This window comes from Argopecten irradians, chromosome 11 (genome assembly GCF_041381155.1).
Source record: "Argopecten irradians isolate NY chromosome 11, Ai_NY, whole genome shotgun sequence".
NCBI lineage: Eukaryota > Metazoa > Mollusca > Bivalvia > Pectinida > Pectinidae > Argopecten > Argopecten irradians.
In genome coordinates this window covers 1021828-1072743 of record NC_091144.1, presented here as the reverse complement: position 1 = coordinate 1072743, position 50916 = coordinate 1021828, and the positions used below count along the sequence as shown (strand labels likewise).

The 50916-nt window shown below is 36.2% G+C and overlaps 2 protein-coding genes across 2 annotated transcripts; both read right to left on the bottom strand.

Moving 5' to 3' along the window:
• Positions 1–5940: 5940 nt before the first annotated feature.
• Positions 5941–39250, bottom strand: LOC138335651 (prominin-1-A-like). Its single transcript, XM_069284815.1, has 11 exons — positions 38886–39250; positions 31078–31550; positions 27500–27561; positions 26659–26867; positions 15002–15122; positions 14527–14593; positions 14157–14252; positions 9265–9467; positions 7147–7221; positions 6310–6373; positions 5941–5981 (listed from the first exon to the last, which is right to left on the bottom strand). The coding sequence occupies exons 2-11, from the start codon at positions 31346–31348 to the stop codon at positions 5941–5943; spliced, it is 1209 nt and encodes a 402-aa protein (XP_069140916.1). The 5' UTR covers positions 31349–31550; positions 38886–39250.
• On the bottom strand, positions 19870–26650 carry LOC138334255 (uncharacterized). Its single transcript, XM_069282890.1, has one exon. It carries the CDS (start codon positions 25458–25460, stop codon positions 21132–21134), a length of 4329 nt encoding a protein of 1442 aa, XP_069138991.1. The 5' UTR covers positions 25461–26650; the 3' UTR covers positions 19870–21131.
• Positions 39251–50916: the final 11666 nt, after the last annotated feature.

Genomic DNA, 50916 nt, shown 5'->3' with positions numbered 1-50916 from the left:
ATTGTGTCTTACTTACAGAACATCTAACTCCTGATAAAGGATTAAGATTGTTTCTTACAGAACATTAACTCCTGATAAAGGATTAAGAACTCTTACTTACAGAACTCTAACTCCTGATAAAGGATTAAGATTGTGTCTTACTTACAGAACATCTAACTACCTGATAAAGGATTAAGATCGTGTCTTACTTACAGAACATCTAACTCCTGATAAAGGATTAAGATTATGTCTTACTTACAGAACATCTAACTCCTGATAAAGGATTAAGATTATGTCTTACTTACAGAACATCTAACTCCTGATAAAGGATTAAGATCGTGTCTTACTTACAGAACATCTAACTCCTGATAAAGGATTAAGATTGTGTCTTACTTACAGAACATCTAACTCCTGATAAAGGATTAAGATTATGTCTTACTTACAGAACATCTAACTCCTGATAAAGGATTAAGATCGTGTCTTACTTACAGAACATCTAACTCCTGATAAAGGATTAAGATTTGTCTTACTTACAGAACATCTAACTCCTGATAAAGGATTAAGATTTGTCTTACTTACAGAACATCTAACTCCTGATAAAGGATTAAGATCGTGTCTTACTTACAGAACATCTAACTCTGATAAAGGATTAATTGTTCTACTACAGAACTGATAAAGGATTAAGATTGTGTCTTACTTACAGAACATCTAACTCCTGATAAAGGATTAAGATTATGTCTTACTTACAGAACATCTAACTCCTGATAAAGGATTAAGATTATGTCTTACTTACAGAACATCTAACTCCTGATAAAGGATTAAGATTGTGTCTTACTTACAGAACATCTAACTCCTGATAAAGGATTAAGATTATGTCTTACTTACAGAACATCTAACTCCTGATAAAGGATTAAGATTGTGTCTTACTTACAGAACATCTAACTCCTGATAAAGGATTAAGATTATGTCTTACTTACAGAACATCTAACTCCTGATAAAGGATTAAGATTATGTCTTACTTACAGAACATCTAACTCCTGATAAAGGATTAAGATCGTGTCTTACTTACAGAACATCTAACTCCTGATAAAGGATTAAGATCGTGTCTTACTTACAGAACATCTAACTCCTGATAAAGGATTAAGATTGTGTCTTACTTACAGAACATCTAACTCCTGATAAAGGATTAAGATCGTGTCTTACTTACAGAACTCTAACTCCTGATAAAGGATTAAGATTTGTCTTACTTACAGAACATCTAACTCCTGATAAAGGATTAAGATCGTGTCTTACTTACAGAACATCTAACTCCTGATAAAGGATTAAGATTATGTCTTACTTACAGAACATCTAACTCCTGATAAAGGATTAAGATTGTGTCTTACTTACAGAACATCTAACTCCTGATAAAGGATTAAGATTGTGTCTTACAGAACTTCTAACTCCTGATAAAGGATTAAGATCGTGTCTTACTTACAGAACATCTAACTCCTGATAAAGGATTAAGATCCTGTCTTACTTACAGAACATCTAACTCCTGATAAAGGATTAAGATTGTGTCTTACTTACAGAACATCTAACTCCTGATAAAGGATTAAGATTGTGTCTTACTTACAGAACATCTAACTCCTGATAAAGGATTAAGATTATGTCTTACTTACAGAACATCTAACTCCTGATAAAGGATTAAGATCGTGTCTTACTTACAGAACATCTAACTCCTGATAAAGGATTAAGATTATGTCTTACTTACAGAACATCTAACTCCTGATAAAGGATTAAGATTGTGTCTTACTTACAGAACATCTAACTCCTGATAAAGGATTAAGATTGTGTCTTACTTACAGAACATCTAACTCCTGATAAAGGATTAAGATTGTGTCTTACTTACAGAACTTCTAACTCCTGATAAAGGATTAAGATCCGGTCTTACTTACAGAACATCTAACTCCTGATAAAGGATTAAGATTGTGTCTTACTTACAGAACTCTAACTCCTGATAAAGGATTAAGATCTATGTCTTACTTACAGAACATCTAACTCCTGATAAAGGATTAAGATCATGTCTTACTTACAGAACATCTAACTCCTGATAAAGGATTAAGATTGTGTCTTACTTACAGAACATCTAACTCCTGATAAAGGATTAAGATTGTGTCTTACTTACAGAACTTCTAACTCCTGATAAAGGATTAAGATTATGTCTTACTTACAGAACATCTAACTCCTGATAAAGGATTAAGATTGTGTCTTACTTACAGAACATCTAACTCCTGATAAAGGATTAAGATATGTCTTACTTACAGAAATCTAACTCCTGATAAAGGATTAAGATTGTCTTACTAAGACTCCTGATAAAGGATTAAGATTTGTCTTACTTACAGAACATCTAACTCCTGATAAAGGATTAAGATCGTCTTACTTACAGAACATCTAACTCCTGATAAAGGATTAAGATTATGTCTTACTTACAGAACATCTAACTCCTGATAAAGGATTAAGATTATGTCTTACTTACAGAACATCTAACTCCTGATAAAGGATTAAGATTGTGTCTTACTTACAGAACATCTAACTCCTGATAAAGGATTAAGATCGTGTCTTACTTACAGAACATCTAACTCCTGATAAAGGATTAAGATCCGGTCTTACTTACAGAACATCTAACTCCTGATAAAGGATTAAGATTATGTCTTACTTACAGAACATCTAACTCCTGATAAAGGATTAAGATTGTGTCTTACTTACAGAACTTCTAACTCCTGATAAAGGATTAAGATTGTGTCTTACTTACAGAACACATCTAACTCCTGATAAAGGATTAAGATCGTGTCTTACTTACAGAACTTCTAACTCCTGATAAAGGATTAAGATTGTGTCTTACTTACAGAACTTCTAACTCCTGATAAAGGATTAAGATTGTGTCTTACTTACAGAACTTCTAACTCCTGATAAAGGATTAAGATCATGTCTTACTTACAGAACATCTAACTCCTGATAAAGGATTAAGATCCGGTCTTACTTACAGAACATCTAACTCCTGATAAAGGATTAAGATCGTGTCTTACTTACAGAACATCTAACTCCTGATAAAGGATTAAGATTGTGTCTTACTTACAGAACTTCTAACTCCTGATAAAGGATTAAGATCGTGTCTTACTTACAGAACATCTAACTCCTGATAAAGGATTAAGATTGTGTCTTACTTACAGAACATCTAACTCCTGATAAAGGATTAAGATCCGGTCTTACTTACAGAACATCTAACTCCTGATAAAGGATTAAGATTGTGTCTTACTTACAGAACATCTAACTCCTGATAAAGGATTAAGATCGTGTCTTACTTACAGAACTTCTAACTCCTGATAAAGGATTAAGATCCTGTCTTACTTACAGAACTTCTAACTCCTGATAAAGGATTAAGATTGTGTCTTACTTACAGAACTTCTAACTCCTGATAAAGGATTAAGATTGTGTCTTACTTACAGAACATCTAACTCCTGATAAAGGATTAAGATCCGGTCTTACTTACAGAACATCTAACTCCTGATAAAGGATTAAGATTGTGTCTTACTTACAGAACATCTAACTCCTGATAAAGGATTAAGATTATGTCTTACTTACAGAACATCTAACTCCTGATAAAGGATTAAGATTGTGTCTTACTTACAGAACATCTAACTCCTGATAAAGGATTAAGATCGTGTCTTACTTACAGAACATCTAACTCCTGATAAAGGATTAAGATTGTGTCTTACTTACTACAGAAACATCTAACTCCTGATAAAGGATTAAGATCTGTTTTACTTACAGAACTTCTAACTTCTGATAAAGGATTAAGATTGTGTTTACTTACAGAACATCTAACTCCTGATAAAGGATTAAGATCCTGTGTTTACTTACAGAACTTCTAACTTCTGATAATTAAGATCTGTTTCTTACAGAACTCTAACTCCTGATAGGATTAAGATCCTGTTTTACTTACAGAACATCTAACTCCTGATGAAGAATTAAGATCCTGTTTTACTTACAGAACTTGAAAAGATCCTGTTTACTTAAGACTAACTCCGAAAAGATCCTGTTTTACTTACAGAACTTCTGTACTTTACTCAAAAGATTGTCTAAGGAAAAACAACACATAATACTGGACTCAACCAAGTAACTTTAATACTCGTCAAAGATTGGTTGGGAAAGTAACTATGACACATAATACTGTACTGTGTACTCAAAAGATTGGTCTGGGAAAAGTAAACTATGACACATAATACTGTACTGTGTACTCAAAAGATTGGTCTGGGAAAGTAACTATGACACATAATACTGTACTGTGTACTCAAAAGATTGGTCTGGGAAAGTAACTATGACACATAATACTGTACTGTGTACTCAAAAGATTGGTCTGGGAAAGTAACTATGACACATAATACTGTACTGTGTACTCAAAAGATTGGTCTGGGAAAGTAACTATGACACATAATACTGTACTGTGTACTCAAAAGATTGGTCTGGGAAAGCCATAACTATGACACATAATACTGTACTGTGTACTCAAAAGATTGGTCTGGGAAAGTAACTATGACACATAATACTGTACTGTGTACTCAAAAGATTGGTCTGGGAAAGTAACTATGACACATAATACTGTACTGTGTACTCAAAAGATTGGTCTGGGAAAGTAACTATGACACATAATACTGTACTGTGTACTCAAAAGATTGGTCTGGGAAAGTAACTATGACACATAATACTGTACTGTGTACTCAAAAGATTGGTCTGGGAAAGTAACTATGACACATAATACTGTACTGTGTACTCAAAAGATTGGTCTGGGAAAGTAACTATGACACATAATACTGTACTGTGTACTCAAAAGATTGGTCTGGGAAAGTAACTATGACACATAATACTGTACTGTGTACTCAAAAGATTGGTCTGGGAAAGTAACTATGACACATAATACTGTACTGTGTACTCAAAAGATTGGTCTGGGAAAGTAACTATGACACATAATACTGTACTGTGTACTCAAAGATTGGTCTGGGAAAGTAACTATGACACATAATACTGTACTTGGTACTCAAAAGATTGGTCTGGGAAAGTAACTATGACACATAATACTGTACTGTGTACTCAAAAGATTGGTCTGGGAAAGTAACTATGACACATAATACTGTACTGTGTACTCAAAAGATTGGTCTGGGAAAGTAACACTGACACATAATACTGTACTGTGTACTCAAAAGATTGGAAAGTAACTATGACACATAATACTGTACTGTGTACTCAAAAGATTGGTCTGGGAAAGTAACTATGACACATAATACTGTACTGTGTACTCAAAAGATTGGTCTGGGAAAGTAACTATGACACATAATACTGTACTGTGTACTCAAAAGATTGGAAAGTAACTATGACACATAATACTGTACTGTGTACTCAAAAGATTGGAAAGTAACTATGACACATAATACTGTACTCTGTACTCAAAAGATTGGTCTGGGAAAGTAACTATGACACATAATACTGTACTGTGTACTCAAAAGATTGGTCTGGGAAAGTAACTATGACACATAATACTGTACTGTACTGTGTACTCAAAAGATTGGTCTGGGAAAGTAACTATGACACATAATACTGTACTGTGTACTCAAAAGATTGGTCTGGGAAAGTAACTATGACACATAATACTGTACTCTGTACTCAAAAGATTGGTCTGGGAAAGTAACTATGACACATAATACTGTACTCTGTACTCAAAAGATTGGTCTGGGAAAGTAACTATGACACATAATACTGTACACATAATACTGACAATATACTGTATCTGTACTCAAAAGATTGGTCTGGGAAAGTAACTATGACACATAATACTGTTCTCTGTACTCAAAAGATTGGTCTGGGAAAGTAACTATGACACATAATACTGTACTCTGTACTCAAAAGATTGGTCTGGGAAAGTAACTATGACACATAATACTGTACTGTGTACTCAAAAGATTGGTCTGGGAAAGTAACACAATCGTGGCTAATTCAACATTTACTACCAAAATCCTTAAAGTATTCCCTCCCGCCTGATTCAAACAGCTATCCATATAATATCTGAATCCATGCTTAACATGTCACAATCATTTGCACTTTAAAAAACTTGAAATAAGTAATGTAGTGTTATATGGCCTCCCCAAAGTAAAAATCAATTCTTTGTAATTGTTAACAATCTAGAGCAGAATTCTAGTAATTGTCATTGTAAATGGATTCAATATTTTGTCTTCAATTACAAATACAGGAACACACCAGTAGTTCATCAACACCATTTTATAGTTCTAAACTTACTAGCAATCGTGTTGTTGGTTTCATTGTGAACCCTCCATGGTATCTGCCAGAAATCCTCTTCAGCCTGTTAAAACCATGATCAAGACAGTAAACACAGGACCTTTTAACCATTCAACATTTCCTAAAGGTAGCCAATGCAAGTCATATTACCACTGTAATTAGCGCCCTGGGCACTTGAAAAATTATTACAAGGGGGCACTTATTAGGAATCCAAAATGTAAGCAGTTGACGAAAAACCTTAAAAAAAGTAATACGTTAACTGTGCTTATGGCACACTAATCTGTTACAGCAATCTCCTGATATGCCTTCTTTCTTTTGAAAACCATTTTATACATTGTGATTCAAACGTAAAAGATTCGCGAATAAGTTACAGGACACAATGCTGATGTTATCATCTTATAGCATCACACAGTTGTATCCATGGGATGGGGTTGTTTATATACTTTCAACTCCTCAAATTGAGTTGAGGGAAGCTTATAGGGAGAGGTGGGTTAATTACAGCGATTATGGTATAGAAAATTGACTAAATAATTATATCACAGACAAAGAAGGGATTTCATCACCTTGTTATTACGACTTTGTATTATTACAGAGTTACCTCCCTTGAGCGTAAGATTAATTGTGACGTCATTATTTCACAAGCAAAACTTGCATCCTTATCTCTGAAAAATACTATTATGGCATTTAATACTCGCAAACATATGACACCACAATCAATATCTACCCGCAAGGGCAGATAACTCTTTAATATACAAAGACGGAATAGTTAAAAACTTGAGAGCTTATTGCAATGCAATGGTTCAGATTTTAGCATACATTGACACATGTTTTACTTACTTCGACGGTTTTAGCAGTCAAATTGGAATCCTGAATGGTCTTTGCATCGGCAACTTGTGTGGATATGTCGGGTAACTGTGAGACAAGGATGAAAATAAGTCTTAAATGTATGTTAGTCATTAAAAGGGTGACAACTTTATTATATGATAAAACTGAATCACAAATGCTACATGTGATCAAATGCAAATGAATTGAGGTAACTAACAGGTATATTGTTTCCATATAGTTATATGATCGAGTTACCTAATCATTGAATGTTAAATCGTATGAATCAATACTTATGTAATCAAGATAATTCTACACAGAACTGATGATTATAAAACCACACATGATTCTTACCGCTGTAGCGTCCATAAAGAATACATCCCCACAAGAGATAATTCTACACAGAACTGATGATTATAAAACCACACATGATTCTTACTGCTGTAGCGTCCATAAAGAATACATCCCCACAAGAGATAATTCTACACAGAACTGATGATTATAAAACCACACATGATTCTTACTGCTGTAGCGTCCATAAAGAATACATCCCCACAAGAGATAATTCTACAGAGAACAGATGATTATAAAACCACACATGATTCTTACCGCTGTAGCGTCCATAAAGAATACATCCCCATAAGAGATAATTCTACAGAGAACAGATGATTATAAAACCATACATGATTCTTACCGCTGTAGCGTCCATAAAGAATACATCCCCACAAGAGATAATTCTACAGAGAACAGATGATATAAAACCATACATGATCTTACGCTGTAGCTCCATAAAGAATACATCCCCACAAGAGATAATTCTACAGAGAACAGATGATTATAAAACCACACATGATTCTTACCGCTGTAGCGTCCATAAAGAATACATCCCCACAAGAGATAATTCTACAGAGAACAGATGATTATAAAACCACACATGATCCTTACCGATGTAGCGTCCATAAAGAATACATCCCCACAAGAGATAATTCTACAGAGAACAGATGATTATAAAACCACACATGATTCCTTACCGCTGTAGCGTCCATAAAGAATACATCCCCACAAGAGATAATTCTACAGAGAACAGATGATTATAAAACCATACATGATTCTTACCGCTGTAGCGTCCATAAAGAATACATCCCCACAAGAGATAATTCTACAGAGAACAGATGATTATAAAACCATACATGATCTTACCGCTGTAGCGTCCATAAAGAATACATCCCCACAAGAGATAATTCTACAGAGAACAGATGATTATAAAACCATACATGATTCTTACCGCTGTAGCGTCCATAAAGAATACATCCCCACAAGAGATAATTCTACAGAGAACAGATGATTATAAAACCACACATGATTCTTACCGCTGTAGCGTCCATAAAGAATACATCCCCACAAGAGATAATTCTACAGAGAACAGATGATTATAAAACCACACATGATTCTTACCGCTGTAGCGTCCATAAAGAATACATCCCCACAAGAGATAATTCTACAGAGAACAGATGATTATAAAACCACACATGATTCTTACCGCTGTAGCGTCCATAAAGAATACATCCCCACAAGAGATAATTCTACAGAGAACAGATGATTATAAAACCACACATGATTCTTACCGCTGTAGCGTCCATAAAGAATACATCCCCACAAGAGATAATTCTACAGAGAACAGATGATTATAAAACCACACATGATCCTTACCGCTGTAGCGTCCATAAAGAATACATCCCCACAAGAGATAATTCTACAGAGAACAGATGATAATAAAACCATACATGATTCTTACCGCTGAAGCGTCCATAAAGAATACATCCCCACAAGAGATAATTCTACAGAGAACAGATGATTATAAAACCATACATCTCTTACCGCTGTAGCGTCCATAAAGAATACATCCCCACAAGAGATAATTCTACAGAGAACAGATGATTATAAAACCACACATGATTCTTTCTGCTGCAGCGTCCATAAAGAATACATCCCCACAAGAGATAATTCTACAGAGAACAGATGATTATAAAACCATACATGATCCTTACTGCTGTAGCGTCCATAAAGAATACATCCCCACAAGAAATAATTCTACAGAGAACTGATGATTATAAAACCACACGTAATCCTTACCGATGTAGCGTCCATGTCGGTGGTGAGAGGTGTTGTGTCAATGGCATTGCAAGCGGTCTGTATGGCTGGAGCACAGTTTGATAGGGTATTATCCAGGGCTGCTTTAAAGTTTGATAAAGCTGTACTTAACGCAGAGAAGTCCGAGTCCACCTTAGCTAGTGATTCATTGACTTGGAACAGGTCAGTCGTAGCATTGTTAGCCACTAAAAATGTAGTAAAAAAGTACATTACAACTTAAACAATATTACATTTATAAATATCTATTATATAGGAAGTTCCTTTAAACACCTGATATTCCTTCTTTGCATATTACAGAATTTATGTGATAAGCAAAACTCACACCTGACAACATGATCATTTCCTAAGCCATAGTTAGTGAATTTAATGCTGATGACCCAGGCCATAGTGAGTGAATTTAACGCTGACCACCCAGGCCATAGTTAATGAATTAAACTCTGATGACCCAGGCCATAGTTAATGAATTAAACTCTGATGACCCAGGCCATAGTTAATGAATTAAACTCTGATGACCCAGGTCATCAGCATTAAATTCACTATTTAATGCTGGTGAACCAGGCCATAGCGAGTGAATTTAACGCTGACCACCCAGGCCATAGTTAATGAATTAAACTCTGATGACCCAGGCCATAGTTAATGAATTAAACTCTGATGATAAAACTCTAAAATACTTTAATTTTGGTCCTACAATAATCAAGTGGATAAAACTCTTTAGAAATGATATACAGTCAGCAGTAAATATTGGGGGAAATCTGTCCAACTTTTTCCATATAGAGCGAGGCTGTCTTCAAGGTGACCCCGTCTCTTCATATATTTTTATTTTATGTGCAGAAATTTTATCCATACTACAAAGAAATAATGAAAATATTAAAGGTATACTATTACATGAAGATGAAATTCTATTATCTCAATTTGCTGATGACACATCTGTTATTTTAGATGGCTCAAAAAAATCTTTAGATCAAACTCTCAAATCACTAAATTTCTATGCTAATATATCTGGTTTAAAAATGAATTTCTCCAAGACCCAGGTAATTTGGATTGTCAGTATGAAGTACAGTAATAATACATTTAATTCTAATCTTAACTTAAAATGGGGAACCACACGCTTTAATCTATTGGGTATTGAATATGATGTAGATCTAAGCAGAATAATCCAACTGAATTTCGACAAAAAACTTGCAAAACTAAAATCACTAATTTCAATTTGGAACAAAAGAATTCTTACACCAATTGGCAAAATAGCTGTAATAAAAACCTTACTAATATCCCAGTTCAACCACTTATTTATATCGCTTCCAAATCCTGATAACTTGTATATTAAACAAATTAATTGTCTGTGCTTTGACTTTTTATGGAATGGTAAACCGGATCAAATTAAAAGAGATGTAATTATTAAAAAATATGAGGAAGGGGGGCTTAAAATGATTCATCTAAAATCCTTTATAACTGCTCTAAAAGTATCATGGATAAGAAGAATTTATTGTAAAGAAGGAAACTGGAATATTATTCTAAGATCTCTATTTGACAAACAAAAATTAGCGAATACTGGAATTGAACACATAAAAAAACAATCTAAAAATTGTAAAAATTTATTTTGGAGAGATGTTCTAGAGGCTTGGTGTACGACCTTAAGTTCAAGTAATATTTACAAAACAAATATTTTAGAAAACCCTATTTGGTTTAATAATGAAATCAGAATAAATCATAAAGTTATTTTTAAGAAGTTATGGTATGAAAAGGGTGTTATATTTATCTATAACATTTTGAAAACAGACAAATCCATATATAGTCTAGAAGAATTTCGTGAAACGTATAACATTCAGACCAATTTTCTAGAATATCAGGGTATGAAAAATGCCATTAATCATGTCATCAGAAACAATCAACAAAGTTTTGACTCTGAAAAAAATATAACTCTTCCTAACATACCAATAAACCTCAAATTGATTTTAAGTTGTAAAAAAGGTGTTCAAAATATATATAATGTTTTAATTAAAAATGAAGTTATACCTACTGCTCAAAATAAATGGAATCAAAATTTTGAAATTGATCGGGATGAATGGGGAAATATTTATAAACAACCTTTTAATGATACTACTAGCTCAAAGCTTCAATGGTTACAATTCCGAATAAATCACAGAATACTAACTACAAAAACATTTCTTTTAAGAATTGGTAAATCAAACAACAATCTATGTACATTTTGTAAAACACATCCAGAAACAATCACTCATATATTTTGGGACTGTGAAAATGTATCAAATTTGATTGAACAATTAAGAATTTCTATAATTACTAATAATTTAAGTCTTAGATTCGAAAAACAGGATTTTATCTTCGGCAAACAAGATAGTACAAATACTAATTTCCATATTGAAAATTTGATACTGCTTCTAGTAAAACAATACATTTACAACTGCAAATGTCTAGAAAAAGAACTCAATTTCAACAGTCTAAAAAATCATATTAAATTTGAACTAAAAGCTCACAGGATTATAATATCCAACAGTAATTTAAAGCGGAAACCACAAGCACTTGCAGAATTACAAAATTGGTTAAATGTATAAACAGTAATATTTTAAAAAATTTTGAAAGATCTGTGACCTAGGTTTACTCCCCCCCCCCTTTTTTTAATCTTTTTTTTTTCTTTTTTCTTCTTTTTCTGTCCTGTCTTTGGTGTAATTTTTTATCAAGAGTTGTCTCCCCTAGTTCAATTTCTCATTACATCTGTAGGAAGGGAAATAACTCTTGATAGACCTTTTATGTGAATGTGTGTGTGTGTGTATTTGTTACGTTAATAAGTTACTTGTAAATATATGTATGTACATACGTTAAAATATGCAATCTGAAATTACTCTACAAATGTAACTTTTATTGTACTCGTCTTTCATGTATCTTCTGTATATGTTGTGATGTGTATATTTTTTGAAAAAAATGAATAAAAAAATAAATTAAAAAAAAAAAAAAAAAAAAAATCTGATGACCCAGGCCATAGTTAATGAATTTAACTCTGATGACCCAGGCCATAGTTAATGAATTTAACTCTGATGACCCAGGCCATAGCGAGTGAATTTAACTCTGATGACCCGGGTGATAACTAGTGAATGTAACACTGATGACCCGGGTCATTATAGTGAATCTTATGCTGGTGACCCATGCCATAGTTAGTGAATTTAAAGCTGTTGACCCAGGCTATAGTTAGTGAATTTAAAGCTGATGACCCAGGCCATAGTTAAGTGAGTTTAACACTGATGACCCGGTTCATAATTAGTGAATTGAAAACTGTGACCTGGGCAATAGTTAGTGAATTTAACGCTGATGACCCGGGCTATAGTTAGTTAATTTAAAGCTGATGACCCGGGCCATAGTTAATGAGCTTAACAGTGATGACCCAGTTCATAATTAATGAAATGAACACTGTGATCCGGGCCATAGTTAATGAATTTAAAGCTGATGACCTGGGCTATAGTTAATGAATTTAACACTGATAACCTGGGCCATTGTTAGTGAATTTAACGCTAATGACCTTGGTCATTAATATAAGTTAGTGAATTTAATGCTGATGACCCAGGCCATAGTTAGTGAGTTTAACACTGATGACCGGGGCCATAGTTAGTGAATTGAACACTGTGACCCGGGCCATAGTTAGTGAATTGAACACTGTGACCCGGGCCATAGTTAGTGAGTTTAACACTGATGACCCGGTTCATAATTAGCGAATTGAACACTGTGACCCGGGCTATAGTTAATGAATTTAACACTGATGACCCGGGCCATTGTTAGTGAATTTAACGCTAATGACCTTGGCCATTAATATAAGTTAGTGAATTTAATGCTGATGACCCAGGCCATAGTTAGTGAGTTTAACACTGATGACCCAGTTCATAATTAGCGAATTGAACACTGTGACCCGGGCCATAGTTAATAGATTTAACACTGATGACCGGAGCCATAGTTAGTGAATTAAACACTGTGACCCGGGCCATAGTTAGTGAGTTTAACACTGATGACCCGGTTCATAATTAGTAAATTGAACACTGTGACCCGGGCCATAGTTAATGAATTTAACACTGATGACCCGGGCCATAGTTAGTGAATTGAACACTGATGACCCGGGCCATAGTTAGTGAGTTTAACTCTGCTGACCCGGGCCATAGTTAGTGAATTTAACACTGATTATCAAGGCCATAATTAGTGAATCAAAAGCTGATGACCAAGGTCATAGTTAGTGAATTTAACGCCTATGACCCGGGCCATAGTAAGTGAATTAACCATTGTGACCCGGGCCATACTTAGTGAATTTAACACTGATGACCCGGGCCATAGTTAGTCAATGGAACACTGTGACCTGGGCCGTAGTTAATGAATTTAACTCTGATGAACCTGCCCATAGTCAGTGAATTTAACACTGATGACCTGGGCCATAGTAAGTGAATTTAAGGCTGATGACCTGGGCCATAGTTAGTGAATTTAATGCTGATGACCTGGGTCATAAATAGTGAATTTAACGCTGATGACCCGGGCCATAGTTAGTGAATTGAACACTGTGACCCGGTCCATAGTTAGTGAATTTAATGCTGATGACCTGGGTCATAGTTAGTGAATTTAACGCTGATGACCCGGGCCATAGTTAGTGAATTGAACACTGTGACCCGGGCCATAGTTAGTGAATTTAATGCTGATTATCTGGGCCATAGTTAGTGAATTTAACACTGATGACCCGGGCCATAGTTAGTGAATTGAACACTGTGACCCAGGCCATATTTTGTGAATTGAACACTGATGACCCGGGCCATAATAAGTGAATTTATAAAAACAAAAATTGAAGAGCTAGTCAACAGTCACAGGTAAAACTTGTAAGTTGTACTCACAGTCCACTAGGTTATAAGTAGTGAGAAAACAGGCATCTAAACCGGAGTCTGATCCCAGGGAATCCCTCAGTGGTACACCTAGAAGGTATCCTATACCTAAAACACGACAAAGTTATGTCCCTTGTTCTGTTTTCTTTTATGACATATATTTTCAAAGGCAGAAATGAACCTGAAGAATTTTTGATATAATATATAATATTCAATCTCTCACGATATTATATAATCTGTTTATATGTAGCTTAAAGAATTTTTCGTTATGAATTGACTGAAATGTTATAATTATGTAATCATTATCACTTCACTTCAATACATTTTTTTGTTTCTCCATGCATGGTCTATGTATCAATCACAATGTTTTAAATGATCTTACTGTCTAAATCCCGTTTAACAACATCTGTTGTAAAGTTGAAGTTGTCTTGTATCAGAACTTCTACTTCCTGAAATCAAGAGACAGAAATTGAAATCATGGTTGAAAAAATCAATGAACATGATATTATTTTATAAAATTATGTGCTTCATATATTATGAGATACAGAGCATGTCACTTAAATTTGTATGATATGCCACATTTTTTATCTTTTATCTCTCTCTCTCTCTCTCTCTCTCTCTCTCTCTCTCTCTCTCTCTCTCTCTAGCCTTTCTCTCTCTCTCTCTCTCGTCATTTGTTTTATTTTCTTAATACATGTACTATAATAGTGTATAAAATGAACACACCAATTTTGCTCCGATATGCCTTGCCTCATGGCCATTTCTAGAGAAGACTTCAACAGACACAGTGAGATAACTATAAAAACAGTTAATGACTTCCTATCTTTAGTTACATTAGCCAATCCTACAGTGCTTACATCAAGTGTGTGATTTACATATGTAAACAGATCATCTATGGTATCAGACACAGTCGAGTCAAGCGTCTCCACAGTCTTGGTAAACTGGTCATTGGAAATATACACACAAACCATTCCAGACCTAAAATAAAAAAAAAAGTTTTCTATCAATGCTACAACTGATACATACAAGTTTTATATCAATGCTACAACCGATACATACAAAGGTTTTCTATCAATGCTACAACTGATTCATACAAAATTATATCAATGTTAAAACTGACACATACAAGTTTTCTATCCATATTACAACTGATACATACAAGTTTTATAACAATGCTAAAACTGACACATACAAATTTTATATCAATGCTAAAACTGACACATACAAGTTTTCTATATTACTACAACTGATACATACAAGTTTTATATCAATGCTACAACTGATACATACAAGTTTTATATCAATGCTACAACTGATACATAAAAGTTTTATATCAATGCTACAACTGATACATACAAGTTTTATATCAATGCTACAACTGATACATACAAGTTTTATATCAATGCTACAACGGATACATACAAGTTTTCTATCAATGCTACAACCGACACATACAAGTTTTCTATCAATGCTACAACTAATACATACAAGTTTTCTATATTACTACAACTGATACATAAAAGTTTTATATCAATGCTAAAACTGATACATAAAAGTTTTCTATCAATGCTACAACTGATACATACAAATTTTCTATCAATGCTAAAACTGATACATACAAGTTTTATATCAATGCTAAAACTGATACATACAAATTTTCTATCAATGCTACAACTGATACATACAAGTTTTATATCAATGCTAAAACTGACACATACAAATTTTATATCAATGCTAAAACTGATACATACAAGTTTTCTATCCATACTACAACTGATACATACAAGTTTTATATCAATGCTAAAACTGATACATACAAGTTTTCTATCAATGCTACAACCGACACATACAAGTTTTCTATCAATGCTACAACTGATACATACAAGTTTTATATCAATGCCACAACTGATACATAACAGTTTTCTATCCATACTACAACTGATACATACAAGTTTTCTATCAATGCTACAACTAATACATACAAGTTTTATATCAATGCTAAAACTGATACATACAAGTTTTCTATCAATGCTACAACTGATACATACAAATTTTCTATCAATGCTACAACTGATACATACAAGTTTTCTATCAATGCTACAACTGATACATACAAGTTTTCTATCAATGCTACAACTGATACATAACAGTTTTCTATCAATGCTACAACTGATACATACAAGTTTTCTATCAATGCTACAACTGATACATACAAGTTTTATATCAATGCTACAACTGATACATAAAAGTTTTCTATCCATACTACAACTGATACATACAAGTTTTCTATCAATGCTACAACTGATACATACAAGTTTTATATCAATGCTAAAACTGACACATACAAATTTTCTATCAATGCTACAACTGATACATACAAGTTTTATATCAATGCTACAACTGATACATACAAGTTTTCTATCAATGCTACAACTGATACATAACAGTTTTCTATCAATGCTACAACTGATACATACAAGTTTTAAATCAATGCTAAAACTGACACATACAAATTTTCTATCAATGCTACAACTGATACATACAAGTGTTATATCAATGCTACAACTGATACATAAAAGTTTTCTATCAATGCTACAACTGACACATACAAGTTTTCTATCAATGCTACAACTGATACATAACAGTTCTCTATCAATGCTACAACTGATACATACAAGTTTTCTATCCATACTACAACTGATACATACAAGTTTTATATCAATGCTACAACTGATACATACAAGTTTTCTATCCATACTACAACTGATACATAACAGTTCTCTATCAATGCTACAACTGACACATAAAAGTTTTCTATCTATACTACAACTGATACATACAAGTTTTATATCAATGCTACAACTGATACATAACAGTTCTCTATCAATGCTACAACTGATACATACAAGTTTTCTATCCATACTACAACTGATACATACAAGTTTTATATCAATGCTACAACTGATACATACAAGTTTTCTATCCATACTACAACTGATACATACAAGTTTTATATCAATGCTACAACTGATACATACAAGTTTTCTATCCATACTACAACTAATACATACAAATTTTCTATCCATACTACAACTGATACATAAGTTTTCTATCAATGCAACAACTGATACATACAAGTTTTCTATCCATACTACAACTGATACATAACAGTTTTCTATCAATGCTACAACTGGTACATAAAAGTTTTCTATTCATACTACAACTGATACATAACAGTTTTCTATCAATACTACAACTGGTACATAAAAGTTTTCTATCCATACTACAACTAATACATACAAGTGTTATATCAATGCTACAACTGATACATAAATGTTTTCTATCCATACTACAACTGACACATAAAAGCTTTCTATCAATGCTACAACTGACACATACAAGTTTTCTATCAATGCTACAACTGATACATACAAGTTTTATATCAATGCTAAAATTGACACATACAAGTTTTCTATCAATACTACAACTGATACATCAAAATTTTCTATCAATGGTACAACTGATACATAAATTTAAGGTTTTCTATCAATGCTACAACTGATACATACAAGATTTATATCAATGCTACAACTGATACATACAAGTTTTCTATTCATACTATAACTGATACATAACAGTTTTCTATCCATACTACAACTGATACATACAAGTTTTCTATCCATACTACAACTGATACATAAAAGTTTTCTATCCATACTACAACTATAATACATAAAAGTTTTCTATCCATACTACAACTGATACATAAAAGTTTTCTATCCATACTACAACTGATACATACAAGTTTTCTATCCATACTAAAACTGATACATACAAGTTTTCTATCCATACTACAACTGATACATACAAGTTTTCTATCCATACTACAACTGATACATAAAAGTTTTCTATCAATGCTACAACTAATACATACAAGTTTTCTATCAATACTACAACTGATACATACAAGTTTCTATCCATACTACAACTGATACATAAAAGTTTTCTATTCATACTACAACTGATACATAACAGTTCTCTATCAATGCTACAACTGATACATAAAAGTTTTCTATTCATACTACAACTGATACATACAAGTTTTATATCAATGCTAAAACTGACACATACAAGTTTTCTATCAATACTACAACTGATACATAAAAGTTTTCTATCAATGCTACAACTGATACATAAAGGTTATCTATCAATGCTACAAATGATACATACAAGTTTTATATCAATGCTACAACTGATACATACAAGTTTTATATCAATGCTACAACTGATACATAACAGTTTTCTATCAATGCTACAACTGATACATAAAAGTTTTCTATCAATGCTACAACTGATATACATAACAGTTTTATATCAATGCTACAACTGATACATATAAGTTTTCTATTCATACTACAACTGATATATACAAGTTTTCTATCAATGCTACAACTGATACATAAAAGTTTTCTATCAATGCTACAACCGACACATACAAGTTTTCTATCAATACTACAACTGATACATAACAGTTTTATATCAATGCTACAACTGGTACATACAAGTTTTGTATCAATGGTACAACTGACACATATAAGTTTTGTATCAATGCTACAACTGATACATACAAGTTCTGTATCAATGCTACAACTAATACATACAAGTTTTATATCAATGGTACAACTAATACATAAAAGTTTTCTATCAATGCTACAACTGATACATACAAGTTTTCTATCCATACTACAACTAATACATACAAGTTTTCTATCAATGCTACAACTGATACATAAAAGTTTTATATCAATGCTACAACTAATACATAAAAGTTTTCTATCAATGCTACAACTGATACATAAAAGTTTTCTATCAATGCTAAAACTGATACATAAAAGTTTTCTATCCATACTACAACTGATACATAAAAGTTTTCTATCCATACTACAACTGATACATACAAGTTTTCTATCAATGCTACAACTAATACATAAAAGTTTTCTATCAATGCTAAAACTGATACATAAAAGTTTTCTATCAATGCTAAAACTGATACATAAAAGTTTTCTATCCATACTACAACTGATACATAAAAGTTTTCTATCCATACTACAACTGATACATACAAGTTTTCTATCAATGCTACAACTGATACATAAAAGTTTTCTATCCATACTACAACTGATACATACATGTTTTCTATCCATACTACAACTGATACATACAAGTTTTCTATCCATACTACAACTGATACATAAAAGTTTTCTATCAATGCTACAACTGATACTAGGTATAGTGTCTATAAACGTGAGAAAATGGTCTTTTGAAACAGATGGTCTAAACACTGATCTTTACACAAAGGTGTTCGCTAAAGCAGGTTTGAATGTATATTTTCTTTTTCTGAAGAAAATGGCTGCTGTTGTTTTACTAATTTTATCACCAAAAAATGGCTTTCAAATGTATCTAATAAATAATGGTGTTGGATTAATAAGCTTGTAAACCACTAGGTTTGTTCTGTAAGCTCTGAGTACTTCAGGAGGACAAGTAATACTTCTAAACCACTAGGTTTGTTCTGTAAGCTCTGAGTACTTCAAGAGGACAAGTATTACCACAATGTATATACTTGTAAACCACTAGGTTTGTACTGAAAGCTCTGATATGATGATTTATACTTCGTGTAGTTTCGTAGGTTGTTGTGGTGTGTATAGATGTAGAACTCCAACGCAGATTCAGTGAATGGTACGATACGTTTATTGGAGTCTTAGGAATCGACTCTGTACAGAGATTATTGGCGAGTTAATATAGCAGTACATCGGGATAACATATGTCAATATTTGGGTATGAAAGCCAATACCTGGAACAGTTGACCCGACGCAGATGCTGTATTACATAGGGAAACATGTTTACTCATTAGAACTTATCATGTAACATAATTAATAACATGGCTATGTAATTAGTAGCAATACAATGACCCTAACAGAGGTTGGTTTCCAATAGACTTTACATGCACGTACATATACTATTGTAAATATGAAACACATGTGCTTGACCTACACAGTGTAACATACCCCGTACGTGAAAGATATATGTGGATAATTATATATTAGTCCAAATTTCAAACTCTAAAATTCTTATCATTTATATGTATTATACTACATTCGTCGCCATGTTATACATTATATCAAATTAGATATAATTTGATATAATAAATTATAAAATTTGTAAAATTCTTATCATTTATAATCTACAAATTTATATACAAAACCATTGAAATGAATATAGACATAGTAGACAGAAGTATATCGGTCTCACTCACTTGCACACCTTACAAAAATATATTGAAAGAAATAGACATAATTTATACAATAATACAACTAAACATAGCAAGGATGGACTGTGTTCCCCAACTGTTCTATATTACAAAGACGTTTATAAGAGTAGGCTGTGTTCCACTCAGTTCATATATACATGTACTCTGTACCACTAATCGCACGGCACAGTTGAGCGGGCTGAAGTCCACCCAATAGGCATATTTCACAGTTCTGTACCACCATAATGCTCGTCGATATCCAGCATCAGCATCCCAAACTGTCTCACATTGACCACTGCTGCATAGTATGGGTTGCTACAGTATCAGTCACCACATACAGGTCAAGGTGACCCGTCACTCTATAGGACGGCCTTCCTCATCACACGTACGTACCCGGATGAAGAACGCAAGCTGTAGTCTGCGTATGCGCTACCATATATGTAACCCGAGATTATATATGTTGACACGTATTAATGGCTGTCGTTCTGCCTGCGCACACGTCCCTTACGGATGTCGGTTATAAGTTTAGTTAAGTTTAGCGCGCGAAATATAAATTGTCTTTAGTGATATGTAACATACGCCCCCACCGGAAAAATAAAATTCGGACAATTTTATTTCCAACTACATATCACAGCTAACAGTACAAAATGTTCCACTGATAATCCACACGACACATCGCCCTAAAGTCTGCACAGACAATCCGCTCCTACATTGTCTTTCCCACGAATGGCGCGAATCGTGAAACGATAGGGTTGAAGAATCAAAGCCCACCTCATCAATCTGGCGTTGGTCCCTTTGAGCTTATTCAAATACACCAATGGTTGATGGTCGGTCTCCAGAATGAATGAACGTCCATACAAGTACCGTTCAAATTTGGTGATTCCCCAAATTACTGCAAGACATTCCTTTTCGATGACCGCGTAAGCTCTCTCTGATGCTTTGAGCTTTCTACTAGCGAACGCAACTGGTAAAGGATTTCCGTCTTCCTCTTGCAACAAAATGGCTCCAAGTCCCTTGTCTGAAGCATCTGTTCGCAATATAAATTCAGCCTCGAGGTCCACGAGTTTCAAGATAGGCTTGCTGGCTAACCGTCGTTTGAGCGTTTCGAATGCTGCCTCTTGCGGCAATTCCCAAACCACCTTGTTCGGCTGCCCCTTCCTCGTTAGATCAGTTAACGGCACGGAAATAGCTGCAAAGTTTGCAATGAATTTCCTATAAAATCCAGCTAATCCGAGGAATGCACGAACTTGTGTTTTAGTCTCTGGGCGAGGTGCTTCCAGAATGGCCTTGACCTTTTCTGGATTAGGGAGCAATCTCTCATTTCCGACCATGTGTCCCAAACATTCCAAACTCTTGTACCCGATGGCACACTTTGACGGTCTAGCGGATATGGACGCATTCCTGAGCCTAACAAAGAGTTCGCGAAGGATGTCAATGTGTTGTTCCCATGTTTGCGTATATATGAGGATGTCATCAATAAAACTTTCAATGTTCGACATTCCATGCAGTAGCTTCCTCATCAACCGACAGAATGTTGCTGGGGCATTTACTAGCCCGAACGGCATCACATTGAATTGGAAAAGACCCACTGGGGTCGTAAATGCAGTTTTGCGCTTGGAACACTCCGCCATTGGTACTTGCCAGTACCCTTTACTCAGGTCGAGCCGCGAGAAGTACTGATGTCCTGCTAGTCTCGAGAATATATCCTCAGCATTCGGCATCGGTTCTGCATCAAACACAGTTACTCGATTTAACCGGCGAAAGTCTATACAGAAGCGATTTGTTCCGTCTTTCTTCCTGACGATAACAACCGGGGAAGCAAATGGTGAATCGGAAGGTTCGATAACACCCATCTTTAACATCTTGTCCACCTCCTCCCTTATAGTGGCTTTCATCTGGAATGGTAAAGTGTTACTTTTGACTCTAACCGGGTCGTTTGTTGTCAAGTTGATATCATGTTCTACCAGCGTAGTCTTTCCAGGTACATCTGTAAGTACATCCGCGAATTCAGAGAGTAATTCGTTCACGTCTTGTTCCAACTCGTCTGATACATCAACATCTTTAACAGTCTCCGTCCCTACAGATGTTGGTAAAGTCACAATATTGCTTGGAGAAAAATCATCTTCTTCATCATTATCGGCGTCACGAACGATTGATGCGCATACTACCGATAAAGCTCCTGAATCCCTCTCCATCACCAGGCTCCCGCTGTCAGTTCTATCAACATAGAGACGCAACATATTGGCATGGAGCGTCTTGACTTTCCCATCCACATTGACGGCGTAATCCATTGATCCTTTCCTCTCCGTTATAACGAAAGGACCTCTCCACTGCATCAAGAGCTTGTTACGTTTAGTGGGAAGTAGAACCAGAACCCTCTGACCAGGCTCCATCGTACGCACCTTGGCCTTCCGGTTATAATACTTTGCCTGTCTAACTTTGGCTGACGAAAGCTGCTCTTGTGCAAGCTTGCATGTCTCCTCCAACCGTTCCCTTAAATCAACAACGTATTGGTAAGTTGTTTTGACGTCATCGTCGGCAACATCTTTGGTCCAGAGCTCTCGAAGGATCATCATCGGTCCCCTTACAGTTCTCCCATACAGCAACTCGAATGGCGAAAACCCCAGACTCTCTTGCGGTACCTCTCGATACGCGAAAAGAAGGGAGTTGATGTATTTGTCCCAATCCTTCGGTCTCTCGGCGCACATTCGCTTCAGCATTTGTTTTAGGGTGCCGTTGAAGCGTTCTACCAACCCATTACACATAGGATGGTATGGTGTAGTGGTAAAGCGTCTGATAGATAACAACCGACTAACCTCTTTCATAAGATCGGATGTAAACTGGCTGCCCTGATCGGTAAGCACTTCCCTAGGGATGCCAACTCTGCTATAAATGTCAACGAGTGCTTCAGCTACGCGTTCTGTTTCGATTCCTGGTAAAGCGACCGCCTCTGGATATCGCGTCGCGTAATCAACCACTGTTAAAATGAATCGATTCCCTCTCGCAGTTGCTGGCTGCAAAGGACCGACAAGATCAATCGCTACGCGTTTAAATGGAGTGTCTATTAAAGGCATTCTCCCAAGCGGCACTTTAGCAACACGTCCTTTGGGAAAAGTTCGTTGGCAGACGTCGCACGATCTACAGAATCTAGTTACATCTGCGTTGACCCCAGGCCAGTAGAATTCCATCATAATCCTGTCCAACGTGCGCTTCGCCCCCAGATGTCCTGACATAATCGTATCATGCGCTAGTTTCATCACTGTTCCGCGATACTTCTTGGGTACAACCAGCTGATTGTATGTCCTCCCATTACCTATACACGGGCTACTGAATTTCCTGTATACAATACCCCGGCGAAGAAAAAACCGTGATGTCCCTCCATCCTGTCTTTCCTTGACATCTCCCTTTCTGACCAGTTCTCTGATATGCGTTAAAGAATCGTCCTCCTGTTGGGCGTTCTTAATATCCTCTGGCAGAACTTCTCCAAGTGCTTCAGGCACCTTCAGTGGTTTATAAGGTTTTCCTTCCTCACGCTTTTGAGCCCTTGTCTGCACTGCATTCGCAGAACTTCGCCCACGGTTCCACGAATAATTAGGCTCCCCTGGAGGTCTAGCACCTTCAATGTTCCCTACAATCAGATCGTAAACGGGGGTTTCCATACACCACGCTATCACCGATCCCTCGTAGTAAGGTGTGTCAATCTCGACCATGGCAATGGGTACTTGGAGAGTACTTCCATCAGCCAACGTACATGTTCGTGATTCTCCCGTCATCTGGTCAGGTCTCGCAAGACTGCGCTTAAGCACTACACCGCCACAACCGGTATCACGCAACACCGTGACAAGCTGGTTACCAACCAGTCCTTCTACCACCGGCATTGTGGACGGTTTGCAAGAAACGTCACAGGAAACCGAAATGTCCTTATCTTGGCTATCTGCCCTTACCAGAATGTTGGACTGCCGCTTTTTCGTTAAACTCTCTCTTACGAGAGCAACGCGATTTCCGGATTTCTTTTTAGGACATCTATTAGCGAGATGATCAGTTGAATTGCACACATAACAATGTCTAACTGACGCCCTATCACCAGATTTCTCCTTGGAGTTCGATACTGCCGAAGATGAACTACTATCCTCACGTTTCTTTCCTTGTCCATGAAAGTCTTTATTTCCACTACCCTTAGGCCTAACAAGATTGGACGGATTGCCCCTCGCTTCCGCATACTGATCGGCAAGCTGTGACATAGCTGACAACGAGGTTGGTGTGCGTTCCTTCAAAAACAATACGAGGTCTTGCCCACAAGCTTGAAGAAACTGATCGCGTACCATTAGATCCCTGAGGTTATCAAATGTCTTATTCGTCTTTGCCAACTCAAGCCAACGCGTAAAATAACTATCAAGCCTGACCGCGAACTGCGAAAATGTCTCTCCTTTCTCAGGTCTGCCCGATCTAAATCGATTCCGAAATCCTTCCTCGGTCATTTCGAATCTCTTGAGGAGCGCCGTTTTCAAAACCTCATAGTCTAACGACTGGTCAACCGGCAACCGCGAAAACACATCAAGAGCGCGTCCTTTGAGAAGCACGCTAAGGTTCGAAGCCCAACTAGTCGCTTTGTCCCATTTTTGAGTTGTTGCGAATCTCTCAAATCGCTGTAAATATGAGTCCATACTATCTCTCTCATCATCGAACGATGGAAGTTTAGGCCCGCGTGTACTCGGTAACGACTGACTCAAACTATCTGTACGAACCGACTGTTTCTCTTGTAGACTCAATAACTCACACTTACGTAAATGTTCTTGTATTGCCCTTTCCTCGCGTTCTTTCTCCAGTTGTCTATTCTCCTTTAACACCAACAGTTCATGCGCTCGCTCTGCCTCTGCTCGGGCTTCCTCACGCTCGTGTTGTCTCTGATCGCGTTCCCGCGCCTGCTCGTCCCGTACAAACTCCGCGAGTGATGTACCTTTCAAACCCATATCCGTCCCTATATCTATTAACTCTTTAAGGGTAGTCATGATGACAAAGATTAAAGCAATAGGGAAAATATAGCCAATCAACAAGTGACTAAGTTCTCAAGAAAACCAAACAATGACATATCCCACCGCTGCCACCAAAAATTGTAACGGGATGAGCGATTGTCGGTTTCCAAAGAACAATAGACACAGGCTTTTTACAATATATACAAATTTATATACAAAACCATTGAAATGAATATAGACATAGTAGACAGAAGTATATCGGTCTCACTCACTTGCACACCTTACAAAAATATATTGAAAGAAATAGACATAATTTATACAATAATACAACTAAACATAGCAAGGATGGACTGTGTTCCCCAACTGTTCTATATTACAAAGACGTTTATAAGAGTAGGCTGTGTTCCACTCAGTTCATATATACATGTACTCTGTACCACTAATCGCACGGCACAGTTGAGCGGGCTGAAGTCCACCCAATAGGCATATTTCACAGTTCTGTACCACCATAATGCTCGTCGATATCCAGCATCAGCATCCCGAACTGTCTCACATTGACCACTGCTGCATAGTATGGGTTGCTACAGTATCAGTCACCACATACAGGTCAAGGTGACCCGTCACTCTATAGGACGGCCTTCCTCATCACACGTACGTACCCGGATGAAGAACGCAAGCTGTAGTCTGCGTATGCGCTACCATATATGTAACCCGAGATTATATATGTTGACACGTCTTAATGGCTGTCGTTCTGCCTGCGCACACGTCCCTTACGGATGTCGGTTATAAGTTTAGTAAAGTTTAGCGCGCGAAATATAAATTGTCTTTAGTGATATGTAACACTTGTAAACCACTAGGTTTGTTCTGTAAGCTCTGAGTACTTCAGGAGGACAAGTATTACCTCTATGTATACTTCTAAATCACTAGGTTTGTTCTTTAAGCTCTGAGTACTTCAGGAGGACAAGTATCACCACAATGTATACTTCTAAACCACTAGGTTTGTTCTGTAAGCTCTGACTCTGAGTACTTCAAGAGGACAAGTATTACCACAATGTATACTTGTAAACCACTAGGTTTGTTCTGTAAGCTCTGAGTACTTCAGGAAGACAAGTATTACCACAATGTATATATAACTTCTAAACCACTAGGTTTGTTCTGTAAGCTCTGAGTACTTCAGGAGGACAAGTATTAAGGTACCACAATGTATATAAGCTAAGAATATGTTTATACTTACGCCATAAAAACTATGACTATGAAGAGTGAAACAACGTAAACTTTCCGACAACAAGAAGCATCAGCATCTTTCTGCTTCTGCATCATCTTGCCCCCACAACATCCACAGCATCGACAGCAGCAGAAGCAGCATCCAACGAGGGGGAAAATGATGATGAAGAGTAACCCGATCACTATACATACGACATAGCCAGCAAACTGGGACGCATACTGCAAAGGAAATATTCAGGGGATCATTAAAGAATTATCTCCCCTCTGTAGGTATAGGTATTGGTTGTTATGTCATGTTTGTGACCATCATGTCATGTTTTTAGGGAAAACAAGTTGTTTAAACAACATGAATTTCCATCACAAAATAATGACGTCACAATTGATAATTATAAATTATACTTGCACAAAAGTAAAAGCATACAAGCAAATATCAATTCAATTATGATTTTTGTTAGAGAAGACATAAAGCAGAGTACTAGCATTAAAGGAAAATAATGATGAAGCAAAATAAAAGACTTGTACCTCTACCAAATGAATCTTTAAACTGTCAAAGATATTGAACTGTTTCTTTCTTCAAGGCCAACTACATGTACATTTCCAAAATGGATTTTAATTTTCAAAATGGGAATGTTAAATGAGACTAATTGATAATGTGTACAGTCACAATTTAAAGTAATATAAGTAAACATAGATAACGCAGGAAATTTTAGAGTTTGTTTGGTGTTTTAACCTCATCTTAATCTAGCCATGTAAGTTCTCTTATATTATAATTGTTTTTAAGAAGGTGCATTAACAACTGACTTTTATTAGAACAGATATAACAAAACATTATCGAAGAATTAAATACTCACAGACTGCCAGTTAGATGTGGCATCATCGATTAGTGTCCCGTTTAATAACTTGTCAACAGTGTCTGAAAAAAGTGTAATACAAACATTTCAAACATAACATAATGTTATTGGTAACCCATGGGAAAAAGTCACGAATGCAATGACCTTGATAACAAGAGGCTCAACGGTCATCTGACTACACCTCAAAGAATCAAGAACGGTCATCTGACTACACCTCAAAAAATCGAGGCAAACAATTAAGGCAATAAAAAAGAGCTCTTTTAACAGAAGAAGTTCAGGTTCTGATATATTTGATGAATTAGACCTTGAAGGAAGGTTCTTGATCCCCACTTTGCCAGTACCCTAGGCCTTTTAATTCTTGAGAAGAAGTTGTTTAAAGATTTTAGCCTATTTGACCCCTGTGAACTTGAATGAAGGTCAAGGTCATTCATTTGAACAAAATTAGTAGCCCTTCACTACAGCATGCCGTAGGCCCAATATAGGTACCCTGTGCCTTTCTGTTCTTGAGAAGAAATCATTTAAAAGATTTTAGCCTTTTTGACCCCTGTGACCTTGAATGAAGGTGAAGGTCATTCCTTTGAACAAACTTGGTAGTCCTTCATCCCAGGGTCAGATGAACTAAAAACTATCCATGCTACAAGCCTACAGTCAAGAACCACTTAAGATATTCATTCTCATAACTGCATGAATTTGTTTTAACTGCAGATGCATTTGTTATAAAATACTAAAAAAGATTTAATCAATATAAGTGTCAATGAAAGCGGAAAAAGTCTGAAAAACCAGATTCATCATATAAAACAAGAGGCCCAAAGGGCCTTAACGGTCATCTGACTACCTTGGCAATAGTAAAATTAATTTCATATGGTGTCACTTTGTCAGGACCATGTCAGGATCATTTTCCATTTCCTTCAACAAATTTTATTTCAAACAAGAGGCCCAAGGGCCTTAACATGTAGGAAATTAATTAGATATAGTGTCATAGTAGCCTTCTTCAATTTGGGATCAACCAGAGATGTAACAATACTTTGTCGATCCATGTCAGGATCATCTCAGGCAAGTTTCAGCCAAATCACATAGGCAGAACTTGAGAAGAAGTTCAAAATGTGTTTTCAAGATGGCGGCTGTGGCGGCCATCTTGGATTTCGGATCGACCCGAAAAATAACAACACTTTGTCGGGACCATGTCAGGATCATTTCATGCAAGTTTCAGCCAAATCGAACCAGTAAAACTTGAGAAGAAGTTCAAAATGTGTTTTCAAGATGGCGGCTGTGGCGGCCATCTTGGATTTCGGATCGACCCGAAAAATAACAACACTTTGTCGGGACCATGTCAGGATCATTTCATGCAAGTTTCAGCCAAATCGAACCAGTAAAACTTGAGAAGAAGTTCAAAATGTGTTTTCAATATGGCAGATGTGCCGGTCATCTTGGATTTCGGATTGACCCGAAAAATAACAACACTTTGTCGGGACCATGTCAGGATCATTTCATGCAAGTTTCAGCCAAATCGCACGAGTTGAACTTGAGAATAATATCAAAATGTGTTTTCAAGATGGCGGCTGTGGCGGCCATCTTGGATTTCGGATCGACCCGAAAAATAACAACACTTTGTCGGGACCATGTCAGGATCATTTCATGCAAGTTTCAGCCAAATCGCACCGGTAGAACTTGAGAAGAAGTTCAAAATGTGTTTTCAAGATGGCGGCTGTGGCGGCCATCTTGGATTTCGGATCGACCCGAAAAATAACAACACTTTGTCGGGACCATGTCAGGATCATTTCATGCAAGTTTCAGCCAAATCGCACCAGTAGAACTTGAGAAAGTTCAAAATGTGTTTTCAAGATGGCGCCTGTGGCGGCCATCTTGGATTTCGGATCGACCCGAAAAATAACAACACTTTAAATTTGTCGGGACCATGTCAGGATCATTTCATGCAAGTTTCAGCCAAATCGCACCGGTAGAACTTGAGAAGAAGTTTAAAATGTGTTTTCAAGATGGCGGCTGTGGCGGCCATCTTGGATTTCGGATCGACCCGAAAAATAACAACACTTTGTCGGGACCATGTCAGGATCATTTCATGCAAGTTTCAGCCAAATCGCACCGGTAGAACTTGAGAAGAAGTTCAAAATGTGTTTTCAAGATGGCGCCTGTGGCGGCCATCTTGGATTTCGGATCGACCCGAAAAATAACAACACTTTGTCGGGACCATGTCAGGATCATTTCATGCAAGTTTCAGCCAAATCGCACCGGTAGAACTTGAGAAGAAGTTTAAAATGTGTTTTCAAGATGGCGGCTGTGGCGGCCATCTTGGATTTCGGATCGACCCGAAAAATAACAACACTTTGTCGGGACCATGTCAGGATCATTTCATGCAAGTTTCAGCCAAATCGCACCGGTAGAACTTGAGAAGAAGTTCAAAATGTGTTTTCAAGATGGCCTGTGGCGGCCATCTTGGATCATCGACCCGAAAAATAACAACACTTTGTCGGGACCATGTCAGGATCATTTCATGCAAGTTTCAGCCAAATCGCACCGGTAGAACTTGAGAAGAAGTTCAAAATGTGTTTTCAAGATGGCGGCTGTGGCGGCCATCTTGGATTTCGGATCGACCCGAAAAATAACAACACTTTGTCGGGACCATCTCAGGATCATTTCAGGTAAGTTTCAGCTCAATCCCACTGGTCAAACTTGAGAAGAAGTTCAAAATGTGAAAAGTTAACGCACGGCGGACGGCGCACGGCGCACGGCGCACGGCGCACGGCGGACGGCGCACGGCGGGCGGACGGCGCACGACGACGGACGAAACATGATGACTATAGGTCATCCTGAAAAACCAGATTCATAATATAAAACAAGAGTGTTGACTTTTGTCATATGTATACAAGTATATTTCCTATATGGATAGTCGGATGTACATTGATATCTTGACTTAAAAAAAATGTTTCAAGCAAGCATAAAAAATTCACTTCTTGGTTTAAAATGCATCAAGAGCTTAAAGAGACAATTCAATGAGGCTAATTCTGTTAAATAACCACGCAGCAAAATACAACATAAATGTATTGTTCTATATTCCTCATGAAACTTTGACAAATTCCATGACATTGTTAAGTATTTTGATTGATAATGTTCAAATTCAAAATAGTTGATCAATACGATTAAGCAGGTATAACATGTATGCTGTACCCATACCCGATCCAAAGTCACATGTACAAGTTAATCAAATGCAATACATAACAACTGAGGATTTGGCGAAATTATCTTTAGACAAGAACATGCACCTAATAACGTAAACACACTAATGTAAGAGCGATTTGAGTAGTTCTAGACAAAATTTTCTTTACTACACTGTCAAGGGCCAGAGTTCGGCATAAAAGACGTCCGACCACATTGTTTCACGGCGGACAGCAAGCGAGTTTGAACATTTCACATACATTTCACTACTAAGACTACAGTGGACTTTTCTGGCATATCACAGAAACCAACTAATCTAATTTCCCTAAGAAATGGTTTATTTCTGATATATACGCGAGTGCAAATTTTAATGTACTCTTAGACTGAATTGTCCCTTTAAAACTTACCCCATGGAAAACCTCCTGGAAAGCACAAATTCACAAATCCTTTGGCCATGTTATTAAGTGTAGCCATGCCGCCATCGGAGTAGGTAAGGTCAGCTGACTTATACTGGACATTGTTTGTCGAGGCTACCCATGTGATGTTGCTGTATTGGTCAGCAGAGTTGCCGCTGACATCGGTCACAGTGGCTTGTGATATCACAGGATCAGCAGTATGGCGGCCTGTCACAACTATCACATAGAGTGACAGCACTAATATAATCTCATGTAATCCCATTGTGGTCTTTGTAAATGATTCACAATAATTGCACGAAGATCCCTGATTCTTCAGGAAATTATGATTTTGATACAAAGTTCTCTAAACTTGGAATCAACAAATTGCCATCTTTCTGGGCATGGAGTCTATTTCTCCAGTAATATTCACATTTCCGTAACACTGGTAGTCTTGTTAGAATGATGTTGGGTAAATACCTGGGTATCTGCAACACAGAAAAAATCAATACCTAGCTGCATTAAAACAACGTAGCATGTTGTCCCTCAGAATTATGTAATATATTTATTACCTTTATTAGTGAAAGTTTTTAATAATTCAGTGTTTACTGCATGTTCAGGTTTAACATTAATAACAATGGTTTATAATATATATATATATACAAGGAAATGTTAAAATGACAGACCGACCAGAGCAGTATATATATAACATTTAATTCTGCTAATCAGCAACGAATTCAGCAGCAATATGCCTGCATCTGACAAAATTTGTTTTAAAAAAAGTAATTTTAAAACACATTTTAAACTGGAAAGGCATGCATTTGTGGATAAACATAGTGTTTACAAGAATGTGATAATCAATAGAAATCTTAAAATAATTAAAAAAAGAAAAAGCTGCTATCGTTGCTGGACGGATTAATCGATTTGGAATCAATCGTCTTAATGGTTCCCAACTGGCAATTATTTACAAATCATTACATCAATATCACTATAATGGTAAGCCCTCCATATAGTATTGCCACTGATTTTTTTCGGGATGCAATAATTTAGTTTTAATATTTTCATCTTGAAGTAAAATTAGAAACTCAAACTTTTTAATGGTGGTAATAGTGCAAAGTAAGTAATTTTGTAACTGAAGAAAAAAAACTAATTCGTCTGCTTCTGTTTTCTTGATAGAGAAAAATTCAGTGGTGGAGCATATTAAATTATGTAAAATTTGTAATTTGAAAGCACTGTTTTCTATCTGTATCTTCTTTACATAGTCAACCAATTACATGCATCTAGATATACCCAGATAATCGATTTTACCAAACGTAAATCTATCAAGAAAAGACTAGATATTTAGTTCACACAAAAGGTATCAATTAAACTCATCATGCACATTTCACATAATGCACTGAAGTACATATCCTAAACGTTTTTAATTGCAGAACACACCTATTACCTTGGCCTAAGATCTGAACCTATCAGAAATCTTAGTGAAATCATTAAAAAAAATTAAATGACAGACGATCGATAATATACCCCCTTCTGTTATGAATCCATAGGTACAGTAGAAGTAACAGGACCTGGATGTTGTATTGTTGTCGTCTGCAAAGTGTTCATAAACGTTTTATAAGCTTAGAACCTTTTCCCTATTTTAACACAGCGGTAATATCGTATATTTAAACACAACGTTACTTATTGTGTCTGCTAAATTATCACTGGAAATAGTTTTTCTCAGAATCAATCCAAAACGAGCATTATCATCTCTTCGAATATTTCGGATGCTGTTGCTGATCAGTGTCGCATCTCTGTTACAAAGGCGCTTGAAGATTGCGATGGAAGTGGATTGCGCGGGAAATGTGACTTCCCAATATTTATCCAGAGTTGTCGTTCCTTGCGTGTTGATTGAGTTTTAAAATCGTGGTTAGATGTTGACACATATTTCGATCTTGGCTTGAAATTATCTATTTGACCTACCGAGTGTAAAAACTAGCGACTGACTTTGATAGTTAAAAGATTATTCAATCTTTTTTTCAAAAGAAAAAAAATGAAGTAAAGATGCTCCACCGCCGACAGAGCATAAATGACATTCATCATTTGAACAATAATTAGTGTTCAATCGTATTCATATATGTCTAATTAACACAAAAACTGAAATAAATTTATTTATTTTGCCTTTCGTGCATGCGCAATCAGTATTGCATTCCATATGGGGTAGAGTGACACGGATTTTTTTCCGGATGCAATTAATTATTTCTTTAAATTCTAAACTTAAAGTAAAATTAGAAGTTCAAACTTTTCAATGTTGGTTATGGTGTAAAGTAAGTAACTTTTGCAACTGAAGAAAAATACTAAATCGTTTGCTCATATTTTTGATAGTGAAAAAATACCATTTGTCAGCGGTGGAGCATATTTAAATATTTACATATGTCAATATATTTTCAAAAGACACCAACTCAGATTTTATATTTCAAAGTGACCAGAAGGGCAGAATTCCAAATCTGGATAGACAATACCCTATACACACATACATGACTACCAAACACATTAACCTCTTTCTACAGCCTGACGCGTTTAATAAATTAAAATAAAACAATGAACTGCACGTAATGTCCTTTAAACAGTACACAGATACAAGGAAACCTGAGCTGACATTAACTCTTTATATAGTATTGTATGGTACACAAGTATATGTCTGTAACGACTGGGGTACATGTACATATAATTTATAGTAATATAGTAATGTATGGTACACAAGTATATGTCTGTAACGACTGGGGTACATGTACATATAATTTATAGTAATATAGTAATGTATGGTACACAAGTAAATGTCTGTAACGACTGCGGTACATATACATATAATTTTAAGATTTTTTGATTATATAACAAATCATTAATTTGCGATAAGAAAACTCTACCATGCTTATTGTACGCTGGGTAGTGGACTAACATGCTTCCACGGTTGCACATTGTAGATAGACACACTAAAGATCTACCAGACTAAGTTTCCACAATTCAATTTGAGATTAGTCTTATAAACCTGCCTACATATATATTAATAAGAGTGTTTGCCTATATATTAGGCAAAAAAATCCTAATTTGAGAGCGCCTTGAGTGCAAAGTAATTACCCCGAAGTATTGCCGTGTCAAAATGCCGCACTGTTTTACTTCTTAATAAACTTGGGATTCGTCTCAAATATCGATAATTTGATAATGTGAATAGTTTGTCCTTCATTATTTTAAAGTCTATCATCAGGTGTATCATAAAGCCTATTCTATGAAATATAGGCCTATATACTACCCGTATATATATATTACACGTGTATAATAAAACAATAATGAACAGTAATATTAATGTATATAATAAATTATTGAAATAGAAACTCACGTGTTTAGCTCCAGTTATAATGAAATGCCCTATTGGATGTTTGACACGGTTAATGAGTATGTAATTAAATATCGTCATCATTATGTCTTTTTCCAGATTCAGTCTATGACGTCATGTTTAGTCAGCCTGCGATAAAATCATGATACAAAAACAGAAATAAACGATTGTACATAAGATACTCGGTGTACAGTCGTACCTAACACTAATCTCCGTGTTTTATTTACGGTTTATAGAATTATGTAAGATCTTGTCACGACATGCACGATACATTATGACATGGCCATGGCGGATGTTTTCACAATAGCCCTTTTAAAAGGCCCACCTTGTGTTTACGAAAAGCAAAATAATAAAAATAGCGACATTAATTCCCTGAATACTGCCATTTAAATAGCTTAGGTTCGAAACTATCGGATGTTTCAAAAGAATGGAAGTTTTAAGACATTAAACTACATGTTTATATGATGTAAATGTTAAAAACCACTTAAGATTGCTATCACACACTTCTAAGGGTAATTATACCACAAGTTTCTGATTTGATAGTTATACAGACACCTATATGTATTATCTATAGATAATAGCTGCCTGTGATTATACACATGTGAAACTGCCTCATCACCGGATAGACACATGTAGCAATGACAATTACAATGATTTTAGGTTCGACCAGGCATATATAATGTATACATGTAAACGGCATCAACAATGAAATCGTGTAGTATATGTGCATTTGTACATAAAAGTGTATAAAATTGCACATTTACAATATAACATAGGGTATAAGGGTTATATTTAAGAACTGAATCAACACTGTCTTTCATGATAATTAGAAATTATGTAAATGAAATAACTTCATTTTTGATTACATATTTGAAAAGAGTATCAAATAAAGTATTTGGTATTTCATTATAGTATCTAGATACATATTCCTTTCTATAGGATAACAATTGATCGTCAGTAAATAAATAACGGAACTCAGCTCTAATTTCGTTTTTAAAGGATATGCGGAAAAAACTTTTTTAGCTTCGTGTAATTGACAAATGGTGCAAAAGATGAAAACAACCGAAATACTGTTAGATAAATACTGGAAAATAACAATTAAAATTCAAACACTGATGTAACTACACCTATTGAAACATGCAACTGTACAGACACTAGTGTAACTACACCTATTGAAACATACAACTGTACAAACACTGATGTAACTACACCTATTGAAACATACAACTGTACACCCAAAGCTATTGTTAATTAATAATTCGGTATTTCTCCAGCCTACGTCCATCATTTATCGTATTAAATCGTATTAAATGTGTGTACTCGACGATTGAAGAATAGTTTTGCTCTATAGCAGATGTTTATATATGTAAATCGCTTATTCACAACGTTTTGTATCAATATTCCTTGTTCAGAATGCTTGACATCAATGCTGCTTTGAACATGGACGAGACAATCGTACATTAAATTACCGCCTTTAAGACTTTTCGTACCATTGGTCAAAATCAGTTTCTTATTCCGTCAATAACTTAATAAAAACAAATCTGCATATGGACGTATATATATACATCAAGAAATATCTTATACTAATACAAAAAACTGTTGTATATATTCACATGTATAAAATGGCTTTCAGGCTTTCATTTCTTGTCCAGTTATCTCGATATTTTGATATTGTGGTCAAATCTATACTGGATAGGACAGGAGTCTATATAGGGTTTATAATCTATTTTAGATGTAACATTTGAGAATTATATTTTATAAAGTATTTTGTAGTATTGCTAATTATAAATACATCCTATGTGTACGTACTTGGATGTAGATTATGTGTATTAGTCATGTTAATGTATGTAGAATCTCCTATATATCTAGAGCCCTAAATCTACGGACGTTCCGCCATAAATTGGCTCGATTGTCATTGTTTAGGGGGTGACAATGTAAACAATCGTGCTAATAAAATAATACGGATACTACAGCGCTGTTGAGGTTAGGTTAAAGGCACATGGTCTGTAATGGGAGACAAAACGGCAATGCTACATAAAACTTACTTCGGTTAAGACAAATAGTTTTTCTATTTGTTTGTTTATAAATACATAATAAATATTCTGAGTAATTAATTATGAAATGTAAACGAATCATAAACTGTCAGAAGACAATCACATAATTTGATCTAAAGTACATGTAAGTTCACGAAAGTGTTATCTAAAATAATATTGACAGCGAAAACCGTGAGAATACCCGACACAATGATAGTGTAAGAATCAAAACCATGTTTTTAACGTAAAACGTGCATGTAATGGTCAAAATTATTACATCCAAAATGTACCACCGGCAAAAAGTTACCATGGCAAAATAAATTTCTTATCATATGAACCAGCAGATCCGCACTGTTCACTTAGGAAATTGCTGGTTTTTGTATCCACAATGTACTGTTGTACTGATACATGAATTGTCCCCCCTCCCCACCAGCTTCGCCTATAGTTTGCATAAAACTTTAGTGTTGATGTATAACGTATACGAGATGTAAATTAGCGAGATTCTCTTCCATCTACGGAAGATTAACTTTATCCGATTACCGTCCATAGTTACAAAATATGTCGCAATAATAAAAACTCACAACACCTGCTAATTAAAACGTCACACCATGTCCTGCTGCGCGTGACTGTAACATGTTGTAAACAAATTTTGAGCGTCTATAATGCCATGTCATTATTCTGTAAGGCTCTTGGTGATCCCGTCCCAGGGCCTTAGAATTCTAATTTACCTGACAGCAAAAATAAACGATATACATGACGTCATTAATTAGTGGCTATCAATAAATTATCAGTTGGTGTACTGTAATGATAAATAATTAAGTTGTACGTGGGGACTACATCGCTTCGATTTTTATCCACTTTTCAATAGTCGTTATGTTTTAACTAGAAAGAATTTGATAATTCAAAACCCCTTTAAAGCACCCTTCAAAACATAGAGAGTATTTTAGAAGGCACTTGCTTATTTTACCTTAAAGTATGTTTTAAAAGCTCTACCATTGTTGGTGTTAGTTAGGCCCTAAAAGACCATGGATGTCATAGGCCGTTATACATATAGACACGTATATTTTTATGATATTCTATCTAGATAGATATACATATTGTACATCATAGTCGGTAATTGTGTACCAAAATATTTACATTTACTTGTCACTTCTACTATATAAACTAACCAAGCCAAAGTGAAGTATGTGACGGTATAATTGACACCCGAAACATGACCATAATGACGTCACTAATGTTGACGTGTTGACGTCAACTGATCACCTTAAAAATGGCTGTTCCATATTGTGGACTAAATCGTCGTTGATAAACGGTTTTCCTGGTCTAGCTAAAACAATTTTAATGCAGAGACCCCAAAATGAGTTGATAATGTAAATATAAGCATTAAACTATCTTCCTATGGCGTCTATGGTCAAAAAAGATGCCAAAGCTTTACAGACAATCATCTCATTAGCGCTAGCGCGCATTATGAAGACTGTCTGCAAAGCGTTGGCATCTTTATAGACCATAGATGCCATAGGAAGATAGCTTAATGCTTATATATATTACTTACCAACCCAATGCTGAAAGGTCTATGTTCTGTGTAGAATGCGATACAATGTACGTGGTTCTCTATGATAAAACTATATTACACGAAAATATTACAGCACAACTCCACGTCACAGACCCAACAACATCACGCCAACACTAGCATGACGTCATGACAACAATATCATGACGTCATGAGAACAGTATCAAGACGTCATGACAACAATATCGTGACGTTGTGAAAAATAATACATTGAGGCATCCACAAGACTAAGGATGCTGCTCACGGATTGGACAGATGTGTGTCCGATCGACATCATCAACTACATCACGCATTTGTCATCATTCCAACGTTAATTCTACCGTAAAGTGTGTGGAAATGTAAGTCATGGACAATGTCCTTACAACCTCGGTAATGGAATAGCACAGGCATGTGTAGAAATAAGATTTCTGTGTTTTTGAGACAGTTCTTTTTTACATATCCCGTTGTCTATGAAATAACAATAGCCATTTAAGGAGTCAATTAAAAGAAATTGTATCTTTCAAAATTATTGCATTCCGATTCCATTGACGACTCTGGTATTTCCTTAAAATGACGTCACATATCTTCTTTCTGACCATCACTGAATCTGAACAGTGAACGTCTTAATTGCCCAGCCAGTATAAGGGTGCTGCTACAGTACTTACACATGTACCAATATACATACCACGTGATCCAACGTAGACTTAATGTTATATCAACAGAAGAAAGAAACACATTTAATTCTATTCCCGATGTTGTTTATGGTTCCTGGTAAAACCAATTCTCCATATTCTCCAGTTTACTGTATCCAGCGTTTACACACAAAACTGGACAATTCTGTGATAAATCGATCGATACAAACACTCACCTGTAGTCACACCTGTAATCAATGTACATCCTCTCCCATCTTGTCCACCTGTGTGGCTGATGAAGGAATTGACGATATAGGACCAGAGATATAATCCAGGTTAGCACACGACTTTATAGTGGCCCGTTATACCTGTCCATCTAACTGTATCTACCCGAGGTCTATTGTTCCGGGTACATAGATGTTCACACTCCACTGAAGCTGCCGTATTTACAATGCGTTCTTACCTGTGTGACGTTGGCTATGTGTTGTCTTACACCTGTAGATTGCTACACACAGGCTGCCAGGCACAACATGCTAGTCCACTAAAGTCAAAGACATCCAACATTCGGTAATGGTGAAACATTAATAGCTACTAAATGATATAACATGGCCACGTACTGATATACATGTACTATCATGCATATATTTTAATGACTTTCTCGGAAAATGATATCTCATTACCGGAATTTGCTCATTTTTTTATTTAAAAAGTCAGATATCGATACTGAAATAAATCTGCCATAACCAATGCCCGTCAGGGGACTTTAACGAAGTACACGGTAATAAATGGACATTAAAGGCGACACAAACATTAAACATGTTTCTGATTAGGCCACGTTTTATAATATTCCAACAAGAAACATTTACATATTGTACATCAAATTCGACAATTGTATACCAAAACAATTACTCTTGACTACCAACCAAGAATCATTTGTAATATGTTTCTGACCAATTAACCAAAGTCTAACAAAATTGGACTTCTTTGACTAGTCTACATAAATAGATATTAGTGGGGGAATACATAGGTTCCCATGTACCCCTCTGGCAGTTTTTCGAAACATGGTTTTTTAGGACCGGTATGATGTCTAGTTTCATTTTATGCTTGTTGCCATTGACAACTAATGTCCCATGGGGGTCATATGGCAGCCATCTTGAATTTCAGTTATCAAAAATGGCCAAAATGACACATTCGCATATACGCGCATAGATAGAGAACCAGACAACATTCAGAGGCAAATAAACACATGATTGAAACATGCTGAATACGATAAAATCATAATAATGACGTTACGTCTTCTCATTTTTGTGAATTGGCGGGAAAACAATGAAATTTGCAGCTTTTTTCCCCTAAAAAATCGATAAATGTCATAGTTTTCATCACAAGTAGAAGAATTAATGGACAAAACACCTTGTAACAGTCATTTGGAATTGTACTAATCATTGTGTAAACACGTGTGTACACCCCCCCCCCCCCCCCGAAAAAGTTATAAAAAATGGCCAAAATGACTCTTGTCTATACATATGTGCATTATAAAAGGATATATTTATCGTTTTTAGCAGAAGAAGCAAGATGACCCCTACACCTTCTCCCCCCTCCCCCCATGATTAAAAAATACCTATTTTTGAATCAAGTAATTATCAAAAGGCTTGTTCACATGTTTTATCCATGATTCAGGCAGTTCCCATTAACCGTAATAATTTATTTCTTTTTAGTGAAAACAACTGGGTTCGAATTATTCTCCTTCAATTTTGGATATATATCCTCCTCATGAAAAAGGTGTATCATTGTAATGCCTGCTCGTATACAGTTAAAAACTACATATATATATAATATCTGCTGAGGAGGAACAGTCACAGATTGGGCCGCCACAGGACCCTAGGATAACAGTCCATCGGAATGAGAGGGTATGGACCGGAGGTGAAAGTCAGTGAAAGTAGCATGACCACGCCATAAGGCAGCAGACATGATATCCTGGATCCAGGACCCATTACGGAGAGCCAAAGAAGCCGCAAGGGCTTTAACCTCATGGGCCATCTCCTTGTGTTTCGCCCCAGATTGATAATTAGACTGCTCATAAGCAATCCTGATCACCTGATATATCCATCTGGAGATGTACTGGGATGAGAAATCCTGCTGACCCTATTTAATGGGCAAGAATAGTACATCGCCCCCTTGTTTCATCAAGGTAAAACCTAAGTGTCCGGCAGGGACAAAGCAGACGATCATTCTTCTTCGACTCAATAGAGACACTATTGATACTTGTCCAAAAAGGCAGGATCAGCTAATAGGGTACTAGATCTATATCTGGCCCAACGAAGTACAAAAAGTGAATAGTGGATATCACTCCTCCTACGGCCTGAGGAAAGAGCAAACAGGAAGTCAAAAGTAAACACCTTAATGGAGACCGACACCAAAGACTCATAAGGAGCCCCTTTCAGTAGCACAAGTGTTAGATTCCTCTGTGGACCTAACTGCCGTACCTAAGGCCTGTCAAGACTGAAGCCCCTGATCAAAGTAGACAAAGAGGTGGAAGAACCTAACTTAGGTCTACCATGAAAATACAGTACACTGGAAATAGCCATGCGATAGCCTGCAATAGTACCAGAGGGAAGCTTGCGTTCCCTAAACAAATAGAGAAGGGAATCCGCAATCAGCAGGACGGAGGCCTTGACCTGATCAATCTTCCTGTCGATACACCAATCACAGACGATCCTCCATGACTGGCAGACGGCTGGTGAGGAAGACCTAATTTATCGTGCGATGCGAGCTGACACGTCTTAAGATAAGCCCGACTGAGCAAGGCCTCCTGAGACAGCTTCCACGCTCGTGAATGGATCTTCAGGGACCGAGGGTGGCGCAGGGGATTGGTTCTGAGTGGGAAAACCAGAGGAATAACCACCTACAAAAAACGGCAAAAGCTCCTGAAACCAGGATTGTTTCGGCCAAAGGGGCGCTATCAGGTGGAGGGAAAATGATGCTCCGGAAACTTCTATTAGACCCTGCCCACCAAGTTGAATGGAGGGAATACATAAGCATGTATCCTCTCCAAATCTAGAGATAAAGCGTCCACAGCCCAAGTCATTTGGTCAGATACCGGAGAAACAAAGGTGGACAACTAGTTGTTCAGGGAAGTGGCGAAAAGGTCTATATGAGGTCTGTTCCGCACCTGGGAAATGCCCTCGAAGATCGGGGGATTGAGCTGCCTTTCTGTCACAACCGGCTTGCGGCCCCTGGAAAGAGTATCCACCAGAACATTCAACCTGTCTGGAAGATGCTTGACTAAGAGAGTCAACTGCATTTCCTGACAGGAGAGAAGAACACGAGTGGCGAAGACACAAAGGACGTGGTACTTTGTCACCCCTCTCTCTCTCTAGGTACGCGACAACTGTAGAGTTGTCCGTAGCCACACAAACCACCTTGGAATGTAGAATCTTCTGAAAAGCCTGCAGAGCCAACCGACCAGCCCTTATCTCCAGCACATTGATGTGCTCGGAGAGCTGATCCCCAGACCACTTCCCCGACTGACAATGGCCGTCGAGGTAAGCCCCTCCTCTCAACCTGTCATCTGTGAACAAGGTCATGGTGGGAGCTAACTTTGACAACGGAACCCCTGGAGAACATAATCTTTCAGAGTCCACCACTGAGCAAACTCATTCGTGGACTGGTTGAGAGGAAGCCACGCCTCCCCTTCCCTAGTGGCAGGCACCCAGTTTGCGAAGAGGAACATTTAGAAAGGTCTGATATGAAGTTACCCTAGGGGTACCACGTCTGCCAGGGAGTTGATATTATCAAGAAAACTGAGAAACCAACGCTGGACGAATGACCAGTCGAGAGTCAGAGCAAGATTTCTGGCCTTCTCGGAATTTCTCCAAAGATGGAAGGGCAATACCTCGAACTGTGTTGAAACGTTTTCCCAGCAAGACAAAATCCTGAGAAGAAAAACCTTGGACTTCTCTCTGGAAGGAATGAAATCGACCTTGAGCAAACGTTTCAGGACCAGACGGGCGTTCCGCTCCAACGATTCCTAGACTAGGTGGAGCATAAGGGAATCGTCGAAATAGATGTGTACATTTATTTTCCTGGAGTGCTGAAATCCAACGCCAAACTGTAGCAGCTTGGTGAAAACCAAAGGAACAGTTGTGAAACCGAAAGGATTTAGTTTTGTGGTAATGAGCTGTGCTATACCATCGTGTCTTAAGGACAAAAAATTCAGGATAATATTTAGAATAACAGTTTTACAATTCGTTCTGGCACAAGCCGATAATTTATGAAAAATGTTTTCCAGTTGTTCACTAAAAGAGAGTGGCTTATAACGATGTTAACCACGTTCTAGTTGTAATTGAGGCCGCGGTGGCCGATTGGCATGATGTCTCGACATAAATTATTACCACAAGCCCTCCACCTCTGGGTCGCTTGTTCGAATCCCATGTAATGCAGTTGCCAGGTACTGACTGCTGGCAGTGTTTTTCTCCGGGAACTCCGCCTTTCCTCAACCAATAAACCTGGCAGGTCCTTATATAACCCTGGCTATCAAAAAAATGTAATTGTAATTGGGAACTTGCTGATCATAGATCAGGGAATATGTGATTTATGTAATAATGATTATGATTTTTTTCTCTATGAGTAGTGTTGGGAGCGTGAGGGGGTGTCCACGATTCTTCTGCTAAAAACATAAAATCCTTTAAAAATACACATATGATTAAACAAGAGTCAGATCAATTTAGTAAAACTGTTACAATGTGTTTTGCCAGAATATTCGGAGTTTTTATTTATTCATTTTAATTTTTTTTCTTTTCAGATGGGGGGGGTGTACCTCTCTTTTTCCGACCTCATTTATGCGAACTATCTTTTTATAGTACACATGTGTTTACACAAGGGTTAGTGCAATAATTCGAAATGATTGTTACAAGGTGTTTTGTTCATCAATGTTTTCTTGTGATGTAAATTAGGACATTTATCGAATTTTTAGGGGGGAAAAGCTGAAAATTTCATTTTTTCCCGTCATTTTACAAAACTGAGATGACTTATCGTCATTATTATGATTTTATCATATTCAGCATGTTTCAATCATATTAAAAATGTGTTTATTTGCCTCTGAATATTGTCTGGTTCTTTATCTACATGTATGCGCGTATATGCGAGTGTGTCATTTTGGCCATTTTTGATAACTGAAATTAAAACTGGCCGCCATATGACCCCCTTGGGACATTATTTGTCAATGGCAACAAGCATAAAATGAAACTAGACATTATACCGGTCCTAAAAAACCATGTTTCGAAAAACTGCCAGAGGGGTACATGGGAACCTATTTCTCCTCCCCACAACATAACATATGTTTGTGATAACATGTACATTGCTACCGTGACTTACATTGTGTAGTTGTACTGGAGTTTTTTTTAAACATTTTATAGATGCTCCATCGCTGACAAATGTTATTTTTTCACTATGAAAAACAGGAGCAGACGATTTAGTATTTTTCTTCAGTTACAAAAGTTACTTACTTTACACCATTACCACCATTGAAAAGTTTGAGCTTCTAATTTTACTTAAGTTAAAAATATGAAAAATAATTAATTGCATCCCGAAAAAATTCAGTGTCACTATATCCTATATGGAATGAAGTACTGATTGCGCATGTACCAAATACAAAATAAATAATTTTATATCATTTTTTTGTGTTAATTAGACTATTATATACACGATTAAACACCAATTATTGTTCAAATAATAGGGTTTAATACTGGTCAATGCATCGTCCCCAGAAATGTTTTGACTGTAGGGTTTAATACTGGTCAATGTATCGTCCCCAGAAATGTTTTGACTTTAGGGTTTAATACTGGTCAATGTATCGTCCCCAGAAATGTTTTGACTGTAGGGTTTAATACTGGTCAATGTATCGTCCCCAGAAATGTTTTGACTGTAGGGTTTAATACTGGTCAATGTATCGTCCCCAGAAATGTTTTGACTGTTAGGTTCGATACTGGTCAATGTATCGTCCCCAGAAATGTTTTGACTGTTAGGTTTAATACTGGTCAATGTATCGTCCCCAGAAATGTTTTGACTGTAGGGTTTAATACTGGTCAATGTATCGTCCCCAGAAATGTTTTGACTGTAGGGTTTAATACTGGTCAATGTATAACCCCCAGTTATGTTTTGACTGTAGATTTGAATATTGGTCAATGTATCGTCCCCAGAAATGTTTTGACTATAAGGTTTTATACGGGTCAATGTAATGTCCCCAGAAATGTTTTGGCTTTAAGGTTTAATATTGGTCAATGCATCGTCCCCAGAAATGTTTTGACTGTAGGGTTTAATACTGGTCAATGTATCGTCCAGAAAAATTGAGAATGTAAAATAGTTTTCATATGTTGAAAGAGATCTCTGTACTATCAGTCTAGATGTACAGACATTGTGGTAGATCTCTTTATACTGACAGTCTAGATGTATAGACATTGTGGTAATCTCTACGATCTAGAGTATACATTGTGGTAATCCTTACAGACGTCTAGATGTATAGACATTGTGGTAGATCTCTATATACAGACAGTCTAGATGTACAGACATTGTGGTAGATATCTATATACAGACAGTCTAGATGTATAGACATTGTGGTAGATCTCTTTATACTGACAGTCTAGATGTATAGACATTGTGGTAGATCTCTATATACAGACAGTCTAGATGTATAGACATTGTGGTAATTCTATATACGACAGTCTAGATGTAGCATAGATCTCTTATACGACAGCTAGATGTACAACATTGTGGTAGATCTCTAATTACAGACAGTTAGATGATAGACATTGTGGTAGATTCTATATACGACAGTTAGATTATAAACATTGTGGTAGATCTCTATATACAGACAGTCTAGATGTAGACACATTGTGGTAGATTCTATATACAGACAGCTAGAGTCAGACATTGTGTAGATTCTTATACAGACAGTCTAGATGTAAACATTGTGGTAGATTCTATATACAGACAGACTAGATGTAGACATGTGGAGATTCTTATACAGACAGTTCGTCATTTATATCTAGACAGTCTGATGTATAACATTGTGGTAGATTCATATACAGACAGTCTAGATGTATAGACATTGTGGTAGATATCTATATACAGAAGCTAGATGTAAACATTGTGGTAGATCTCTTATACGACAGTCTGATGTACAGACAGTGATGTACAACATTGTGGTAGATTAATCAGCGTCGATGTACAGACATTGTGTGGTAGATATCAGACAGACTAGATGTAAACATTTGGTAGATCTTTATACAGACAGTCTAGATGTCTATGTAAACATTGTGGTAGATCTCTATATACAGACAGTCTAGATGTATAAACATGTGGAGTCCTATATACAGACAGTCTAGAGTATTGTGGTAGATCTCTATATACAGACAGTCTAGATGTACAGACATTGTGGTAGATCTCTATATACAGACAGACTAGATGTACAGACATTGTGGTAGATATCTATATACAGACAGTCTCGATGTATAAACATTGTGGTAGATATCTATATACAGACAGTCTAGATGTATAGACATTGTGGTAGATATCTATATACAGAGAGTCTAGATGTATAAACATTGTGGTAGATCTCTATATACAGACAGTCTAGATGTACAGACAGTCTCGATGTACAGACATTGTGGTAGATCTCTATATACAGACAGTCTAGATGTACAGACATTGTGGTAGATATCTATATACAGACAGTCTAGATGTATAAACATTGTGGTAGATCTTTATATACAGACAGTCTAGATGTATAAACATTGTGGTACATCTCTATATACAGACAGTCTAGATGTACAGACATTGTGGTAGATCTCTATATACAGACAGTCTAGATGTATAAACATTGTGGTAGATCTCTATATACAGACAGACTAGATGTACAGACATTGTGGTATATATCTATATGCAGACAGTCTCGATGTATAAGCATTGTGGTAGATATCTATATACAGACAGTCTAGATGTATAGACATTGTGGTAGATATCTATATACAGAGAGTCTAGATGTATAAACATTGTGGTAGATCTCTATATACAGACAGTCTAGATGTACAGACAGTCTCGATGTACAGACATTGTGGTAGATCTCTATATACAGACAGACTAGATGTACAGACATTGTGGTAGATATCTATATACAGACAGACTAGATGTACAGACATTTTGGTAGATCTCTATATACAGACAGTCTCGATGTACAGACATTTTGGTAGATCTCTATATACAGACAGTCTAGATGTATAAACATTGTGGTAGATCTCAATATACAGACAGTCTAGATGTATAAACATTGTGGTAGATCTCTATATACAGACAGTCTAGACATACAGACATTGTGGTAGATCTCTATATACAGACAGTCTAGATGTACAGACATTTTGGTACATCTCTATATACAGACAGTCTAGATGTATAAACATTGTGGTAGATATCTATATACAGACAGACTAGATGTACAGACATTGTGGTAGATCTCTATATACAGACAGTCTAGATGTACAGACATTGTGGTAGATATCTATATACAGACAGTCTAGATGTACAGACATTGTGGTAGATATCTATATACAGACAGTCTAGATGTATAAACATTGTGGTAGATCTCTATATACAGAGAGTCTAGATGTACAGACATTGTGGTAGATCTCTATATACAGACAGTCTAGATGTACAGACATTGTGGTAGATCTCTACATACAGACAGTCTCGATGTATAGACATTGTGGTAGATATCTATATACAGACAGTCTAGATGTACAGACATTGTGGTAGATATCTATATACAGACAGTCTAGATGTATAAACATTGTGGTAGATATCTATATACAGACAGACTAGATGTATAGACATTGTGGTAGATCTCTATATGCAGAGAGTCTAGATGTACAGACATTGTGGTAGATATCTATATACAGACAGTCTCGATGTATAAACATTGTGGTAGATCTCTATATACAGACAGTCTAGACGTACAGACATTGTGGTAGATATCTATATACAGACAGACTAGATGTATAGACATTGTGGTAGATCTCTATATACAGACAGTCTCGATGTATAAACATTGTGGTAGATCTCTATATACAGACAGTCTAGATGTATAAACATTGTGGTAGATCTCTATATACAGACAGACTAGATGTACAGACATTGTGGTAGATATCTATATACAGACAGTCTCGATGTATAAACATTGTGGTAGATCTCTATATACAGACAGTCTAGACGTACAGACATTGTGGTAGATATCTATATACAGACAGACTAGATGTATAGACATTGTGGTAGATCTCTATATACAGACAGTCTCGATGTACAGACATTGTGGTAGATCTCTATATACAAACAGTCTAGATGTATAGACATTGTGGTAGATATCTATATACAGACAGTCTAGATGTATAGACATTGTGGTAGATATCTATATACAGAGAGTCTAGATGTATAGACATTGTGGTAGATATCTATATACAGACAGACTAGATGTATAAACATTGTGGTAGATATCTATATACAGACAGTCTAGATGTACAGACATTGTGGTAGATCTCTATATACAGACAGACTAGATGTACAGACATTGTGGTATATCTCTATATACATACAGACTAGATGTATAGACATTGTGGTAGATATCTATATACAGACAGACTAGATGTATAAACATTGTGGTAGATATCTATATACAGACAGTCTCGATGTACAGACATTGTGGTAGATCTCTATATACAGACAGTCTCGATGTATAGACATTGTGGTAGATCTCTATATACAGACAGACTAGATGTACAGACATTGTGGTAGATCTCTATATACAGACAGTCTAGATGTATAAACATTGTGGTAGATCTCTATATACAGACAGTCTAGATGTATAGACATTGTGGTAGATCTCTATATACAGACAGTCTAGATGTACAGACATTGTGGTAGATCTCTATATACAGACAGACTAGATGTACAGACATTGTGGTAGATCTCTATATACAGACAGTCTAGATGTATAAACATTGTGGTAGATCTCTATATACAGACAGTCTAGATGTATAAACATTGTGGTAGATCTCTATATACAGACAGTCTAGATGTATAGACAAAGTGGTAGATCTCTATATACAGACAGTCTCGATGTACAGACATTGTGGTAGATATCTATATACAGACAGTCTAGATGTACAGACATTGTGGTAGATATCTATATACAGACAGTCTAGATGTATAAACTTTGTGGTAGATCTCTATATACAGACAGACTAGATGTACAGACATTGTGGTAGATCTCTATATACAGACAGTCTCGATGTATAGACATTGTGGTAGATCTCTATATACAGACAGTCTAGATGTATAAACATTGTGGTAGATCTCTATATACAGACAGTCTCGATGTATAGACATTGTGGTAGATATCTATATACAGACAGACTAGATGTATAGACATTGTGGTAGATATCTATATACAGACAGTCTAGATGTATAAACATTGTGGTAGATCTCTATATACAGACAGTCTCGATGTATAGACATTGTGGTAGATATCTATATACAGACAGTCTAGATGTATAGACATTGTGGTAGATCTCTATATACAGACAGTCTAGATGTACAGACATTGTGGTAGATATCTATATACAGACAGTCTAGATGTATAGACATTGTGGTAGATATCTATATACAGACAGTCTCGATGTACAGACATTGTGGTAGATCTCTATATACAGACAGTCTCGATGTACAGACATTGTGGTAGATCTCTATATACAGACAGTCTTGATGTATAGACATTGTGGTAGATATCTATATACAGACAGTCTCAATGTACAGGTATTGTGGTAGATATCTATATACAGACAGTCTAGATGTATAGACATTGTGGTAGATATATATATACAGACAGTCTCGATGTACAGACATTGTGGTAGATATCTATATACAGACAGTCTAGATGTATAGACATTGTGGTAGATCTCTATATACAGACAGACTAGATGTACAGACATTGTGGTAGATCTCTATATACAGACAGTCTCGATGTACAGACATTGTGGTAGATCTCTATATACAGACAGTCTAGATGTATAGACATTGTTGTAGATCACAATATACAGACGGTCTAGATGTACAGACATTGTGGTAGATCTCTATATACAGACAGTCTCGATGTACAGACATTGTGGTAGATCTCTATATACAGACAGTCTAGATGTATAGACATTGTTGTAGATCACAATATACAGACAGTCTCGATGTATGGACATTGTGGTAGATATCTATATACAGACAGTCTAGATGTATAGACATTGTGGTAGATCTCTATATACAGACAGTCTAGATGTACAGACATTGTGGTAGATATCTATATACAGACAGTCTAGATGTATAGACATTGTGGTAGATATCTATATACAGACAGTCTAGATGTACAGACATTGTGGTAGATCTCTATATACAGACAGTCTCGATGTACAGACATTATGATATATCTCTATATACAGACAGTCTCGATGTATAGACATTGTGGTAGATATCTATATACAGACAGTCTCAATGTACAGGTATTGTGGTAGATATCTATATACAGACAGTCTAGATGTATAGACATTGTGGTAGATATATATATACAGACAGTCTCGATGTACAGACATTGTGGTAGATATCTATATACAGACAGTCTAGATGTATAGACATTGTGGTAGATCTCTATATACAGACAGACTAGATGTACAGACATTGTGGTAGATCTCTATATACAGACAGTCTCGATGTACAGACATTGTGGTAGATCTCTATATACAGACAGTTTAGATGTATAGACATTGCGGTAGATCTCTATATACAGACAGATTAGATGTACAGACATTGTGGTAGATCTCTATATACTGATAGTCTAGATGTACAGACATTGTGGTAGATCTCTATATACTGTCAGTCTAGATGTACACACATTGTGGTAGATCTCTATATACAGACAGTCTAGATGTATAGACATTGTGGTAGATCTCTATATACAGACAGTCTAGATGTACAGACATTGTGGTAGATCTCTATATACAGACAGTCTCGACATACAGACATTGTGGTAGATCTCTATATACAGACAGTCTAGACATACAGACATTGTGGTAGATCTCTATATACAGACAGTCTAGACATACAGACATTATGGTTGATATCTATATACAGACAGCCTAGATGTACAGACATTGTGGTAGATCTCTATATACAGACAGTCTA

Bases quoted from the DNA above. Each gene is read 5' to 3' on its own strand.
- LOC138335651 (XM_069284815.1), bottom strand. From the start codon at position 31,348: ATGGGATTACATGAGATTATATTAGTGCTGTCACTCTATGTGATAGTT. The intron at 27,562-31,077 runs GTAAGTTTTAAA...CACTTTTTTCAG, and splicing joins TCCAGGAGGTTTTCCATGGG to ACACTGTTGACAAGTTATTA. The intron at 6,374-7,146 runs GTAAGTAAAACA...TGGTTTTAACAG, and splicing joins TGACTGCTAAAACCGTCGAA to GCTGAAGAGGATTTCTGGCA.
- LOC138334255 (XM_069282890.1), bottom strand. From the start codon at position 25,460: ATGACTACCCTTAAAGAGTTAATAGATATAGGGACGGATATGGGTTTG.